Genomic DNA, 59766 nt, shown 5'->3' with positions numbered 1-59766 from the left:
AAAGCAATTGTCCAGTTTCTCTCTGCTTCAGGGTAGTTTGCTTTTTTTCCACCTTTCTTTTTATCTCGTTTATATCTCTTCAGCGGCCAGGTGCTTCCTTTAAACCACCTGGTTTGTTGTCTCCATTCGTTGGAACCAGTTTTAGTCGAGGAGTTGTTCGGTGATTGTTTTTCCCCCTGAGCGTTGGCAGAAGCAGCTCCTGGCTAGAAGCAGCTTTCTCCTCCTACAGCTGGCACTGTGGGACGTTTGGAAAGTCCCTGTGGGTAAAATTTTCAGATTTTGATACATAAATAAGCACAGATGTATAACTGCAGGTACTGAGCCCAAGCAGCTCGTATGGGCTAGGTTCATAAAGGAACAAGGCCAGGACCAAGATCCATCAAAGAACAGAGGCAGCACAATGCGAGTGTGGCAATACTTACTTACTTTTAGATGCCTGGTGCCCCGCGATAGTTCACAGACTTGGGTTGGGACTCTCGGCGCTCTAGGGGCAATGCGGTGTCTCGGGGCAGGGTTCACAGCAACCGGGAGTCTGACTGGGGAGGGAATAGGAAATGCTGAGGACAGGCGTGTACCTGGAGTCCCACCTCTCTTTGGGACTTGGGCCTTTTATTTACCTGTAGAGACAGGTGTAGTGACACTCACCGGATGTTCCTTTTGCCAGTGCTGGATTATGACATGTTGAGGCCCTCAACTAAAACTAATCCACGAAATCCACAGAAATGGATTTTCGTGAAATTTTAAGATGAATTATTATTTCTGCACAAATTCATGAACTCAATATGAATAATAACTGTAGAGCCATATATATATATATATATATTTTTTTTTTTTTTTTGTCGCAGAATGAAAATGTCCATATTTAGGGAGTTATTTTCCCATATCTCCTTTATCTCCTTTATTTATCAACTGATTATTATAAAACTTAATAATGAGTCAGGTTTTTTTACTTATTTAGAGGCCCCTCATATTGCGAGGCCCTAAGCTGTAGCTTAAGCCTAAATCTGGCACTGTAGGCATTTCTTTCAAAAACTGAGCAGGGGTCACTCTTGTCTTTCATAATATAGCAAGAGGAAAAGGTGGCGCTCCCCTTTTATATCCAGTAGTTCAATGGATGGAGCACTTGCACAGGAAGAGGGAGACCTACCTTCTATTCCTGCCCTTTCCTGAGAGGACTCAAAACCAAGTTGTGGACACTGGTGTGGCGTAGGTGTAAGCTATACCTACTTAACTCTGTCAAGATTCAGGGTATGTCTACCTTGGCCCAGTGCAGTGCTGTGTAACCTGAGTACCTGAGCTAATCTGATTTGTAGCTACCATGGGGCAACACCCCACTCAAACTGCTTTCTAGGGTGTGGCTGGTGATTGTCTTGTCTTTGTCAGTTTGTTGAGAAGCAGAGGAGGTATGAGGCACGTGAGCCACTGGAAGAATTGTTTTCAAGTGTAAATATCTCATTTAATGTCAACTAAAGTAATGGAAGGTTCAATCATCCTCCCCATTGACTTTACAGGGTTTGGGACCATGGCCGTAATGAGGAACACTTATGGAATAATATATATAAATATTTATACTATAAATATATTGCAGCTAGAAGGCTGCAAGCAGCTGCACTGGGATCTGCAGCTCTCCAGCCCAGCTTGTTGCTGGCAGCAGATGAATGCACACCTCAGGGCAGACAGTGGGGAAGGGGCTAGAGCTGCACTGCCACCAGAAGGATCCAGGCCCCTTGTGGCTCCACCACCACGTGCCCCAAAGGCTGGCCTGCCAAGCAAAATGTCTTCATGTGCCACGCTCTGGCATGCATGCTGGAGGTTACCACCCCCTGTTTTATAACTTAAATACATATATATGAACCATCTGCTGACTCTGTGCCAGAGGAATGGGTATGAATTGAAAGGCAGTGCACCTTGGGAATCAGGGCTTTCACAAAATCTATCAGAAATGTAAAAAGCAGCATGCAAAGTTCCTGCAGTGTCTGTAATGAGTGACACTGCAGGGATTTCATTGATTATATTTTTATTGAGATTTTAGTACATGTTCCATAGCCCCTACCTCCTAGCCACGGTTACAAAATATCTGTCAACATCAGTCAATGGTTACACAAAAAGATTCCTATTAAGAACTTACTGATGTTTCTAAGGTAGTTTGCCAGCTGGAACTAGGGAGAGCCAGTTCTGTGGAACTAGTGTGTGGACCAGAGCTGGAGAAATGCTGTGCATAAAAACCTTAGGATAAATGTGATTGAAAACTGATTAATTCCAGAATGACATGAATAGAATGAACACTGATCTAATATATTTTACATTCTTCCTAGTTTGATAACCCAAGGTGATTTTACTGGAATGGATAAAGGAGATGTGTTTTTGTGTATACGTATATGGGGCTACACTCACATTTGCACCAAAATGACCAGCCAAGTCCAACTTGGTGATAACTTGGACAGGAATGGTAAAAGGAATATTGCCATCTCCTCTCTGAGAAGTTTTTTTTCTGAATGAGCTGTGCATGCTCAGGACTCCATGAAAATTTGAGGGCAGATTGGATGAAGGCAGGAAACAGCTGTTTTCCATGGCTCACGTCCATCTAGAAAACTCCCACTGGTTCCACACTGCAACTGGTACTCTGCTTTCTGTAGTACTTGAACAGGAGCTGTACTGACAGAAGGAAAGAGAAGAGAAGGGCAATGTGAAATAACTGGGAAATGTAGACACCAGTCCTGAATTTGCAGAGTTGAAATGAGCACACAAATATTGTTATATGTCCTATCCTTTCACTTTTTTCTTATTTTTGTCTATGGCCCTTAGAATTTAGACTGTTGGTGCTTTGGGTCAGCTTCTGTCTTTATTCCAGATATCTATCGCTGTGCAGGGCTTTTGAAAAACAATTCACATCAATTATAATGGTGACAGTGATTTAACGGGTCTCTTCTATCTCTTCTTTGGTATTATAATATAATGACACAAATTAAAACTCATAAATGATGCAAAAAAGAGTAGAGTCACTTGGCAAATCCAATATCAAAGTCTGTATGTTAATATACTGTTTGATGTATGCCTTGATTGTGGGACCAGCTCCACTGGGATTCACTTGTGCCCACATGGAGCCCTGCTGAAATAAGAGAGGCTCTGACTGGGCCCATGAGTCTTTTGTACAGAGTCATTCCAGGCATCATAGGCAATAGGAATATTCAAAGAACAATTGGCATAAAGATTAAAACAAATCAACATAAAGCCCACTGTAAAGTAAAATGATTCTCAGCCTAACTGTAAAGTATGGGAGTGAGTTGTGTGAGGAAAACCAATTAGTAATAAAGTTGTAATAAAAATAAAATTAAGTACTGACATCCATTTAAAGCATCTGAAGGCAAAAAGGAGTAAATTGAAAATCTGAGAATTCTGGGGGAAAAAATACTTGCATTTAAAAAATAATGTCAAGACTAGAAAACTGAAAATTTAAAGGCTGTCTTCTGGAGCTTGAAAACCAGTGGAGTATTGAAAAAGGAAGGGTTTGATGGCAATAGTATATCAAAGTTCAAGGCTTAGTGCTTGGCAGGCAGTGTCTTCTAGTGAATTAGAGCATTAGTTTGGGACCAAGGGGACTCTTTCCAGTCTTGTCCCTCACTGGGTGTGAAAGTCCCTTCACTTATCTGTACCTCAGTTTCCCCATCTTTAAACCATGGATAACGAAACTAATTCTCTTGGTAAAGCAGTTTGAGATCTTGTGATGAAAAGCACTGTGGAAGAGCCAGGAATCATCATCATCACAAGGGTGTGGAGCAGGGGTGGGCAGTTATTTTGGGTAGAGGGCCGCTTACTGAGTTTCAGCAAGCCATCGAGGGCTGCATGACCGGCAGCCCAGGACAGATTAATATTAATTTTTCTAAATTTTTGTGGGGCCCCACGGGCCAGATAGAATGGCTTGGCAGGCCGCATCTGGCCCCCTGGCCGCATTTTCCCCACCACTGGTGTGGAGGATGGCACTTAACAGCACAGAATGAATATCTTTCATGTCAACTTGTGTTGCCCTTCTAGTAAGTGCTAACTGTTGTGCAGCAGTTGTGGATGCCGTGGTCCCAGACCACATAGGCTTTGAATACACAATTCTGACAATAATAAGCCAGAAAAAAAGAGCAGTGAAGCCAGGGGATCAGTACAGTGGATTCTGTCCTCTTGCACTCAGGATTCAGGAAGCAGAAGCAGCCAAATTATTTGTACCTCCTGCCCAGGAGTGCAGGAGGTGAAGTGACACACTGCACTATTTAAAACGAGGATTAATCTGTGCCCCACCTTGGCTCCCACTCAGCTGCCTCTCCTCCTATTCCTCCGGCTTCAGTCAGGAACTCCAGGCCTCCCCTCTGGTTTCTGTTCCTGTGTTTGCCCCAGGGGTGGTACGGCCTGGCACAGTCCACAATGATGAAACCCTCTGCAGGTAAGCTGAGTAGGGAGGCTGCTCACCTGTGAGATCAGTGCAGTGAGAGGGGTGGTGTGTGTATGTTTAATAAAAGAGTGGTGGGGAGCTGTAGCTTGTGTGTTGGAGTGGTGGGGGCCTGTAGCTTGCATTATTGTGACCGTATGGTGTGTGGCCCCCCCATTGGTACGACTGTGGCAGGGGAAATACCATGACCACCAAGGTGGTTTCCCTATTGACAGGGGGAAACAATGAACGTAGCAGGGGATAGTACCCTGACCGAGGTAATGCATAACTAGCCTCCCACTTTCACTTCCAGTGGGCAGATCTCGTCTATATGCTGACTTAATGGAAATGGAAGACTCCTCCCTAGCTTGCTCCTGTGGCCATACGGCCGAGGGCAGGCAAAACTCAGGGGCATCCAAGCCCCAAGACTCTGGGTTTGAGCCTGTATATAGGATGTTCGCCAAAGTATTTGGAAGCATCTGAAGCCCCAGGCAGGGGTGGAGGATGCTTGTTGGTAGCAGGGCCACAGCTGGTTCTTGAATGATTCACACAGATTTGGAATTGATTTTGCTGATTTTACTGGGGACATGAAAATTTTTCCTTAAAAATATTGGACACCCTTGATTTAGACAATCAATCGGGGCAAATTTGTTCCATCTAGGTGTATGAACAGGACTTAGTGTGGGTGATGTTCCAATTTCAGTTGGGTCCTCTAGGGCTTTCTGTAAGGTTAGCAGTGTAAAAGAACTGTTAACTAGGCCCGTGCAAATCGGCTAATATTTGCTTTGGATTCGGTCAGTTCGGGGAACAGCGATTTGAGTCGTGATTCGAATCACTGTCCTGAGTTGATTCGGCCAAATCTGATTTAGAGATTTGACTGCCGAATCTCCGAATCGGACAGGCCCCATCCCCCGCCCGCTCTCCCAGCCCCGTAAATGGCTGCCCCGCCTGGCTCCAGGTCCCCACTCTTTGAAAAAGAAAAAAAAAAGGCCCAGCACTCACTGGCTGCTGCCAGGCAGGGGGTGTGATCCCCACTGCCCCGCACTACGAGCGGGGGCTGTGCCGCAAGCCCCGAGAAGCCCTGACAGCTGCTGCAGCAGCCGGTGAGTGGGGGCTGCTTTTTTGGTTTGTTTTTTAAAGAACCAGGACCTGGGGTGGGTGGGGCAGTCATGGGGTGGCTGGGAGAGCGGGCGGGGGATGGGGACTCATGACAGCCCCCCATGCAGCGTGGGGCCATGTAGGGCAGCGGAGATGGCCCCCTCCCCCTCGCCTGGTAGGAGCGGGGGCTTTTTATTTTTTATTTTTTTTAAAGAACTGGGACCTGGGGCTGGGCAGGGCAGCCAATGGGGGTGGGGAGAGGGCTGGGAGAGCAGGCAGGGGTTGGGAGGACTGGGGGGAGCAGGCAGGGGGTCCCCCCTCAACGCCCTCTCCCCTACCCCCTACTTACCAGCATGGAGTCCGGGTCCAGCTGCCGTGGCAGTGAGCAGGTACTGCCCGGATCTCTGAAGCTCTCCGAATCTTTTGTGAATTGATTCAGACCTTTTAATTGGTCTCCTCATTCGATTCGGATTCAAGAGATTTGGCCGCCAAATTGGGCCCAATCTCCTCTGAATTGAATCAACACCCAAAGCTTCAGACAGCACTACTGCTAACAACAACCAATAAATAAAAGCCTGGACATCTTTGCCTCTCTTTAATAAGGGTTTATATGAAGGATTAGAGAATCTCGGGAGTAGTTGTTCTGATCTAACTTTTTTTTTTTGTTGAAAGAATTGCCTGTTGGCTTGTTTTGAATCACCACTAGATGTCAGTGTAACATAAGCACAGTAAGCTGATTGACTTTGTACCAAGAAAGTTTTGAGAACTCAGTACAGGGGATGAGATGGTAATACCTTCCAGGGTAGAAATAACATAAGCAGGCAAATTAAGTGCTGCCAACAAGAGGGGAATCAGTTTAACTTTGGACCACGTGAGGAAGCTAGTCCTTGCCAATATTGTTTTTTGTTTTATTTTTTCCTCTGTATTTTTCCCCTAATGGGGTCTTCTCATCTGTTCTCTAAACTGAGATAGATTTTCTTGAAGATGTAGGAGTGGTTTTGACTTCCTCCAGATCCCAGCAGTGTTGCTCCTGTATTAGCCATAGGTTAGGGTGACCATCTGTCCCTAATTGAGTGGGACAGTCCTGGAACAGGATCATCAAATTCCAGTCATGGACTGCATGACTCCAGGACAGCATTTATCCTGGATTTGTAGTGTCGTGCATGGATCTGGGCTTCCCCTTGCAAGCTGGAATGCAAGGGATGAGAGCATGTGACCCCCAAATTTGTGCTACGGGCTCAGTGGCAGCAGCCCGGGCACCATGGCTGGCAGCAACTACCCCAGAATTTGGGCCGGCTGCAGCCAGGAGGCTACAAACAGCTGCTGCTTCCCCATCCCGGCCCTGGCCACAATAGGCGCAGTGCTGGCACCTGTGGCCTTCCCAGAGGTGGGGCAGGGAGACAGCTGTGGCCGGGGCCAGGGTGGAAGGGGAGCAGCTGTTTACAGCCAGCTGGGAGGATGGAAGCCCCGCAGCAGGCAGCCTGGGCTCCGTAGCTATCAGCAGCTCCCCAGAACCTGGGCCAGCTGCAAACAGCTGCCACCTCCCAGCCCCAGCTGCCTCCCAGCCCCAGCCCCAGGCTCCAGGGAGGCAGCAGGTACCAGCAGTGCTCCCTGCTGTGCTGCCCTCACAGCCACTTCTGAAGAGCAGCGTTGGAACCCGTCATGGCAGGGCACAGTGGGGGGGGGGGGGTGCGCAGAAAACTGCCTGCTGCTCTGAGTTCCCTGCTGCCCTGGACACTTCCCCTGTAGGCTGGGACAGCAGTGAGGGGCACAACCCTGCGTGCTGTCCATGCTGCTCCCCTGCACACAGGGGAAGTGTGGCCCAGCAGCACGGAGCTTGCAGCAGCAGGCAGCTTCCCTGTGTGGCTCCTCTGTGCGCTGCCTCTCTGGGTCACACATGCTGTGCTCCTGTCCCTGCTGCCCTCCTCTGGGCCCTCCGCAACACAGTGTGTGCGACCCAGAGCAGTAGCACACAGAGGGACCGCACAGGGAAGTGCACACACTGTGCTCCCTCACTGCTGTCCTGGCCTGGAGGTGAAGTGTGGCCAGGGCAGTGGGGAGCTCAGAGCAGCAGTCAGCTTTCTGCACCCCCGCTGTGCCCTGCTGTGCTAGGTTCCAATGCTGCTAGGCAGAAGCAGCAGTGAGGGCAGTACAGTAGGGAGCATTGCTGGTATCTGCTGCCTCCCTGGAGCCTGGGGCTGGGTCTGGGACTGGAAGGCAGCTGGGCCCAGGCCAGAGCTGGATCTGGGAAGCAGCAGCTGCTTGCAGGTGGCCCAGGTTCTGGGTAGCTGCTGATAGCCACCGAGCCTGGGCTGGGAGGCAGGGGCTCTGGGCAGGGGGCATGGGGCAGCAGGGCTGGGGGGACAGGGACACAAGCAGGGCATCCTGCTGTGCCCCCTGCCCTCGTTTTGTTTTTCTGCATGCCAGCATTCTGGCACCTTTCAAGGTAGGCATTGTGGGGGTTTTTTGGCACTCTGGCCTAAAAATGTTGCCTACCCCGTCCTAGTCTTTACCAGACCAGGAGTGAAGGAGCACCTGCAAACAAAATCCTCCTATAGTGGTGACAGCTTGATCACCGAGTCAAAAACTGCTAGGCTCCCATGCCATTTTTACTATGAAGTAAAATTTCAAAGATTATTGTTAACTTGAAAAAATTATTAATGCAACAGATAGGATATGTCTGAATGGCCAGATCATCGCATAAGAAACCCTTTTGTTTTTGGAATATTTTACTGGACATTATTTCACTAGGCTGGAGATTATTGAAAAAAAATTATTAAAAAAAAAGTACACAAATTCCTCAATCCATATGTTCTGACTAGCCAATTGCCCATCAAGAATAATTGGGGTTGGGAGACAGGGACAGAGGCCTGTATCTAGCCCCAGGCCCCCTCCATGCTTAGAGTCTGGCCCTGCTGTCCTGTCCCTCTGCCCCCCACCCCAAGTCCAGGCCCATTCCCCCTCTCCCCCAGTTTTGGGTCTGGTGCCACTCCCCTCCCCTACCCCTGATCTCTGGGTCTGCCCGGCCCGCATCCACCTGCCTCCTTTCCCCTCCCTCCTAGCTGTTGGCAGGGCCTGGTGCCAGGGTGCCATAACCATGCCTCAGCTCCCGCTCCCGCTCCCCCTCTCTGCTAGCTTTTGTCAGGGCCTGGTGGCTCCGCATCCCCCTGTGTCTGGCCCTGTCCCCACTTCTTCTCCAGCTGGGGGAGGGGAGAATGGGCCTGCTCCACTGCTCGGTCGCCACCGGCTTCAGGAGGGGGAGGCAAGGGTGCACTTCCCACCCCTCCAGCTCAGGCCCCTGTGTTCGCACCGTCTCCTGGCCAAAAGCTCTTAGAGCACTCTGATTGGTTGTTTCAGTCAGTCAGAGTGCGAATAAAGCATTATGGACAGACAGCCTAACACTTTTATAATAGTAGAAAGTTGTATAGTCTTTATGTATTCGTCTTAAGCCTACAAGCATTTAGCCTTGGGAGTAAGTAAAACTAAAAAGTAAAAACAAGTACAAAATACCATACTTCTGGATATTACTGAGATATTTTATTAGCCTCCTGCTCTTGCATTCACGGTTATCAAAAGAGGTAAAGAACAGCACCACAATGCACCACACAAGGTATATTAAAATAAAAATGGAGCATCTGCTGTATCTGTAAAACCGTTAATGTCTGTATTATAGTATGTATGTTGCTCAACTCTTTCCAGTCCCCAGTGAAAAAGCAAACAGGCATTTGTTACTGCATGATAAATTCTTGCACAGGAGAGATCTTTCTGGTTGAAAGGATGTTTCCTGTGGAGAAAACTGCATGAATGCCTGTGTGCTCCCAGTTTCTTGAGGGAAAACAGCATTTCTCCCGCTAGAAATGTAACACCTGTACATGCCCTTAGATAAACATTATGCTCACTTTACCTAATAAAGAAAAGAAGGCATAATGTTGCAGAAATCTAACAATGTAAGAGTTAAAGAGCCTAGACTATTCTAAGTTGGCTGATATGAATTACAGAGTGAACATGATTTGATATGTAGTATTTAATCTATGTACATGTCTTTGAATAGGAGAACTATTGCAAGGCTACAACTAAATAGACAAGAAAGGCACATAAATGGGTATCTGTTTTAAAATCACTGCAACTAATTCATCAATATTGTATATTACAAATATATGTGTCTTTTATGCATTTTGAAAATTATAACTAGAACTTCTAAGGATACATTTCTTCTCAACTTTCATTTTACAGTTATATTATGTGCTCATGGCAGTGCCTCTCCTTCCATGTTTCTTATGTAAAATACACATGGTTGTACTTATAATAATGCACAGAACTACTACAGACCCAGTTACTATTAGAACTACTATTGTAATATTAACACCATTATTAAGGTTATTGTTATTAGGAGGAGGAGGAGGAGTATTAGGCAAGGATTCCCTTGGAGGCAAAAACAAGGCAGCTTGTGCTATATTAGATGGTTCTGAGGTCAGGGAGGCATTATCTATGGCACGGATTGCAATATAGATTATGGTACCATTTTCTGCTGTTATATTTTCTGGTTTAAATTGAAATGATTCTTTGGTGCCGGCAGGCCGAGGTATCAAACTAGAGGTATTCACAGAAGTAGCATTCTCAAAGGCTTCCTTTAAGTCCAGGAAACTTTCACTCATTTTTATTATGTACTGCTTAGCTGAAGAAAAAAAGTAAATGAAAAAAGAATATGTTAGTGGACCTGTTTCAGCTTCTGCACATACAGGATTAGCAAACAGATATGTTTTAATTGGAACTTGGATGATAATCCATTTCTGTCTCAATCACTGGCAAGTCTGTCCAATCGACTACCAACTTTTCTTTCTGAGGAGGCTTGGACAAGATCTGTATTAGAAATTGTCAGGCCCATACCTTAACTGGGTCAAGGCTCTCTTGTTAACTTCTGTTAGACACTTACAGCTCTGTCCAGGCTAAGCAAAAAACTAAACCCAGGAACTGAAGAGTCTTTCGTGTGACAGTGCAGTGCTCAGCTCATGATGCCCACCTCACATGCACTTTGCAAGATTTTCTGTTAGACTAATATTAGCATTACAGTTTGAGAAATTTCTCATGCTATACTGTATTGTTGCATGAGAGAAATTTCACGTTTCTCTGGTGAGTCTCCAGGTCACAAAAGAGAAAAAGACAAAGCTGAAAAGAAAGCAAACCCCAAAACAGACAGAAATAAGTCCCTGCAAGTTCCAGCACTCCCACTGTCATGTAAAGAGACTAAACAACACAATAAAGTGGCTGCTTGATTTTAGGAGATGTTGTTGTAACTGTGTTTGACTTCTCAGATTTTCAGGGCACTAGTACTGTTATTTTTCCAGGGCTTCTGCTATAGACTTTTCTAGGTTTTATGTTTGATTTGACTTCTAATTATTTTCCCCACAATTTTACACACTATTTCTTCAGAGAATAGAAAAAGGTGCATGATTCATACAGCTCTGCATCACTAGCAAATCCTCTTAATGGAGGATATCTTTCCACTGCTGGCTACCCTACCTATGAAGCTATGTTGAGCTGGAGAAGAAGTAGCAAGGGAGCACGTAGTAGAAGCTCAGTTCAGTCCCAGGGTGAGCTGATTACAAAGAGTTTCAGGGGTGTGTAACGCTAGAGCGGTTCTCTATGTGACTGTCAGTTGCAAGTTCTTTCTTATGTGCTGAGGATTGCATGCGTACCTCAGTAATAATATAACAAAATTATGGGACCTGGTTACAACATGCATAAGATGCATAAAGTGGGAGGCACCTTAGCTAATTCACATAGACTAAATCCTAGCAATGCTTATGTTTTAAGCAGCTCTTCTAACTGTATATCAGCAGGGTAAACTGGAGTAGGATTGATCAGCATGACTGGTGATTATGTTTTTAATTTAATTGTTTTGCTGCTGTTTATAAGAAAGTGTAGGATAGGTCAAATACTTTTTAACCTAAAATGCAAAACGTATCAGGGTTTGGGAACATTCCATGTTTCTCTGTCTTTTTTATGGAGGATTAGGGAGCGCTACTCTGAATATCATGTTGAACAGAGTAATTTTTTGGTTATTTGTCCTGATCTATCTTAGCCTGAGTCATAGGATCTAACACATTATGGCTGATGCAAAAGATGTAGCTGTTTTTCTCATCCCAGCCTGGCTGGTGTGATTCTGTAATTTCAGCTGGCTGACAAGAAAGCATAATTTCCACCTTATTGAAACAAAACTTAGACATACCTTGTCCCATGTCAAGGTCTCCCCCTGGAGCTGTCCATGATAAGTGAATGCTTTCATCTTCTATACGAGCCTCCAGATCCATAATTTTACAGGGTGGAAATATATCGGTGTATGCTCCCACTCCACTCACTACCAAAGAACCTCCTGATGCTGTTCTGCTGAAGCTTCCTAGTTTTGCTTGAATTTCCTCATTATTAACTTCAGGTCTTGGTGCATTCATTTGGATTGTACCTGCCCCCAAAATCATTCATAGCTTATTAGTACAACACTCCAAACTACAACACTTTCTTTTACCATTAATTTTCTACCAAAATATATTATGCAGTCATGTTGCAAAATTTTACATTGGTAAAAAAAATACTAAGGATTGGACTCAACCAGGAAAATGGGAATTGGAAATTAAACATTAGTGCAATGCGACAGGTCATGACAGGCCATGCAATTCTGGGAGTGGAGCATAAAATTCCTCATATCCAAATTGGGGGATTGCTAGCTGCCATCATGGAGGTCAGGAGGATGGGGAAGAGGGAGGCATCTGCAGCTGTACCCATTCAATAACATGGAAGCAGCAGTTGTGGAGCCAGGAACTCCTTACTCCCCAGCTGCTGCTTCCATGGATACCTGGGGCTCCCAACTGCACGCCCACATTTTAAAAGTCCATAAGATCAAGATCAGGAAGCCTTTCACTGATGTTGATCTCGCATGTCCCAGACCTTTAAAAAGTGGGTGTGTAGCTGGGAGCCCCAGCTGAATGCCCATTCACTTTAACTTCCCTGGGTGCCATAAGCCTGACACCCGCGAGAGGCTCCTTAATGTTGGTCTCATGGGAAGCATGCATCATGGTGCAGCTGGGTATGGAGAAGCTCCTCCATCCCCCACTGCACAGTACTGGCTTAAAGAGGCACCCACACTAGCAGCAGGGAATGGAAAAGCTCCTTCATCCCAACTGCTTGCAACAGGTGCCTTTTTAAGCAGTGTGTGGAACTGGGGATGGGGAAAGCTGCTCTCACCCCCACTGTACTCACCTATTTAAAGAGTTGCCTGATGCTAGCAGCTGGGGATAAAGGAGCTTTCCTATTCCCTGCTGCCTCTTTAAACCAGCATGTGCAGCTGGGGATAGAAAATGCTTCCCCATAGCAGCTACACATCTGACATCAGGAAAGAGGGAGCAAGGGGCAGTCAGTTTTAGAACCTGGAGCTGCCACCAGCACAATCATGACTATTGAATGGGAGTGGCTTTGTCCTAGGTCCCAAGATTGCCTGTACTGGACCCCAATGCTCAGCTATGCATTAGGTTTCAGCACCAGGCAGCCCAGGACCTGGTTCAGTGCCATTACTTTCCCCTGTCTGAACCTGAGGATTAGGCAGGGGAGGGCTGGGTGCCAGACCCTGGAGTTGTCCCATACCCTGAGGCTCACTGGGACTTGAGTGACTATACACATGTGCTGGGGTAGAGAGGGATGTTTTAATTAGAGTGGCTCTCAGGACCTGCTCGAATTACTATGCCTGCAGCATTAGGGTTTTCCCAGACATGTGCTCGTTTTGGGTCCTCTGATTTCTGTCCAGGCAGTTTTCTGAAGTATGAACAAATGTCTGGGGTTTTGCTAGTAGAATTGCATTTCCTGGCTTGCCCTAGTGGCTTGCATGTTTACCAAGGAGTCGGGTTTTCTGTTTGTTGTGGAAAAAAGAGGGTTTTCTTCTTTAAACAAGGAAACCATAGGTTTTCCCTTGCTGGCTGGCAGCCTTCCAGCGTGCAAGGAGCTTCTTGGGGTGATTGGAGGCAGGGGGCACCACGTGTGTCTGTGTGCACACACACATGTGGTTGGCATACTGCCAGACAGGGTGGTGGGAGCAGCCTCAGTAGCTGGATCCAGTTAAGCCTGTGCAGGGTGGGGGTTGGAGGGCCAGGACTTGAGGCCATTTGTTTGTGGTGGCCATTTGTGTTTGGAGTGCATATTTTAAATGAGGAAGCTGATTTCCATGCCAGAATGGAGGCATGGGGATGTTGGAATGGCTGTCAGGACCTGGCTCCATACTGGGCTCCCAGTTGCATAGAGAAGGGGCAGAGCTCACTACTCAGCATCACTCACACCCTCCTTGCAAGCTCCACAACTGAGGATTAACCCTGTCACAGCAACTGGTGAATTGGCTCAGCAGCACTCAGTTCACCAGTGGCTGTGCCATAACAACTGTTATATGACAGGGTTCAAACTTCAGCTGCAGGGTTTGCAAGGGGAGTGTGGTGGTGAAGAGAACAGCCTGTGCTCCATGCAGCCAGCAAGCTTTATCTGTCACAGCCATTGCTAATTCAGTCAATTGAGACTCAGCAAGTAGAGAACTCAGGACAGGAGTTTTATGAATCCTTTTATAAATCTCTCTTCAAATAAAGTTTTATTTTAATTAACACTTTTGTACTCAACCTCTCCACCCTCAGTATTAAGACAAAACAGAATTTAAATTTTCTTCTGCTGATTAAATATAGACTTTAAATTATTTCTCATTTTCAGGCTCCTTGGTGTTCATGGCTCCCATAGAGTACTGTATTTTTTATTACAGCATTTCTATAATAAAGTAAATCATTCTTATTAAATTATTGTACATAGTGCTCATGTTTAGTAAAATAACATACTTCCAGTTATTATTTTTGAAAAGTACAAATGCTAGTCAAAAAGTTAATATAACAGATCTTAAGCTTTAAAAAACATTACTGTGAAAGTAAATTAGCCCCCATCAGCCATCATTTGCGCACACAAATCCACACCAAGTATTTTAAAACTTTTTTAAATGCCCTTACCGTTCTCTATGTAGCCTGGCACATACAAGGCTCGACTTTGTCTCCTGCCCAATCTGACAGTTTTATCTTTTCCATGGACACGCACTTTCAAGTTGTATCTACCATTTGCCTGTAAAGATGTGAAGAACCTGGAATAGATTCCATCATTCTTGGCAACATCAGCACCTTGGCATAAAACATTAAGAGTTAACATCCAATGCCAGTTATCTTTTGGTAAGCAATGTCATTTAGGCTGTTCAGTACTTGAGCACAAGTGGTCCTGCTGTTACTGGAGTCAATTATCATTTCAATGAGGACATCAATGAAAACTACATTATCTCTTATGATAGTTTAGGCTTAATATATATTCATCTCAGGGTAACAATGTAGCATACAAACTAGAGATGTGAACAGTTAAACAATCATTGAACAGATCAGCTCAGTGATAACAGGTTGTAGCTTACTGGTTATTATTTAGCCTGGGCCCAGGTGCTGGAAGGGAAGCCCTGTGGTGCTCCAGCAGGACCTAGAAGGTGGCAGGGCAGGTGGGAGGGAGAGGAGAGAAGAGGGGGAGGGGGTAATTAACAACCTAATAGCTCTAGGCTGGGGGAGGGAGGGAGAGTGGAGGGGGTGGGGGGCTCCCTGCTCTCTCCTTCGCACTGTGCCAGCAGCTACGGGGAACTGGTAAAGCCCATTTGCGGCTACTGCGTGCCACTCCTCCACTCTATCAATGTTGCTACATATACAATAATGATCATATTCATACAATAATATCAACCCTTCACCACTACACAATCAATAACAGAAAAAGATATTCAAAGTGTATGATAACTTTTAAGATAGTTAATTGGTACAACATATGCAAGACCCAAGTTGCTCTCATAGTCTTAATTAGCACTTGAGTTTTCCACAAGCACTTCCATACAACTGCTTGCCTCAAAATAAAAGTGTGTTTCGACTTCGATGACCCAATTCTCACTCATTCACTGGCAAGTTAGAGCGAGTAAGCTAAAGTAAATAAGAACAAGGCTTATTTGCATATTTATTTGCATATTTGTCAGTTTATGATAGTTTTTCAAATATAGTAATTTTGAGCTTCCAATATGATAATTACATCTTTAAGACCTGGCAATGCTGTCCCTCCAGCATTGCTGCAGCTGGCTCCAGGAAGCCACAGGTCAGTGGCTGCAGCCCCTTGCTGGTGCTGTTGCCTATGGCTTCCTGGCTGGTGGCAGGCAGCAAGCCCTGCCAGGCAGGCAGCATTGCCCAGGCTCTGGCCAGTAAGAGGCTGCAGCCACTGGCGTGCAGGTTCCCAGGGTCAGCTCCTATAACGCAGAGGGGAGGGGAAGGAAGAGGCAGGCACTGGCAGCTCCTCCCCATGGTAGCTCTGCCCTGCGCTGCTACAGCTGGCCCCGGGGAGCCGCATGCTGGTGGCTGCAGCCCCTCGGGCTTCCTGGCTTATACTGCCTACCTCGTGGGTCTAGTTTGGCCCCTGGCTGATCTGAGGAGGTGGGTGCCGCCCTTTCTCCATGGCAGGGCAAGGTGGAGGTAAGTGGATGCAGGGTGACTCCCCTGAGTCTACAGGTCAACCTCATGGTGTACCCCGCCTGCCACATCTGCGCCTGGAATGGACTGAGAGAGGACCCACCTACCTCCCTCTTTGTGAGGCGCAGCCCTGGGGAGCTGCTGAGTGCCCACCGTACCTTGAGGGGCTGGAAGAGCCCTGCTTGTGCTGGGCTGGGCAGGGGTGCCCTGCAGGCCAGGCCGGAGCAGCACCACATGGGCCAAGCCAGGGGTTGCCATACCGATTAATCTTTTAACCTCTTGTGATTACAACAGGTTAAACAAATATTTATTTAATCAGTATTTACATATCTAATTCAACCAATGTAATTGCTATTGTTTCTGGTGGTCTCCACTAGATTAATCATTCTCATATTGTGGTTGGTGGGTCCCTAAAATGCCATATTTTCTTGCATATTACATCCTTACCCCATCAACCTATTTTCATAAGGCAGAATGAAGAATAAAAGATTTTTGCAGAGTCATGGCTGGATGCTGCCCTCATGGAATAGGGACATAGTCTCTACTTTGTTAGTAAATGTGGCAAAGCTCCTTAAGGCTGAGATACGATCAGAATATCGGGCTGTGGGAATGAGCAGGCCTGCAGGATGATACTTTATCTCTAAACTTATGTTTACACCTCAGTCAGAGCTCGGACTCTAGATGTTTGGGCACATCTGTGCAAAGCTAGCACTTTAGCCAGTGTGGGCTAACCCACCAAACATTTACTCAGCTCCTTTATTGGCCTTTGCAGCCCATTCTAAGCTCTGTATCATTGCTGTTACACTGTTAACGGTTGAACCCCAGGGCTATGCATTTAAATTGCATTGCATCTCTAGATACTATGTCTGTGAAAGAGAGAATGATAACTATTTAATGCCCGCTGGCAGAGGGGCTATGGTTAACATTTTAGTTAGCGAAGAGTGGGTTAAAATTAGGGCCTCAGCCAAGATTCACAAGACATGGTACAAACTATAGAAACAGTCTCTCTTTTCTTATTCTGTCTCCTCAGGGGCACAATGGATACACAAGGTCTGAGCTAAATCATGGTTCAGATTTGTCTCCACCCTCTTTTGTCCCTTCATGGTTACTTGCATCATGGGTAACAACACAAGAGGGGAAGCAGGCATCGCATTGCCAGTTTGCCCCTCCTTGTGTACAGGTTCTCTTTCCTCCTCCCACAACACTCAGGGCAGCTGTCAGTATATTGGGGTACATAGTCTACAGCAGCTTAGACACCAACCAGTTTATGGTCATTGTAAAGTGGTGGGGATGACCAGAGTCATTTTTTTCTTTTGGAACCCCTTACCCCGGGCTCGTTACATGGCCGACTTCTTAGAGAAAGTCTGCAAGTAGCATGCAGTAGATTCTAAAAGGTAGAACGCAGGCGGGGAGAATGCAAATGTCTAAATAAAAAGCAAAGACATTTATTAAAAAATTACCTGAGCCATTGTCAAGAAGTTCCAAATCTACTGCGGTTCCAGCCTGAGTTTCAACAGTGGCTATCACAGTTGCACCAAGAACAGGCAAGAACCCTTGGCTAACTTCTGCATAAATAATCATTGGACTAGGAACACTGTTTGTATCTTTATTCATGTGAGCTCTCACAGTCACTGGAGGCACATCCAAAGATGCTGCTCGAGAGGTTACTGTCATTGATATGACTTGAGAGGCTGTATATTTATTTTGAATCTGATAATGCCAGTCTCCCCACTGCAAATTGAAAATTAAAAAAAAAGTTTATTATATGAACACAATATAATATGAGCAGCCTTGTTCCTCGTACCTAGTCATTTATTATATTAGGTAAAAGGAGATTTTTCAGTGGCATTAAGAGCACTTAGGGCAGGGGTGGGCAATTATTTTGGCTGGTGGGCCACTTAATGAGTTTTGGTGATCTGTTGAGGGCCACACAGTCTTTCAGAAGATGTAATTTTAACATATTACAGATAAAAACCAAATAATTATACTAAAAATCAGACATCCATTATAACATTTAAATTTTATTTAAAAAATAATTTTTGTCTTGATTTATGCTTTTTGAGGAGTATATATAGAGACTATTGCATACTAGCTCAAAATAAAGTCTTATTCTTGTATATTCTGTGGGGTGGTGGGGTGTGTGTGTGGCAGGGGGGAGGGGTGGGGAGCAGTGTGCACTTGTGCATGTGGTGTTGCCTGCACCCTAAGTCCCAGGAGCTGGTCGGTGGTGGGCAGAGGGAGAGGGTGGCAGGGGGCATGTGCAACACAGTTCACTTAGGTGGTGCAGGTGTAATCTGCCCCCCACCTCATCTGGCCTGTGGCTGCCCCGACGGCGCTCCACATGGGGTGAGCCCCACCCACTCCTGCCCAGGGCAGCCCTCGCCATGGTCCCACCTGGATCTGTTCTGCATTCATCAATGGCCCTGGGTCCAGCCAGTGTACACAGCTTCCCAGTGGGGCAACTTTCACTGCTACTGCAGCCACGTGCGTACAGGCACGTTTAGACACACCCAGTGATTACAGAAACTTGTTTCCTTAAACACATTAGCCTGATGGGCTGCGTAGGCTTGCCTAAAATTTTTTTGACAGCATGTTATAAAAGTGTAGGTGACACGTACATTAAGGTCAACTTCTGCAGAAGGTTTGCAAAGCAAACGAAGGATGAAGCTGGTGGTTTTGTCATTGCCTTTTTACTTGTAAAAATAGCTCATGCACTTTACTCCATGAAAGATAGTATAGTGTACAGACACAAAAAGAGAGAACATGCACTTTACCTCTGCGGTGCCTGCTATAGTGAGTCGAGCTGTTTTGGGGTTTGCAGTACTAGTGGTAAAGTTAATATTTTTATACTGTTTTCCTTTAGGGTCCTTGAGGAAAATGCTTGGTAAAGACCCACTGCACGTAACTACGAAGAAGGTATCATTTCCTACAGTCCTGTCAACAGTCACTGACCCATTCATCCACTGACTAACTGCAACTTGTAGAGCTTGGCTTTCAAGCTGTCAGACAAATGAAATATGATTTATGGTTAGATAGCAGGTAAATACTTAAAATACAACTAATTTTCCTCTTATGAGGATGAACAACTCTGATATTATGGCAATTCAGCGGATACTCTGGGTGGGGAGGCTTTGTGCCGCTGCTGGAGAAGGGAGCCAGGGTAATATTAATACTATAACAGCACTACTGTGAGCAGATCCCATGTTCTGCACAGAACTGAGTCCTGTGAAGAAGGCAGAAGGTTTGTACTGTTGCTGTCTCCATGCCCAAGGGAAGCCAGCAGGACTGATAGAGCCACCACACAGTGCAGGAGTTAGGATTACTAGTGATAAAAATGTCTCCTAATTGCCCTGTAACTGCTTTATAATGGGAGGCAAAACAAACTTTGAAACTCAGACCTGAATAGATTGTTGAGAAATATTTCCACTTCCTGATGAAATCCCACTGAATGCATCAATTAGACTACTGGATTCCAGGGCATCTGTAGCAGAGTACTGCAAACCTCCTGAAATGCAAATGTTAAAATGATTAGAACAGGAACTTAACTATAGGAATTAATATATCTTTGCCGTGAGCCTTGTGCTTAAAATGGTACTCCATTTAGATAGTCCATCTAATTAATTTTCAGCTTGTGAATGTCTTGCCTTCCATGCATGCTTTGTGGGAATGATGGTCTAGAATCTGTTGGGGTCAGCTCATTCAAGGGTCAGCACCCCTGATCTGGGCAATCTTCTTAGCCAAATTTCATATTGCCTGATCTGACAGGATGTTCATGCTGTCATGTGTCCTCAGGTACAGTTCTCTCTCATTTCTAAGGTGTTTTTGGTAATTTTGGGCTCTGAGCCATGTCATTCCCACAACGTGAAATTCTGCAGTGAAAAGCATCTCTATATAAATTACATGGTTTAATTCTATGAATAGTTCTTCTTAGTGTGATGTAGCTCATATCCAGTTAGTTTTTTAGTATCCCAGGGGAGTTCCATTACCAGTGGGTTACAGAAGGATGCTCCTTCCTGCTTGACTTCCTGCAGGCCCCCTGATTCTTGCACTCTTGACTATCCATTGCCCCAGCTTCAACAGAAAGGAGGGAAGGTTTCCCCACTCAGTCTGTTCTGTAGTGTGGCAGTTAATGCACTGAAAGTGCATTTGAATACTCTGAGGTTGAGGAAGGCTTATAACTAGGCACCTACTTAAGTCATGGCAAGACAAAGCCATTTTTGTAGCTTGCTCATGGCACAAAGGGCCAATTTCACAGGCATTTCCTGGTGCCCCTGCCCCTCACTGCTGATTGGCAGATAGGCTCCACCATTGCCACATATAGTCAGAGAGACTCAAGCTCATGAGAGTGGCTGCAGGTATTACTGTGTTATCTAAGTATTGTGGTAAGGTTTGGGAGACTCTAAAACAGTATATTATATGAATAATATGCTGTGGGGTTTGGGGATTAATTTTGCGGGAAATCCCAGCTGAGAATACTTGTTGGCAATTGCAGATACCTCCAGTTTTTCCTGGTTTCTGCCAATTAAGGAGGTCCCTGCTTATAACTCAGGTGGCCCACTTGCTGGCCAAGTGGTCAAAGCACTAAGTCATTGTGTTACAGGAAGCAGCACCATTACCAATGATCTGGAGCTGAATTTAGTGTGCATTAGATATGCTTGAAGCATGGTAAGTAGATCAGATCTCTTCACAGACTTAGGTGCTTCCCAGCACCAAACTGAATTCTGCAAAGCTTAGGCAGAATGTAGACTGTGAAGAGATCAAACTGGATCACTTCTCAGCATGCTCTGAAGCCCAAGTATAGGTGCACTGGAAACTTTCTAGTCCAAACTGGAGGCGCCACCTCAACTTGTGGTTTGTGAAGCAGGCCCAATCTGGATTACTTAGTAGAAGTTATTCACTAAAATTCTGCCTGTCTTGCTTGGGTACCTATGGGACCAAACTGGATCAGGCCCTCAGTTAACATTTCTGTAATGGTATGCAGACCAGAAAAAGTTTATCCTGAATCCCACCCTCCCAATAGATGTTTTGCTTTATGACAGTACCCAGGAATACAAACTTGAGTCACTAAAGCAAACAGACATGACTGAACAGACATTCTGAGGGATAGCCAACATGACTTAGTTGTGGGTAGGACTTATCTGACCAATCTCATTTCCTTCTGTAACTACCTGACACATCACCTGGACAAAGGAGAAGAGGTTGATATCATATATTTGGACTTCAAAAAAGCCTTTGACCTGGTGTCCCATGATGTCCTCATGGCAAAATTGGGGAACTGCGGCCTCAACATCGTTATGGTCCAATGGCTGGGGAACTGGCTTCAAAGTCAGACCCAGAGAGTGGTTGTTGATGAAACTGAATCAACATGGCGCATAGTGACAAGTGTTGTCCTCCAGGGCTTTGTTCTCAGCCCTGTACTCTTTAACATATTTCAAAATGATCTGGACTCTGGTATCAGAAGTGGACTGACTAAGTTTGCTGATGACACCGAACTATGGGTAAGTGTGTTCACACTTGAGGATAGGCTGGTGACCCAGGTTGACCTCAACAGGCTCGCAAGGTGTGTGAAAGAAAACCTGATGGCATTCAACATGGAGAAATGCAAGGTGGTCCACCTCAGGAGGAAAAACCCACATCACACTTATAGACTCAACAATGCTACACTTGCTAGCAACATGCCTGAAAGAGACTTGGGGGTCATGATTGACCACAAGATGGACATGAGCCACCAATGCGATACTGCAGCCAGCAAAGCAAACAAAACTCTGGCTTGCTTCTATCAATGCAACTGAAGCAAGACCCAACAATTTATCCTTCTGCTATACTCAGCCCTGGTGAGGCTGCAGATGGAGTACTGCATCCAGTTCTGGGATCTGAAATTCAGAAAGGTTGTGGAGAAGCTTGAAAGAGTGCAAAGGAGAGCCACACACATGATCAGAGGGCGAGAGACCAGGCCTTATGAACAAGGGCTGAGAGTCATGGGACTCCTCAGCCTGGAGAAGCATAGGCTCAGGAGTTACTTGGTGGCAGCCTATACATACATAGGGGTATGCATCAGGAACTGGGAGAACATCTGTTCACCAGGGCACCCCAAGGGAAGGCAAGGTTCAACGGTCACACAATCCTGGAAGACTGCTTTAGGCTGGACATAAGGAAAAACTTTTTTTTACTGTCTGAGTCCCCAGGGCCTGGAATAGGTTCCCCCCAGAGGTGGTGAAAGCACCTGCTGTGGACACCTTCAAGAAACATGGAATTAAACTGAGCCTAAAATACCACATGGAATTCCCACTGCAGCATCATACAGCATCCACACAGTTTCACTTAAAGTGGCAGACCTAACCATTTTAGCATAGTGCTTACAGACTCCTGAGCTAGAGCACGCTGTCTGTTGCTATTTGAAAAAGCAGCTTTTTTTATAAAAGAAAAAAAAATTATAACCATATATTTTGGAAGGTTTACAGATGATTGCCATTTAAATAACAGAAACCAAATCTTAGTTCTTACACACTGTGCTTATCTTCTATGTAAAGAAACATGTAACTGTATAATTATCTAATCTCTTTACATAGTAAGATGTTACTACTTAACTATTTTTCAAGTAGAAGCAAGTAAAAAGAAAATGATATTCCCTTTATTCAGATAAGAATTAATATTCTACAAATGAGCCTTGAATACAGTAACTAAGTTCATTTTCTTTCCACATTTCAAGCTAAAATGTGCTTTGCTTTTGCATTTCATCACTAAAATATGCCTGCCAAAGCAGTATTCATTAGAAAAGTATTTACCTGTCATTTTCGAAAATAGTTCTAGTTCCGGGGCTGCCTTTGGCCCTAAAGCAATGGTGTGAATGACTGATCCACTGCTTCTCACCTCCTCAAGGCAGGTTCTCATAGTGGTGTCTTCTCCATCTGTCAGCAGCACAATTTCAGACCCATCTGTATTTGAGAACTTTGCCTTAATCACCTAAATTGAGAAGAGGATCCACAGCATTAGCAGTGGAACGTCATTGGTAACATCACCTTCCCTAAAAGTTAACATGTGCATTAAGGAAAATTATTGCCTTAAGTTTATTTCAAGGCAAAGCCCTTTCCTTGCAAATGGGAAGTTTTTTGGAGTGGAGGGGATATCAGCCAACATGAACACATTTGCATTATCTTGCCTACATTATACAGTTCAATAGTTCAGGGGAGAGGGATTCTACCAGCAGCACATGAGGTTCCTCTGTTTGTTGTCACTCAATAATTGCATTTCACATGTACAAGAAAAATATGGTGAGCTAAGTCCTACTTTAATTTAAGGCAATATCTGTTAACTGTTTGGAGCATAATTGAGTCTGCTTTTTCTCTCTCATTGTCCAGTACTGACACTGAAATCTGAAAGTCAAATTATAGTCATTTTTGATTTGTCTGTCAACTCAAGAAAGAAGTGTATTTGCAATCTGTTGTTGTCTTCAGTTACACCTCTGCAATCCACTTCTCCTCAGTAGGGTTATGCGGTATAACTCAAGTCAGAATTAATTCTTGTAACTGGGACTCAACTAACATTGTCATGAAGATGCACAGGCCAGGCTGACTAGGGCAGAATCCAGTTCTCTCTCCAGTAGCTGGAGTCAAACATAGTTAAAATATTTTCTCTGTTACCAAGGTCATAAAATATGACTCTGAATTTACACAGAAAACATGTGGCATATCTACCCTCCATTTCCACAAAACTGATTTTCAGAATCAAATTTGGCTGATGCCAACACTAAGAGAGTAAATTTTGAGTTTCAAACCTCAAATTTCCATGATTTTAATTTCTGGAAGGTGTCTTGATTCTCTACAAAGCAATCTTACAGGATTTACTTAACATGGTTGAAAAATATCATCTGCTGACAAACTGACAAGGTGCTAGAAGTAACTGTCAAAAGTCATAGAAAGATAAAGCCAGAACAGACCATTATGAACATTTTGGCTAACATCCTTCATAGTCAGGCCACAGAAGCTCATTCAGGAACTCAAATCAAATCCATAATTTTTGTTTTTAGCTATTGTATAACGTTTAGAAACTGTCCAGTCTTGATTTTAGGATTTTGAAACTACTGTAAATCTAAATAGTGCCACCCTGTGATACATCAAGTTAACTATATTAGCTCCAAAAGTACTAGCATGAGGACCAAGATGAACAGGGTACCTGGATTAACAGAGTGCATTGTGCCTTGCAGATGTCCTCTGAGTGACAGAGAATCTGCCACACAATTAAGTTTTTGCAGTACTCCCTTCATGTTCCCCACCACTGGTACTGTACTTCCGATCTGAATCTGTGTAGCTTCTGTTTCCAGTCATTGGGACCATTTATACCTTTGCTGGTTATATTAGAGAGAAATCAGGCTTTTCTTCCCCATTGTATGTCATTAGAGAGACATTTCTTAACCTTGTCTTGGCTAAAACTACATGCACTGGGCTTCTTAAGTCATGTCATGATTTTCCAAGTCATGATTTTCCATGTCATGATTTTCATAACATGTCATGAGTTTCCAAGTTTGAATCATTCTTATTTCTCTTGGTCCATTGACTATCCACCAATATCTCTAATTCTGTTACTGTATTCCCAGGTAAAGCCCCCCAACATTCTTCACCTGAAATCCTTGCCGTACGCCTGCACAGATGTTAGTTCCTCCACCAGCTCTTGTAGGCAGGTATTTGATAAGGTCCTGGCGCACATTCTCACTGACTATTTGTTGTAGGTTAGTTTGAACTGTTGCTGAAGATGAGAAAGTGACAATTCCAGCCCAGGAACCGATTTCAATAATCTGCAGCAGGAATGTCTCTGCAGCCTGATAGAGTCGTGTAATCCGATTATGCTGTATGTGATGAAAAGAACATACTTAGAACTGTCAGAGCTATTCAGGGGAGATGATGAAAAGCAAGAATACACCAGTTCTGTTGTTCAGTTCATAATGATAAATCAAAATGTTTCTGATAAAAAGATGAGGCGCAATCTGGCATGGGCTTGGAGAGGAAGATGAAAAATTAGACAAATACCTATGTCTGGGTATCCCAAACTATCCTGTACATTATCTACACGTCTGTTCATTCCAAATCATGCTGTTTGTACAAGAATCTTCTATCATGAAACTGTCACTCCCAGGTAAATGTAATAGTGAAACTTTATGTTCTGACACTGAGATCTCATTCCTAGTAAACATTTTTATATTCCATAGTGACTTTGGTTGAGTGGTTGCAGCCCTGAAGAACTGTGCCATCACAAGTATGGATTAGGCTAGCTGTCTGGTTTATAGGTAGACACACATTCAAAACTTGGTCAGTTTCAGTGAATGAGATTATTTGAAATGCAAATATTTGAGCAGATGACTGAAAACGGCTAAAAAGAGAATATTTACTTTTTAAAATGTTTCTTTCTACATCCAGCTAGCTGCTATTATTCTTGACCTATTTAAGGATTCTCTTCCTTTTCTGCATTAGGGTTAGATAATGAGGAAATTTAGCTGTAAATCTTACTGTGGTAATTTGTCCCTTAATAGTTTGGAAGTGAATTTGATCTTAATAAAAGTAAAATAGCACTAGTCTACATGTGAATTCCCATGCTGTTCTGTCATTGTACCTCCATCCCTGGTATTCCAATCTTATAGCCCCCCAGAATGAAAAAATGTCAGCTCTGTCAAGAAGTTTGTTTTTGTGATCTGGTCAGATGATAACATTTAATGAATAACATTTGGTGAATTACTTAACTTTCAGTGGTGTATCATTATATTTTAACTGTATATTTTTGCTAAGGTCCTAAGCAAAATCTGACCAAAAGATCTATTTCTATTATTAATGAAAGCGCAAAGAATCAGGGTGCTTACTCACTTTTAGGCTCTTTTTAATGTAAATTGTATTGTCAGGCAAGGAACCAAGATTAGCGAACTGGTTTGTTTTGGGAGGGCCCAGTTAATGATGAACCAGGTGCATACCAAAAATAAGGAAAACTCCCTTGTAACATTAAAAATGTAACATCTTGTCTAATAACTTTCTAACAACCACTACCAAACTGATTTGAACTTGCTTTGAAAGACCAGAAAAATGAACAGTTTCGTATACTTTCTCCTACTGACACCTCTTCTATACAAATTAAATCTATGTTCACTTTTGTGCACAAAGCCAGAAATCATCCCAGACACTTGTAACAGGGTGGTCTGACTCTGTCAGTTAAGGGGTAGGAGCCCAGCTATGGGTGATTAGCAGGCCCAAGGCAGAGAATAAGCAAACAACTTGAGCTGTGAAGGAGTAGTTTGCATCAGAAGCAGACTGAAAAGGAGCTTGCATTTAGGACAGGCCAGAGTTAAAAGGCCCTTTCCTGCTACCTGGGAAAAGGCTAAAGATTTGCTTTATTCATTTGTCTCAAACAAGGATTATTGCTCTATGTTATGTGTACTGGCTGAGGGATTCCCAAGGAAGCAAAGTCGAACAACAGCGCTGCAGGCATCTCAGCCTGCCCATGGACTATTGTTTGGATTTTCAGAAAAAATTCTTATGCAGGGGCAAAACCCACTTGCACAGCAATACAACACCAACCCATTTATGACACCATAAAAGCTATAATCTCTTCATCAGCTCTGGAGAACATACTTGGGCCACTCACTCTGCCAACTTGAAATCTGTCTTTACGCAACAGGGACACTAGCAGAGAAATCGATCATATCTTTGAAAGAGCCATCCAAATACCCTGCAGTAATCTGCTATTGTACAAAAAGATTAACTGCCCTGTGACTGCACACTCCTCCTTGTCACCTATCACCTCACATTTAGACCGATAAGAAGAATCATCAAACAACTACAACTCAAACTCAAAAAAAAAAAAAATCAGATCTTGAGAGAAATATTTCAGCTTCCCACTCCTGGCTTTTAAACTATTCCCTAATCTTGGCTAATCCATTATCAGAAGCAAACTCCCCTCCAATCAATGGACATTAACTGGTTTGCAGCCTTGCCTTAACAGTAGATGGAAACTTGTTAGCACATTTCTATTGCTACAGTAATTAACCGGCCTCCAACAACAAACCCATCAGGATCCAAAATAAGCATCTTAGAAATGATGTGGGGGAAAGTACACTAAAAATGTTCACCAGAATGAACTATCATAGGAAAAAAGTTAAGGACAGAGACACATGATCTCATGTAGCTGAATACTTTCTACAGAACAGCAGCTACGTTTTTAACCACACTATTGTTATATTGAAGGGAAATATACAAAATACCTTCAAAAGGTGAGCCTGGGAACAAAAATTCATAAGCTGGATATTAAGCACCGAAGACTGACCATTGATATTTATTACTTCATGGTATACTATAGTGTACTAACTCCTAATTTTTATTCACTCCACAGGTGATAATGAGTCTCTTCCCTTTTGAAAAAAATTGATCTTCCACTTGTCAAACTATCTTTCTATCTATGATTTTCTTATTTGTTACCCTTGAAATTTTCTCTCTTCTCTAATTGCACAGCCCTGCTATATTTTGTTTTCATGGTGCCTACTTTTTCCTCAGAACTGAAGAAGAATGCTCTGCAGCTAAAAGCTTGTCTAAGTTTATACCAACCATGCAGTTGGTTCAATAAAAGATATCACCCACAAAAATCCACACCTCTCACATATTTCCTGGACCATCATGGGTACAACATCATTCCAACCATACCAAAGCACCATTAATCTTAGCAATTAAGTCTCTCTTTCTTTTATATATATATATATATATATATATATATATATATATTCCAAAGCTGCCAAGGAAACAGATGCACTATTAGAGTGCACAAACTGTTTGAAGCTGGAATTAAATTCGTGCCAGAAATAAAGCAAACTGCCTCAACATCTATATTGTACGTGCAAAGCTTACCTTCTGTGAGTATCCTTATACATTTTCTGGTCTGCAGGGGTAGTCAGTATTTGGGGGTTATATCTATATATAATTTAGAAGTTCCATGGTGAGCAAAAGCAGTGTCAAGTTTTCTAAAAGAATAAATCTGGCAACTGAAATATTGACTAAAAAAATAAAGTTAAATAAGCTATTTTGTATTTATCTTTGTAAGTGTTTATGTTCAAAATTATTTATAAAATAGTAATACTTACATCACCCATACTCCCAGAAACATCCAGGACTAGACAGACAACTCTGTCCCTGGCCTGTAACAGTACAAAAGAGGGCTCAGATGGAGGATGAGAGCTGTTTATTAGCGAGGCATTGCTGAAGTCAGTAGAGTTCATAATTACTTCCCATGTGCTTTTGTAGTTACACATTTTGTTCTGCATATTTGGAGCTTTTTCATTATGACTGTGCTTATCACAGAACTCAACCACCTAAAAAATAGTTGGAGGAGAAGAATGATTACTGAACAGCAGATGTACATATAGCAGTAGCCTGTCTATTTTGTATGTGTTAAATGTGAAATATTAGCATGCACAGTATATTATTCATGTATAATGCTCACATATTACACAAAGAAATATAACAATTTTATCATGTGTCTGTGATCATTTTACGTGCCCCAGTTTCTGTTTCTTGATTATATGATGTTTTACACTAGGAAGGAACCGATTAACTTTCTCCCTGATCTAGAAGAGGGTAAAATACTGGTTTCTACACACAGCTTTCTGGCCTTAAAGAAAGGAGCCATCAGGAATTCCTGGGTGAATAACACTGAACCCCCACAGGGACTGGTGTTTAGCTGTCAAGGGGAGTGTCTATATGTTGCCATATGGTGACATTGTTACTGCACGGTGTTTTAGTACTTGCTATGCAGAAGTAAAACATGGTGCAGTAACCACCTGTACTGCAGCATACAGGCAGTGCACGTATAGATTCACCAGCTATGTTGCTGTAGCAGCGCATTATAGATACACATGGAGAGACAAGTGATCTCTATGTTGCCATAGTATGCTGTATGGCAATGTAGCACGTTGATACGTTGCCATAGGGCGACATGTAGACAAGCCCAAGTAAGATCAAAGAAGGCTAAAAGGGGCAAACTGGCTTGAAGAGGGGACATATCTTGGACCCCAGAGGGACATAGACACTTTGCTCCATCTTGCTTGCTGATATGGACTCTGCTTGGATTTGGATTAGCTGTTTTGATCCAATGACTCTGCCTGCTGTGTTCCAGCTAACCAGACACATGATCTCATGTTGTGTCTCTTGTAATGCACTTATGATTGTATCCCTTCCCTTAAAGGTGATTGTTCCTATCAGGGCCTGGGCAACTGCAACACACTAATGGGGCCATAGAGACAAGAACTGTTGCTACGGACCTAAAGGTCTGGTTAAACTGAAAAAGGTATGGGGCTTGCCTTCTATCCCTGAGCTGGCTTCTAGGGGTACTCAGATTGTGTAAAGGCTGGGGGTCTCAAGAGGAGCCCTTCTGCAAAATTCGTAAGAGTGAGTGATGGAACAAATTATTTTGCCAACCTATTGAATACAGAGAAAAAAAGTCTTTTGAGTCATGGGCACATACCTGTCTCCATTCCGTAGTCAAGAGAAATGTCAGAAGCTGTTAAACTCCTTCTTGGAGTAATAGAGTTCAAATAGAAGCTACTACCTAAAACATGGGCCACCTGCAGTAGAGGTCATCAGAAGCTGAGTTCTATAGGTGAAGTAGTTAGGCTGGGTATAGTTTGGTAGCCAAGTATGTGGCTGGGGGCAAGAAACATTGATAGAACAGACAGAGAAAGAAGTCACTAAAAAGCCAGGCAAGGTAGCAAGAGAAGGACTATGAACTTGGTGCTGAGAGAGCAAAGAGAAGCATCTCAGGCAGAATGATAGCTGGAAAGTGGCTTGAAACTCTAATCAACTATACTGTCCCTCACTGTTTGATTCCAAACAAAACTTTGTGTGCTTTCTTTGAAAATTACCTGGATTTCAACAAGGAAATATCTGATACCATATTTAATTTTGACACAAATAATGCACAAACACCCAAATGCTGGCTACCTCTGCAGTCCAGAAAATACATAAGGATACTCACAGAAGGTAAGCCTTGCATGTACATTATAGATGTTGAGGCAGTTTGCCTTTTTTCTGGAACAAATTTACATCCAGCTTCAAACAGATTTGTCATATTACTGTATTTGCATTGCCTAATAGTGCATTTGTTTCCTTGGCAGCTTTGGAATATATATTGACCGGTAAGATTAGCTGAACACCTGCAGTGAGATAAGATAGAAAAAGACACAGCCATCAAGCCACAAATAATAAAAGATAACTATTATTTGGTGTTTATTATTTGAATTATGGTATAACAGTTGACCTAAGCCACGACTGCTCTCCTTTTGTGATAGGGTTTCTGTGCAAAAACAAGAAACTATCTGTGCTGTAAAAGGTTTACAACTGCAAAAGGTTTACAAGTGCTTGAAAAGTAAAATATTCTACATCTCATTTCAGATCATTGAGGTAACTCATCTTACTGTATTATTTTTGTTTTGCATTGGCAGATTTTTTTCAAATTAAAAAAAAAGATCAGATATGCAGAATCCGCAGAAGATCATTGTAAGCGTTAATGTTGGTATTGGGAGCATAGCATAGTGCAGGAAAAAAGCTGAATGGCGAAAACTTTGACATCATGGAAAAATAGATCCAGTAATGGAATGCAGTTGACCTCATTAATACATTTCTTACCACAGACCCCATATCTAAACCTCCTGGCTTTGCTTTACCAAGGTAGAGCTGGACACTGCTGAAAGGGGTTCATCTGGCCTGGGTAGGTGTAACTACCTACTACATAAATGCAATTTTATTAAAGACCTTAAGTGTGAGTGTAACTACCAAACTATAGCACACATCATGGAGCAATATCCTATTTATCGTTTTAATGGCTGCATTGAATACCTGCACCAGGATACTTGACAATGTCTTGCAATGGGTCTCAAATCTAAAACTGTCAATCTAGCCTTATCCCTTAGCACTGCTGTTTATAGCTTGTTCTGTCATTTAGTTGCTGCCTTCCATGCAAAAAAACCCCAAAATCAATAAATGTTGGTATCTAATAGGGCAAACCTGAACTATTTATTTCCCTTTTAATAATCTAAAGAAAATGAACATGACTAATAAATTAATTTGGAACTTCAAGAATTGCTTCCCAGGAGGTTTTGAGAAAGCATTCTTGTTTACTTCATGCTAAGAGAATTCAAATCTGCATTTCCACATAGCATAAAAGAGCATACTATCTTAAATATAAACAATAGTGAATGCAGTCCAACAAGACTAAACTGTGAATTGTGATACTTGTTAGAACTAAGGTTCCTTTTAATTGGGTACAAAACAATACTCAGAGCTCAAACTACAGACAGGACATGGAAAACAAAAATATGGGAGATGTAACCAAAATATTACAGATGATATCAGATAAAGACAGAATGTGAAGGAATACTACCTTGTTGCTTCAACCTTTGCTTCTCTAAAGTCATTAGACACATAAAATGGTGCATCATTGTTATATTCATCAAACACCCCCCACCGAAGATGAGCCCATTCATGGACAAAGACTCTGGCTGTGGAAAAGCAAGAACATGTGTGCATCTAAATCCAACAGTTTAAAATGTACTTTAGATTTAAGTCATGTTAGGAAAATTTGGCCTAATTTTTTTAATGAACTCTGCTAATGCAAACCTGTGTACCTATTTCAGAATCAAGATTTTAATCCTGAATAGATTACCAGGCTTAATTTAACACCCCAATATTTTTCAGCTCTTGGTGAGGATTTAACACCTTTATCCACTTTATGCAGTGGTGCCTCACCACTCCTGGTATTAAGCAAGGTGGTTCATGCCACCCTAGTCTTGGAAATCATAATTCTTATTTCTTCTATAACACAAATAAAAGGGAAATTAAATTTACCTTGAGGTGACATTTAAACCAAGGAGGTTTGTGTTTGATGTCTAACTAGAACCAGAATTTTGGTTTGTATTTGACTGAACCAGAAATCTCCAGAGAAAGACACTTGTGAATTTCTACTTCCTAGGCCGTTTTGCCCATGCCAGGGCCCCATTTTGTGAGCAGGCCACAGCCACCAGACACAAGTCTTGGTCCTCTGGAGTGATGTATTTCATCTTGCTACAGATCCATTCCCTCTGTAGAGAGGGTAGGCACAGACATGTCGGAGCACCAGGCTCTGCAGTGGAGGAGAGCGCTGCAGCGGGGATGGGTGGCACGATGCAGCTCCGTGCCACCAATTCCGCATGTTAAATCCAGCCTCCATGATCCATATTAGACATGTTCACAGGCCAGATCCAACTCCAAGGCTGATCCTGATGCCTATTGAACCTCTAAGACTTTGATCTAATAAAATAAAGATGCACCATAGATTTAAATCCAAATAATTAATCATATTTAGGGGCATTTGGATTTAAGTACCTGGTTTTGAAGATCTATTTTTAAAAAAAGAGCATAAAGGATTGATTCTAGCTTATGTATGAAACAGACACGCGTGAACTGGATATATTTTGATCAAATTGGCGTAAGAGAAAGATTATCACAGTTTACAATCTACAAAAGTGCATAATGCTGTAACAAAGGTGTATTTTCCTTTGCTTTTTTCCCCTCTTATTAAGGCAAGATGCATTTTACTAAAAGTGTAATTATGAAATCAAAAGGGAATATTAGTTTGTTGTGAACATACGTATGTAAGTAGTTGAATTTGGCAAATGAGACTTCCATAAGATGCAAGAAAAATATGAAACCCTCAGTGTACGAGTATATTTCAGCCTGGGAGCCACCAATCTGGGACTGGTTTTACTGGCATACTAACTGCTGCTGTCACATTTGTTTACTGTATGTACTGAAGTGTCAATGTAAATATACAGGATTTTCAGGTCAAAACAGTGATTTAAGTGGAAACAAGCCTTAATGAATGCAAAACTCAAAGGTAATATTTAGGGGGAAAAACAAAAACTAGTGATTGTGGTGCCTCTACTTTGGATCTAAAAGGAAGAGGACTTATTAGACATCTGCTACTTTGTGGTAATTGTTTTGTGTATCCACTCCTACTCCACAGTAAGTCAAAACTAACCCAGAGTAAGCTCCAAATAAAACACAGCTAAGTTACTACAGTTTAATGTCCACTTAGTATATGGGGGAGGAGTTGACACATAAAAAGAGTTACTGCACAGAAACTGATGTAAAGTATTTTCTCTCATCTCTTTCCCCATATTTTTAACTCAGCATGACTTCTCCATCTGTCCATTCTCTAAGTGACTTTACAGGAGCCACACTTTTTCAAGGTATCACAGGTAGATTATACAAAAGAAGATTTGCCTCATATAACTGATCACTTAAAAAAAAATCTTGGCCATTATGAGTAAAAATAAAAGCAGATATTTGAGGTCAAACAGATGGTGTTACCTCGTGATCCATAGATATCAAACAAACTGTCGCTTAAGAGGAAGTTAGGTGTGAAATGAATGTATCGTCCCATTTCTCCACATCCTCCATATTGCAGAGTGTACGGATCATCTCCATACTTCAAGAAAGGATCAGCCACTATGACATCTGCCTAAAAGTAAAAAACCTGTGATCTGAAGAACAGCACAGAATATGATGACTCTGTTGAATGGGCTCAATTCTTTTTTCCTTTTACAGAAGGAAAAGACCCATTGATTGTTCCTTGGAGAAGGTTTGCATGATTGGGTCCCAGGTTGGCAATACATGTTCTAAAAACAACAATTCACATAATCACAGTATTGGGTAAACTTTTTATTACAATTATAAACCCAACAAATGCTGTATTTCATTGCATACGGCATGCACATTTTTTCTGAAATTCAGCTGCTGTGAATCAGGGGGTATATTCTAAGCAAGGGAATATGGTAATAGCAGTTTATCTCTACTAGGGGAGGGGGTGGGAGGGAAGTGGTGCCAAGTGGAAGTCATGCTGCAGTGAACATGTGTACATGGGACTGTCTAGTAGGGCTGTGCGAAGCTTTGGTCACTGATTTGATTCAGCGGAGATTCGGCCCAATTTGGGGGCCAAATCTCCAAATCCAAATTAAATCAGGAGGCCCATTAATCTCTCTGAATCAAATTGGAAGCCTCTGATTCAAAGCCTCTGATTTGATTCAGAGAGATTTGGAGACATTTGATGATTCAGATATAGACACAGCTTTATGTGTTTTTTTTCACATACCGCAAGGTACCAGGTGGCTCGTGAACACTGAGATGGTGGGGTGGATGGAGCGTCCCACGGGAGTGTGTGTGTGTGTGTATGTGTGTGTGTGTGTGTGTGTTTGAGGTCCCCAGTGCACTTGGTGGTAGACCTGGCAGTGGTTCATAAGCACTTCCAGTCCACTTCTGGATCCGCCATGAAGTGCCCAGGGGACCCCCCCCCCCCCCCCCGGCTCAGCAACTGGTGCCTCCTGGGTCTGGGGGGGAACCCTGGGTCTCCCCGCAGCCAATCACTGAGCTGGGAGGCCTGGGAGGGGAGTGTCAAGCATGTGGAGGCCTCCCTCGTGCTCCTGTGGATCACTTCATCCACCCCACCATCTCAGCATTCATGAGCTGCGCATGGTACCTAGAGGTATGTAGATAAGGCATATAAAGCTGTGTCTATTCTCTGAATCAGAATAGAATCTTCAGATTCGGATTCAGCTGAACTGAATCGGGACAGTGATCCAAATCAATTAATCAAATCACTGTCCCCTGTATCAGGCCGAATCCAAATTGAATATGGCCCACTTCGCACACCCCTACTGTTTAGCTTCTGACTGTGGAGACGTTCTCCCCCCACTTTCTCCCACTTCCCGGCAGAATTCTTCTGCAGAAACAAGAGACAGCTTTCAAAAACCAGGTGCATAACTTATTCAGGTGATTTGGTTATGTTAGGAAATATAGGAATTTTGATTTGTAAAGAGTTCTGTCAGTCTCACCTTATCATATGACTCTGTTTTTAGTCTTGAATAGTTACTTTTTTGCTGCCATGTCTGAGGAATGATAATTTTTATAACCTTGAAAAAGAACCGTTGTTTTGTGACTTGGAACAAGTATGTAGAAGCTTCTTTAACCATGGCCTTGTAGAGAAAGAAAATAAAATATTTATGAATTAAGAATATAATTGTAGAAGCAATAAATAACTTACCCTGGCCAGCAAACAAGAAAACAAGAACAATAAATAGGTAAAGGCATAGAAAGAAAGCAGTCTTTCAGTCCTCACCAAATGAAGGGCTGACTAGTCCAGATCTTTCCCCAAAGGAAATAGGAATAAACCAGGTGCTAATCTGTAGTTCTCAAAGTACCTCATTTGCTCTGGGTATTAGACAGTCTCTTACTTAGGGCTTAGGATAAAATCCACAGTCTAGCCTTTAAACAAAATAGTTGGTAAAGAGCCTTCCCAACACAAAATTTCACCCCAAACTTACACTGATTTGAGGTGAAAGATGCACATGGTTCAATTCTGGACCAGTTATTTTTATTTATCTGTAAAATGTTATGTTGCTGGATCAATAAAATAAATAATACTAATAACCTATTGTTCGTATTCACTTCTCTATGGCTATAAATAGACATTGTCCTTGGAGTAGGATCAGCTGTGCTGGGATGTCCCAGCAGAGTTGATCCAGTTCTTTGGCTGACACAGACGTTGCTCATTGCCCTGCAGGGTCATGCCCTTGCCATTCCCAGGACTTCAGGGGCCTGGTCCTGTGGGACCACTGTAAAAAGGGGAACCCCAGGTTCCCTGCTTGTAGACATGTGCCCCACAAATCCCCCAGCAGGGCATTCCCTAGGCATGTGTATCACACTGCCATGTCCTAGGTCAGGTACGCTTCTGCAACTGGGGGGAGCCCAAGTCAGGGCATGGCAGCACCATACACAGGCCTGGGGAATCCCCTGGGAAGGGATTCCTGGGGTGCACCTCTGCAAATGGAGGAATCCAGGCAGGTGCTCCTGGGGCTTCAGCGGCCCAATCCTCTGCTGCTCATGCTTTCCTGCCTTAAAGCAAACAGATGTCCATTGCAAAAAAGCAGCACAAATTTATACTATCTATTGTCATTGTCAGCGTGCCCATCCGGGGTACCTGCTTATCTTGTAGCTCCCGCAATTCCCGCCTGCCACGACTTGATCTCAATGCAAATTCTGGGGAGGAAGTGTTGTTACACGCCAGTACCACGGTAAGGAATACACTGGCCAGGTCTTTGATCAAGGGTGCTTTATTATCTATAGCCTGGTTTACGTTCTCTAGGGACACCAGGCAAAGGGCAGTTTATTGGATCTAACACGGAGATCCTCGTCGTCCATCTCAGACAGTAAGCACCAAGCGTTATCTTGCTTATTAACGCTGACACTGGGATTTCCTGGCTGCAGCTTGTGCCGGTGTGTGAAGCGTGGCTCTTTTACAGTCTCTCTGTTTCTTTTTTTCTCCTCGCCCCTTCTCGCCCTCTGGTGAGAGATCAGGGTCCCATTTCTTCAGGGCAGGATCGGCTGTTCCCCCGCCCCCTCTCTCTCTCGGGTAATCCCACCGCGTCTTGGCCCGGAGCCACGGCTTTTCTCCGTGCTGCTGCTGCACTTTCTATGACTCACCGGAGAGGCTGTCTTTCCAGGTAGGAAGCGACCCATGGGGCGCATCGATCCCCAAGTCTCTTCATCGTCTGAGAATGAGTCCCTGTCTCCAAGACTCCCTCTGAATCTCTCATTGTAGGGCTCCTCGCCCGCTTCTCTCCACATCTGTAAGTGCCTGAAGGCAACTTTGGGAAATTTCCTCCATCCCTTATTTCCCTCTCTGGGTCCTCACTGGCTGCCTGGATATTGCGTTCCTCATTTCCCGGATGTTCTAATCTTTGGCAGCTGCTACCCCTTCTTAGTAACAGAGTTGCGGCTGCGACTCTGTTATAGTCATGGCCACCATTCTTTACATTTGTAGCATAAGGGACATGGGCATCTTTTTACTTGGCCTTTGTGCTGCCATAAACATTTTTATGGCAGCACAAAAGTTACATCTGTTTCCAACCTATGCAATTCCCCTTTTCTTTTACCCAATTTCTATTTTTTCATCTTACTTCTTTGCTTCTACTGTTTTCTTCTACTTTTTTGCTTCCTGTTGTCTCTTTTATTTCCTAAGCTGGATCTTTCAGGGGCCTGAGCTGTTAACCATTCCCTCCTCAGTTTATATTTGTTTCACAGCAGCTAATGCTGAATGGCTCAAACTATGGAAACACAGAGCTAATCTCTGATACTCTGTGACTTTGATAAATTAAGGTACAAGCTGTGACAAACATTGGAAACAAGGATCTTTCAAATGATGTTGTATCAATGTTTTATATATATATATGTGTATATATATATATATATATATATATATATATATATATATATATATTTTATACAAATAATATATGTAAATGTTTTAGCTAAGAGATGTTTCCTCAATAACCTTTGTCACTAAGGGTGTCACTAAGGTGATGTGATGGCTCAGGAGGTATGGAAGAGGCAAGAATTCTTGTAGGTAATATATTTTATTGGACCAACTGTATGGTTGGTATAGACATAGGCCGGCTATCACAGTGCCCTTCCTCAGACCTAAGTGGGTGAGTATTATAAATGTCCAAAGAACTTCCTAAGGTGGTAGTTAAGTATGGAAATCAACTACCTATAGAATCTGTAAAGATCTCTGTCACTGGAAGCTTAAAGTCATGGAACAGGTAAGACAAACAATTGTCTGCAATAGTTTGGACAGGCATGTTGCTTCCTTGAGCAGGAGATTAAACCAGATGATCTCTTGAGGTCCCTTCTAGCAGGATTTTCTATGATTCTGTGATTCTAAAGGAGAAACTTGCCCTATGGTGGGTATCATTCAATTCACACTTTATCTAAGAACTGACATGTGACCAGGACAGAAAGAGAACAAGATTCAGCAAGAGGACACTAAACATTAGACATACCAAAGATGCTGTGCAGAAGATGGGTGATGGTTTGGTCAGAAAAGTATGAAAATAAGCCTACATATGGTTAGGAGTATTATCTATAAAGCTTTTATGTAATAAACATTTTGCTGTTTAAAGGTTGGCTGGTCATTTAATAGTTCTGTCATTTTCCCCAAAGGAGCTCAGGGAGCAAGAACTGTATGAAAGTTAGACTATCTAGGGTGATCACAGTGTATTGCAAGAAGATATCAGAAAAGGTCCTATTCAGGACTTCCTCCCCCAAGAAAGATCATGGCTAGAAACTCCTAAGTGGGGTGCCTTTGAGGAGGCTGTGAAGGGGACAGAAGTAGTTAACCCAATGACCAGAACATAAACTAAACCCAGGAATAGCACTACAATTTCACACACTTATGTTTTAAAGAAGACAAGGAGGCATAGAAGGTAATGAAATCATGCTGGAATTGTAGAGTAGTAAATGGTCATCACATATCTATGTTTCAGAAATTCTCTTTGTTAATACATTTTGGAAAGAAGCAGTAGAGAAGGAGTTTCTTCTGGACTGAGCAAAAATATTTATGTCTCAAGAGGTTACTGTTCTTATTAGCAATAACAAATGAGAAGAAAAATTCAAGAAAAGAACATGCCTACTAAACAGGGAATTGAAAATCAAAGGAAAAACTCCCACCAATATCAATGGGAGAAAAATCTGCCCTTTTTAACATTATGATTACTTCAGAGGTAGAAAAATAACCAAGGAATCCTAGTATCTCTGAATGACATGCAGATGAACACCAGTGTTCTTACCTGTATATTTCCAATTATCTTGTCATTTTCTGGTAACTGGGGGTTAATTGCAATAACAATGTCCTCATAGCCACCGTTTTTCAGCTGTACCATAGAACCTCTCACCATGAGCAGTAGTTGAAATGACATTAAAAGAATCACCCTTTTTAACACCACCATTGTTTGTCTCTCTCCCCACATTTTTGGTTAGAAAAATTACAGAACTGTGGGGCTATTTATACCATTTTTCTGTTCACAAAAAGTCATTAAGTGTTATGATAGGACTTTGATCTGGTATGTAAATTCAGGGAGTATGACTATAATCTGATGGTGTTTTGTTACATATTAACTTTCTGAAAGTTTTTTTAAGATTCTTAAGTTTTTCCTTATTTAAAAAAAAAACAAACTACAAATAATCACTTTGTAAATGTAAACACTGTTATTTGGAACTTCCATAAGAAAATCCTGCTTGGTGTAGATTTCATAGACATTAAGGCTGGAAGGGACCTCACAAGATCATGTGGTCCAACCCCCTGCCTAAGGGGCAGGAAGTCAGCTGGGGTCAAATGATCCCAGCAAGATAGGCATCCAAGTGTTTCTGAAAGTGTCCAGAGTAGGTGCTTCCACCACTGCTAGGGCGGGGGAGGGGGGGGGTCCTATTCCAGGCCCTGGGGTCTCGGACAGTAAAGAAGTTTTTCTTTATGTCCAGCCTAAAATGATCTTCCAGGAGTTTGTGACCATTGGACCTTGTCTTCCCTTGAGGTGCCCTGAACAGACCAGTTCCTGATGCACACCCCTTATGTACTTATATGCTGCCAAGAAGTCACCTCTAAGCCTACACTTCTCCGGGCTGAAGTATAGAGTACTCAACAGAGCAAATTCATATCGAATGGCAGTCAAATCAGTGCTAAACTTTGTGACATGGGAGAGAAATAATGTTCAGAAAAAAATAGAGGACCCATTAGTTTCCCTTAGTTTTTTTACTATAAAAAATTGTCACATTCCAGTACTTAAAATTATATACCAGATTTTTTCAAATACAAGTCAAGGCTTTTTTGCTCAGTTAGTATGAGGTGAATAAGCCCCTTATATTTGTGTACAAGGAAACCTTGTTAAATACAATGTCAGTCATTAAATTGCTGCTAAAAGCAGCATATGTCCAATACTGTAATGGAAACCAACTATGAAGCTGATTAAATGTATCCAACACAGCATGACTACAAACACATTGCCCACATTGGGCAAACATTCTGATGGGAATCTTTTTTTTTTTGGCTGGCCCTTAAAAAAATGGGTTGGTTCTTCTCTAGGGAACTGGCACCAGGAGGGCCATCCCTGACACCCTCTCCTTGGAGCTAAAAATGCTGCTGTTTGTTCTTAGCCAAAATGGCCGAGAAAGTAATGGGAACTTCTTTTTTTTGGAAAAATATATACGTCTTTATATATACATAACAGTTATATATATCTACACCTTCTATCACCTTTGATCACATACCTTCACTCACACCCCAAAACCCATAAACTCATTACAAAACATGCATCCACAGGCCCGCACTCTCGTGCAAGTGCCCGCTGGCCTCCCTACACCAAACACTAGTCCCTTAGTCCACTCCCTAGTTACGGGATTTAAAGTCTCAGTTAATCTGTTGTCACTGTCGCTCCTGCTGGAGGATCCGCTGCTGCTGTTACTGCTGCTATCCTCATCTCTGTCCTCTGATCTGATTGTCTCGTCCTCTTCGCTGTTGCTGTCCATTTCCACACGGGGTGAGGGGAGGGGGTGTCTTGGAAGATCCTGTGACAAGTGTCCCTTTGCCAGGTGGATTGGTTGTGTCTGTCGCAGGGCACCTCAGTGCCTGCTCCTAGAGAGGAGAAACTGCCAGGGAGAGAGCCCTGGCAGGTCATAATGAGCGCAGCTGCGGGTTGCCGGAGCAACTAAGGGGAGCCAGCTGCCTGTAGGGGGCAGGGCCTGGCCCTTATAAAGCCCAGGGCTGAGGCCAGGCTGGTAGTTCTCTGCCAGCAGCCAGAGAGGCAGGAGCTCCCGAGGCTAACAGCAAGTACCGCTCAAGCGAAGGTTAAGCCATGATGTTAAGTTATAGCCAGGCGGCTTTGGGTTGTGTTTGGAGTTATAGCCGGGAGGCTTGAAGTTGTGTTTGTGTTATTACACCCGGAGGCTTGGGTGAGGCTGTAGGGGTTGGAGGAGGCCTCAATCATAGGTACCTCATAGGTGCCTCATAGGTGCCTCATAGGGACCCCATAGGGGTGGGGTGCTGTAGCGCCAGGAGGGCGCAGTGTCCTCATCAGGGGCTCACAAGGGAGTGTGAGGCCCCGGCGCCAGCGAGGGCATGCTAGGCCCTGAGAGTTGCAGGGCAGAGTCGTGGGCTTAGTTGAGTGCAGAGAGGAGCAGCTGAACCTCATATAGGGACCCCAGAGAGTGTGGGGAGCCCTAGCACCAGTGAGGGCGCAGGCTAGCGCCAAGAGGGAGCATTATTTTCACAGTGCCAGTGAAGGCGCAGCTTGCACACCAGTGTGGGAGCAACTGGCGGCAAGGAGCACAACCAGTGGGTTGCGGGCGCAACCAGTAGGTTGCAGACAGGGGACATAGACCCCGGATCGCGTGCGGGGTACATAGACCCCAGAGCGAGGGGCGATTTCATTGAGAAGCCCAGGGTGGGCACGGCGAGCCCCAAAAGAGGGGGAGCGCCACATTGTATTCTTGAGAAGCCCCGTGGGGGCACGGCGAGCCCCAAAGAGGGGGAGCACCACTTTGTATTATTGAGAAGCCCCGAGACGGGCACGGCCTTGACACAGAGCGAGGGACCTCGAGGAGATCACGGCCCTCCACAAGGACCCCGCCGTGACAGTGTCCTCACCATCCTCTGCTACCAATTTCTGGTAGTAGGACTAGATTTCACTTCAGGCCATTTTAACACAGTCTACCATGTCTAGGTTTGTGTGTGTGTACATGAAGAGTGTCCTGGATTTCCACAGGGTGCTTCTGATGCAGGACATGAATTGATCTAAGTCTGATGGGCTCCCCTGGTGTTTGGTTAGGTGCCTGTACAGTGCCGCCGCTCTGGTCAGCTGTCCGATCCCTGTCACTGCTTCACAGAGCCACTTTACCTTTTTCCACAGCTCTTTAGCACAGGAGCAAAGCCATAGGAGGTGACTGATCATCTTGGTGGCTCCTTGGCAGGTTTCCTTCGGGCAGCTGGGTCTCTCTGGCTGCCCCTCTCTGTGTCTCCAAGCCCTCACCAGAAGGGCTCGGTGGGCTTCCAGCCAGTTCAAGTCTCTGTGGTCTTCGAGCACTTCTTTGTGGAAGATGCGCTCCCACATGGCCTGGAAAGCATCACCCGGGAGCAGGTCCATGGGCGACATGATTTCTCTACTTCTCACCACCTCCTGTATCTTGTTATGGCTGGTAATCATTGTGAGGTCTGTGTTCTGTAGGCCATACATACTGCAAAACTCATTCAGCGCCTTGTAGAACCATGGTGATGGGAACCTACCACAAGGACAGGTAAGATATGAGGTGGTGGCCGTTGTGTTCAGTTCCCCTTAGCACCGACCCTTTTTCAAGTCATAGGGATCCATTACATTGCCTATATTTCATGGTCCTCTTCATTCCCACAGCTGAATTACACCTTTATTTCCCATGTCCAATTATTTCTGTTTCTTCACTGGCCTTAAATATCTGGCAAATGTAAGCAAATGGGGTCTCTGAGAATTCAACCAGAATCCCTCTGTCACCTCCTCTCTTGGCTTGTCACATATGATTAGTGAGGTCCCACCCTCTATGAGGTGGAGCTGAATCAGGTTGCCCTGTGATTCATCTGCATATAAATGTGGAGGATTCCATGACTCATGACAGGAAACACTTGTTCCAAGCATGAGTGGAGGCTAATTAGCACATGCATCCTTTGTGTTGGGTATCAGAGGATAGGGTGAGCTGGTAGACCAACAAGGGTGATGCCGTGTTGGGTGTCTGCTATAGACCACCAGACCAGGAGAATGAGGTGGATGAAGCTTTCTTCAAACAGCTAATGGAAATTTCTAGATTGCAGAACCTGGTTCTCATGGGAGACTTCAATCACAGGACAAGGACTGCAGCAGGGGAAGTTTAGGTTAGAGATTAGGAAAAACTTTATCAGTAGGAGGGTAGTAAAGCACTGGAATAAGCTACCCAGAGAGGTTGTGGAATCTCCATTCCTAGAAGTTTTTAAGATCCAAGCAAACATAGTCTTGGCTGCAATTATACAGTTGTAGATGGTCCTGCTTTGAGCAGGAGGTTGGACTAGATGACCCCCTGAGGTCCCTTCCAACCCCAATTTTCTATGATTCTATCTAGAGTATACTCAAATACTGAGCAGTGCTGAGCTGTGGGGTCACCATGGCTTGAAATGCTGTTGACTCTGGTGGAGCTCAGCCCAATGAACTACTTGGTAAATCATGAGTCAATTGGTTTTGGCCTAATATCATTCATAGTTTGTGTTATTTATAATTAGATACAAATGCACTACTTAAAAGTGTGTTTCTGCAGTACCTGTGCTAAAACTTGCAGTAGTTTCAAAAACGGTAAAAAGCATGAATTCTATATGCATTTTATGGGTCCTACATGCAAATTACTACAAGTACATTTATTTCAAGGTCAGTGTTTGCAGGGGAACAGGCTAGAGGGGGAAGAGGTTAGGGTGGCAAAGGGACTACCTGAGCCCCCAAATTTACTTTCCCTGCTGTAACAGTGGGAGGGGGACAAATTCAAGGTATACTTCCAATGATTAAGTTCCATATCTGGAAAATTATAACAAATGTATAAATTTTCCATATATAGAATCTAATTATTGAGGGGGTCATCTTATATTTAGGGTCATCTTTTATTCAAGTAAATACAGTAGTTGGTGTAAAATAAGGTCATACTTTTTTAACTCAGCTGAAATTCAGTGAGTAAACAAAATAAAGCAATTTTCATAGTATGTTCTGTTATATCCCAATATGGGTAATTTAATCCTTTTTTCCTTTTACAGAAACACTTAACACTAAGCTTAGTTTGCTTAGACATTACTGTTAAAACACATTCAGTATTCATACATCTGTAGAAATCCAGACTGATAGTCCTTACTGGTGTCTGGATTTGAAGGCTTCAATAAGTGAAGAATCTACTACTTGCTGCCAGGAGCCAGGGTAGCAGGTGAACTACATTGGCCAAAGGGCACCCTAGTTACCGGAGTGGGCTTGGCTGTCCGTAACCTGTTTTCTGATGGCCCCAGTTCCTATCATGGGTGTGGCTTTCTGTTTATAAACAACAGCTTCTTTCAGTGTCCAACCTGCTATTCAATAGCTCTTGTTGCATAGCTTTGGGCTTGGTTCTAGTTTTTTCCCTCTTGGTTTCTATTTTTCCAGTTCCTGGTCCCAGCCTGTTGGCTTCCTGGCTCCAGACCTCAGTCTAGGTCCCACTGCAGCAGGCTGACTTGTTAACTCCTGACTCTTCCCTCACTCTTCCCCTTTGGGTTATGACAAGGCTTGGTAGGATTTGATTTTTATTGACAAACATTGATAAATGGTGATTTTACCTGACACTCACAGACCTATGGAAAAAATATTTTAGTTGGTAATCATCAACATTTATAGAAAGGGGACACTAAAAAAATCTGGGATGGGGGTAAGAAAATCTGGGGCAGGGGGTGCCATGCTGGCGCACCCACACACAAGCCACTGCAGGCAGAATGAGGGGAGCCCCAGCTGAGCCGCTTGCACATTGCTTCTCTGGCAGTGGCTCAGGCAGCCACTGCAGGAGCTGAGGGCTGTGCTGGTAGGGCTGTTCTAGGAGGGAGGTTTGGAGGGGTAGAGCTATTGGCAGCTGGGAGCCCAGTGTCACCAGCCACTCACTCTGTCCAGGTCCCAGCCAGGGACTGGGTGCCAAACTCCTGGCAAGTCTAGCCTGATCCCTGTGTGATTAGGGCAGGGGCCAAACTCCTGGTAAGCCCAGGCTGGCCTGGCCCTTGCATGATCAGGGCATGGGCCAGTCTCCCGGCAAACCTGGCCTAACCCCTGTGTGATCAGATATGCTTTATTGATTTATGGATTTTTTATATTTTAACATGATTTTATAAACCGTTTAATAGTATACTCTCATTACTAAATTGTCTGCTCCCCACATCTCTAATTTCACTCAATCCTGAAAATGTATGTCGATAAAAATCGAAAGTGCTTAAAAATAAACATCAATTTTAACCATTGAAATTATTAAAAAAATAAAAATTGAGTGCTACCAAGCAGCCATGAGTAGGTGTTGCATGGCCTTGGTCCCCTTCTGGCCAATGCCCTGCTTCCTGGCAATAACTGGGTAGGACCTAGAATTTGTCACTTGGATACCCTGGTAGTTTCTGTCTCTTGCCTGCCATGACTTGAATCCACAGAATCCATACAGAACTCCCCTACATGTGAATGACCAGTAAAGATAGAACTTTAGTATCATAGTTGGTTTCTAGTATTTTTTCTTCCCCTAGGATGTTGCTCATCAATGACCTTTGGAAATGTTCTGTTATGAAAAACCACTACAGTTTTAGTTATTCATACAGGCCAAAATGACCATTGACAAATAGAGGTAATCCAGAAGAAAGAATCACTGTGAGTGAAAGAAACGGTGAGACCTAGTGGAGAGATCTGTGCCCATGTACCTGCTTGTTATCATCTGCAGAACCTATACTGACCTTTCCCCACCCTTTTCTTTCACTATCCACTGTGAAGGAGAAAATGGAGCCCTTTAATCAGTAATCCTTTTTATCAAGTAACATTCCAGGCTTGGGAGTTCTGTTCCTCCTAAAACAGAATAAGAAAACCCTAATCTAAATTTAAGATAACATTCAATCCAATTCATAAGGTAATCTTCTTGCAACATAATAGTCATCTGTATAAAATCTAATGAGATCCATTTGCCGTTGCACTTGAAAAAAGAAGTATGAATCTTTATAAAATGCAGTTGTGGACTCTGGCATATACAATGGGTTTATATAGCACTTATTGTATGTCAGATTTAGCTATATCTTATCAGTAATCTAATCATACCTGTCAAAGTAAATGTTTTTATAACCAGTATTGAAGAGACAAAGTTACAAAGTTCAGCTGTGTAAATGGGGTCAATGACTTACCGTAATTTTTGTTGCCCTCATCACATACAGCCACGTCACTTCCTTAGGAAAGAAATACAGGAAAAAGAATTTGCTAAGGTTAACATTGAGGGGTTTGGGATTTCTTTTGTAGTATCTTTATTCCTTTCTTCCATTTTCCACTCTTCATTTCTATTTTTATTTTCTGTTTCTTCTTCCATCCCCATCCATCCTAGCTGCAGGCACAAGTAAAAAGGAAAATTCTTTAAGTCTTCCTTTCCTGAGATCTGGACTCCAAGCTATTTAAGAATCAATCTACTTGTTTCTCTGGACACACAACTCCAATGAATACTGAAATCTTCAGGGCCATTAGCTGCTTTCTCCGGCAGACTCATACCCTCCTAGTTTCTGTTTATTACAACTGGGCTCCTCTACTCTCATTTTCCTCATGGTCTTTTCCCTTTTTACCTGCAAATCTGCAATCAACATTTTTTTTTTTTTTTTTTTTTTTATTCCCTACTACTTTTTTCAGTCTTTTTCTAGCCCTACTTCTCCTTTTCCCTTCCCATTTTTATATGATTGAAATACCTTATAGAAGCCCCTGGCTTTATGCTTCTGCATCTCTATGAGAAGGAGCTTGTCAGCTGAGATCAATTAGGAGACAGGCTCCTGTTGGCTTGTGATGATGGAGCAGTGGTAACTGCTGTCTAGCAAAGATGCAGGAAAGACATGGAAGCAGTTAAGACAGAGGGGTGTTTTTTGGCACTATGACAGAACTAAAGAATAAAGAGGTGGAAGGAATGTTCACACTCATCCACAGAGCCAACACCCTGTCTGGAACACTGTCTATTAAAAGAGATCAGCTGGCAGGAGAAGAAGAGAGAACAACAAAGATGTTGATCAATTTCATTGTATGCCATGTAAGAGTCAATAAACCCAACAACTAAAATACAAACTAGACAATGACATCCAGCAGATACTGTTTTCATTATAACAACTCCCCATCACCCCAACTCCTGTCCTGGGATTAATTTACCTCCTCTTTTAAGACTTCAAGCTCTATTACATCCTGAACTTTGAAATCCTTGCTTGGATTTAAGACTAGCAAACCTGTGTTGGCTCATAAGCGCATCCTCCTTGCAGGCACTGCCAACAAAGTGTGAAAGAAGAGCCTTTCCATGGTGCACACTAGGGCTGTGTGAAATGGCTCTGTTCTGATTTAGATTCAGCCATTTCAGAGGGACAGTGATTCAATTCAGTGTTTTGGATCACTGTCCCAAATTGATTCGGCTGAATTTGTTTTGGAATTTCAACACTGATTCACAGATTTGGCCATAGACTATAGTGGGGAATCACTAAAACACCTCTAACTTTGTCATTTTTTGGCTGATTCAGATGATGGTTGCCCCTTCTGAGGGCATGAATCCTGCCAAGTTTCAAGGAGATAGGTGCAGGGGTTTCTGGGAAACTGCACATCAAACTGTTCAAGGCAAAACTTGTGTCACTTGTGTGTGTGTTAAGGTAGAGTGGGGTGAATGCAGCAGGGATTGTAGCCCCTTATGAGGCCATGAAGCCTGCCAGGTTCAAGGAGATAGGTGCAGGGGTTTCTGTGAAACTGTACCTCAGACTGTTCAAAGCAAAACTTGTGACACGTATGTTTTAAGGGGTGTGAGTAAGTTGTAGCCATGTTGGTCTAAGAACATAGGCAGACAGGGTTCTTTGGGTCATTTTGATATCTTTTATTAGACCAACTGAGTAGTTGGAGAAATATATCTTAGCAATCTTTCAGGTTTAAAAACCTTTCCTCAGGCTGAGGAAGTTTCAACAGTTGGTGTGTGTGCTCTTCCTGGTTGGAAGCAATAGTAAAAAAAGCAGAGGCTGGCATGCAATGCAGGCAAGAAATCCAGTTAGTGAAAATGTAAATTGAGGCATCAGGGGGTGAGAGACAGGCTGTGAGGGGATGGGGGGTGGAGGGAAGGCAGGTGTAGCAGGTATCTGGAGAGTCAGATGTCATCAACCTCCTAGATACAGAAACTCATGGACTCAATACAGAATTGGATTTATGACACACTATAACCTGCCTGACATCTGACTTCCCAGGTACCTCTCTACTGTTACCTACTACATCCCCTTTCCAAACTCTCTCTCCCCCAGCCTGTCTCTCACCCCCTGATGCCTCAATTTATATTTCCACTAACTGGCTTTCTTGCCTGCATCCCAGCCTCTGTCTTCTTTACTATTCGTTCCATCCAGGAAGAGTGTGACAGCTGATAACGATGTCTGTGTGATAAAGGTGCTTGCTGAAGGCTCTATGAAGATTAGACCAAGTGTTTTTCTGTCATTTGTTTAGATATTAAGCTATATGTTGTTGTTGTTAGAGCCTAATTAAAGTAAAAAATGTATGAAGTATGTTGTTAGAGCCTAATTAAAGTAAAAAATGTATGAAGTAAGGCCTAGTAAATTTAGCAAAGCCTTATAGAAGTAATGATAGGCCCTGTGGCATAGAAAATAATTAACCTTATCAGAAGAATGCAAGGCTTGTACTGCTTTTGGTCAGTCCTAAAGAAAGTTTGCAGTGAGAGAATCTGAATGGCTCTAAGTTATCAGCCTAGCTCAGAAGTTATAAATTGGCTGGCACATCCGGAAATCATTTAGAAGGAAGATGCAGGTCTGTAAAAGAAGTTCCTGATTTAAGATTAGCTGCTGGCCTGGATCAGTGGGCCCGTGGATCTCAAGGAGCCCAAAGACTGAATACCAGGGTCCTTCCAGGTACCCCTTGGACAGCACTGATCGGGGACACCTGACTTAGCTGAGCTTTGCAGAAGCGAAACTTGTCATGCATAAGGTATCAGAGGGGACTGCTGATAAGTTGCCAATGCAAATTATTATTGTCTGTTCTTGTTTTGTTATCTATGTATAGTCGTGTTTTTAAGTTAATAAACCTTTCTTACCTTTCTACCCCTGACCACACTCTAAATCCCGAACCCTCCACAGGTGACTGGGACAGAAGAGCACACACCAACTGCAGATGCTTCCTCAGCCAGACAAAGGGTTTTTAAACCTGAAAGTTTGCTAAGATATATTTCTCCAACTATTCAGTTAGTCTACTAAAAGATATCTTTGTCTGTCTTGTGTGTGTTAAGGCAGAGCGGGATGAATGCAGCAGGGATGGTAGCCTGTAACAGGGGGCCTTCCTAGTGCTACTTAGACCTCGGCCTGCCCACCTGTTTCTGGGCCAGCCACCTGCCCCTCTTTTGTCTGCCACGCTTTGATGGAAAATCAATTCAGATGTTACCCAGGCGGGAGGCTGCCCATTTAGGCCTCTGATGTCTGGGGGTAATATCTGTTCTGCAGCTCCGTACCTTCCCTGCACTAAGGCCTATGCCTCACAGGTAGCTTCCCAGGCAGCTAAGATCACCTGGAGCCTCACAACTCCACTGCAACCAGCAAGCCTCAGGCCTGTCAAAGATTTACAGGTCTGAGCTTTCTCTAGCCAGGATTGTGTGTGCATGTGTGGTGGCTGGAGGTTATCAGGCACATCCTACCCACCTTTCACCAGGAAGGTTTGCAGTCCTGGATTTCCTGGGAGCTGCCATGCCACTGGCAGTCCCACCAGGTCTCCTGACCCTGGCAGTGTGCAGTTTTAAGTCATTCCCAGGACCTGGGGTCTCCTCCTTCCCCATAGACCCTGCCCATACCTCAAAGTTTGTCCTGGGATGGGAGCTTATCAGGGAGATGTTCTTCCCCTGCTGGCTGGTGATACAGCGAGTGCCACCTCCAGCTCTGAGAGCAGGGCATTAAATGTTTGTGAAACCAAACCAAATAATAAAAGGAAATAGGAGTGGACAGAGTGAGGAGGGTGGCATTCATTCTGTCTGCATGTGGAGCTTGGCGAACCCCAGCAACAGGAGTTTCACCTTCAAGAACACCAGCTGCTCCACTAAACCAGGATCCAAGGAGGTATGGTGGGGTATGACAACATGCCCAGCAATGCTGAACACCCTTTTGCTTGGAATACTGGTCAGTGGAAAGGACAGGTGTTCTTGGGCAACTGTGGCCAGATCCTGCCATATGTGTCTATGACTTGCCCATGAGGCCAAGGTGCAGACACTGCTCCCACCTCCTTTCTGCCACTAGCAGCAGAAGCCTCATGCCTGGTAGAAAAGAGGGTGTGACTAAGTTTGGGGTGGGACTTACAGAAGACCTGGCACCTGCCTTTCCAGCATGCTTCATGTTTGGTGTGCTGGAAAGTGTGTGTGTGTGTGTGTGTGTGTGTGTAGTGCTATCCTGCCCAGTGATGAGAGACTACCAGAGAAAGCACAGCTTATTTTTTTTCCACTTGAACAAAAAGAAACAAGAACAAATGGCAGGATTTTGGGGCAAGAAAGAGTTGAAAGGAATAACAATAGGAAGGGTAGGCAAGGATAAGTGGGAAAGGATTGGCTACAACTTGGTAGGAAGGGACTTCCAAGCTGCAAGCTTCCAGATGCTGCTCTCTGTTGCTGCTCATGCTGCAAACACAGACACAGCTGAGAAATGGCAGAGAGGAGTTCACACACAGAGCTTTATATGCTGTTTTTCTGTTCCTCCCCCAGAGCACTGGGAGTGGAAGGGACCTCAGGGACAGATCACAGACACTGGCCAGCTACAGATTTCAATATCAGAGCAGTCCTTCCCTGTCCCCCCTTCCCCCTTCCTCTTCTTAGTTTCTGTCTCCCTGCAAGCCCCGCTCTGAAACTCCAAAATTTTCTGAAACATTTTGGATACTTTTGTTTCGTTGCAGAGCTTTTCCTTGGTCTCCTGTTCTGATTCAGATTCAGTGTTTCGGGCACCAAAATGGACTGACCCACCTTGGAAATGAAACAGCCGCTGAAGATTCACACAGCCTTAATGCACACCATGTCCCACACAACTCCAACATCATGCTATTGTTGGGGGGCACCTGGCTGCCGCAGGCCACTAGATAATGTAACATCCAATTGTTTGTGCTATATTTTTACAAAGAACAGACACTGAGGTGGGGTCTGAATTATTTCAGTTTGGGGGTAAAAGCAAGAGAACAAAAATAAAATCTTTTTGGGAGTATGAAATTTGTAGTTTCTCTATACTGAGCTGCAGCAGCTATCTCTGCAGACACCAAACTACTGGGTTGTATCTTCATTAACTAATAGAAGTTGTGGGGGGGTTTACCACAGGTAGCAGGTGAGCATTTGCTAGCTCAGTATGAAACATAATAGGGGCAAATCACTTGAGAAATATTGTGTGGTCCAAGTTAACCATATGCCATGAGGTATGAGGAGAGTACAGTGCAACTTTGTCCTATTTATTCTGCAGTACAGAATATAAATGTCAAAGCTCCATTTAAACTTGTATTGCAATATTAATATCACATTTGTGATCTCACTGTCAAAAAAAATCTTTATAAAACTTTACATCAGTGGGGCTACCACCATTTAGATAAGAATATAAAGTAAACAGAAAACAGAAAATGGTGCTGCATTTACAAAAAAACATATCCCACACTTTAGAGCCCAGTAATCAATGGGCCGAATACAAATCTAAGGAAATGTCATTGTTTTAAGAGTGACAGACACTAGAAATAACTAGATAGATTTTTGTCTTAAATCACAATAACTGTTGCAGTTTCTTTAATAGACATTTTCTTCTTTTTCTTTAAAACGCGTAAGGTTAAACTTACAATAAGACAAACTGTGCTAATAGGCCAGTATCAAGAGTATAGTTGAGAGACTATATTTTTATTAGCGCTTAAAGTCCATTGGGTCACCTGGGCTGTGCGATATTAGATATACCAGAATCCAGAGATTCTTTATTAGTGGCATGTAGATACTTTGTCATAGATTGTGGTGATGTTTTCTGTTGTAAAAGCTACTGGTTTAAATGAAAATATGTCCTCGTAGCCTGCATGCTGAGGAGTTATTAGCTTTTTATTAACCTACTCTAGCTACGCAATTCAGTCTTTTACAATGTAAAGATAACATGTAGATCCATAATGCTTACTCTGCCAAATGGAAAACTGCTAAACTTTACTTATGTTGAAGTCATGGACTCAAAATATAGGTACTAATAGAGGGTGACAGTTAAGTTAATGATCAACTTAGCCAAAGTTTCCCACTTCTACTGACATCATTGAACTTGACCTAGTCATTTTACTGCATATACTTCCTCATTCTGGGCCAACAGCTTTCTTTTTTTATTCTTACTCTTTTCATTTGCATTCAGAGAGCACCTGACTCCTTTTTGTGCATGGAAAAGAAAAAAATAAAACCAAGGAAGGTTCACCTTCCCATTAAATTTTCAAGCAGCCCAAAATCAGGAGTGAAAATTTGGCCTCATTGAAGTTCATGGCAAAACAGCTGCTGATATCAGTGAGGCCATACTTTTATCCCAGGTCGGATTATTCAGTTATTCTACATACTGGGTGCATCTACACAAGATGCTTTACTACGCAGTAGAGCAAATTACTGCACAGTGTCTCTAGTGGGTTATGGAATAGAGAAAAATCCCACACAATTTACTGATTCGTTTGATGCACTGGCTGGGGGAGTAGTTAGTTGATTGCATGATTTCACAATGATTGCACACTTAATTCATACAACACAATTTTATTTTAAAATTCTTTGCTACGCATATAACACTGCTTAGCTTTAAGAAATACCACAAACATTAAGAACACAATAACTCCATATATCAGAAACAATGCTCCGAATGCACTTCCTTCCCAAACAATGCTATAAGAATTAGTATTACAAAAACAACTACAATTACAACTAAAAGTTAAATTTGAATCAATAGTATTATTTTTCATAATATACTTACAATCCTAGAATTCTGAGAAGCCAAACACCTAAATATGGTTTCATTCTTCAGTAGTACTATTTCATGGGTTGGCCTCAGTAGTACGGTTCAATGGGCTGGCCTCAGCAATACGGTTCAGTGGGCTGACCTCAATGCTGATAGAGCTAAGTCCCTTCCCTTCAGTCCCTTTCGGGCACTCCGCAGCTTCAGCATGAACTAAGAGATTCATGTTCACAGAGAGGGTGGTTCAGGTGATCAGTCTGATCCGGCCTACACTTGCGATTCTTCCTTTGTTGTTTTGCAAGTGAGGTTACCTCCAAATTGGAACAGTAGATTACAGTTTTTATTGAGTGAGTTGCCGTCTTGGGCCCCTCCTACCCAAACCTGTCACTACTCCCAAATTTGGGCTCAGATCTTACTCAACAGATTTCTTCTGGGTTCAGTTTCTTTTGCTGATCATTTAATTACTTTGAGGAATTTCCTTTCTTTCCAATCTTTTAAAAGGCTCCTAGGGTTTGATTTCTCGGAATGTGGGATGTTTGCTTAAGGGTCATTTTTAGGTTAACTTTGTTAAAGGCCTCTAAAGATAAAATTCAAGAGTTAAGACTTTGAGCAAAGTCAGGACCTTCCGCACGTAGACCAAAACAATGGCCTAGATAAGAAGATGAATCTTGTCTTCTTCCTAAACTGGCTAATGGGCAACTATTACAAACATTCAAACTATTACATTCAATATGACACACAGTAAATATCACTGTCTACAGGTACAGATGCTTACTACGTAGTAATTTGCTTTAGTCTGCAGTTAATTTGCTACTTGCATATGCATATGCATTTGCTGCCAACATTTACTATCTGTAAATGCAGGTAGCAAATTAATTGCAGGGTATAGCAGATTACTGGGTAGTAAGCATCTGCATGTGTAGACTGTGATGCTTACTGTGCAGTAATTTGTTCTACTGCACAGTAGAACAAATTAGCGAATTAGCAGGTAGCAAATTAACTTCAGCGTAGTTAATGTGCAATAATGCATGTGTAGACACTGACCAGGAGCAAATTTGCTTCTGGTCAGGCCCACCAGAGGATCACCTGCAGTCTAGCCCCAGGACCTCAAGGCTGGGAGCTCTTTTCCTGCCCCAGCCCCTGGCCTTTAAAAGCCTGCATGGACACCAGGGTTCTGGGCTACCTGGAGCCAGCCTCTGGTCACTGTATCATGCAGCAGAGTCCCCAGGCCAACCTGTCCAGACCCTGGTTCTGGTCCCTGGCACAGCGTTGACTCATAGCTGCCTGTCCCATGCTGTTGCACTGTGCTGGGTGCTGCAGGTGCTTGCTGAGGTTTGACAGTACCTTGACAGTACCCTGGGCCAACTGCAGCCAGCTTCTGGCCACCAGATCCTATTCCAGTGACCCCTGGACAGCCACAGTAGCCTGCCCAAAGCCTGCCACTGGTCTCTAGCACAGCATTGTTTTATGCTTGCCTTGTTCTACACCATGTCCCTGGACTGGGCACTGCAGGCACCTGCCCAAGGCCAGTTACCCTCTGCAGGACTCCCCGATTCTACATGGAGGACTTGTGTAACTTAAGCAAAAAACAGATAGACTTCATATCGAACAGCTTCTGTGAAGAGCAGTTCAGGGAATGAAATGGTTATATACTCCAGTGTAGAGATAGGACAAGCAGGCTAAATTAAGGCCTTGTAAGTTTGTGCCTTGAGCCACACAAATGTTGTTTGGTTTAGTGCTAGCTTGGAGTTTGGAGCAGTCACACCCTTAGTCTAGAAACCTTCTCTGACTGCCCCCACCGACTCAGGTGTGACTTGCCACTGGAGGCCTGATGAGCAGGAGCAGGACTAGGAGTTGTAGCTGTGAGTTGCCACTAGAGGGCTGGTGAGTCAGGACAGGCTTCTATCCCTCCTCTATGGGCAGGAGTGGGAGACGCAGGGGGATGAAGGGGGTGGGAACATGTAACTAGGAGGGGGAGAGTTAATGGGAGGTAGAAAGGAAATAGGGGTAGAGGAAGGGTGGTGAAATGAAGGAAGTCAACCACTGTTAAGGATGAAATTAAAAATAATAAGAAAAAAGAATTTAGAAAGAAATAAAAGGGAAGTAAATTAAAGAAGGTCACAGATTTTGATTAATTTTGATGGTATGCAGGGAATGGTAGTCATATTACAGGGGAGGCTGGGAGCTGGGAGCAGTGAGGAAAAGCACTTTGGAGGGAATTACTGCCCCTGCCACTGCCATTGCACCTGCCCTGGGAAGGAAGCCTCAGCTCATGAAGACACAATCAGGCCCACAACTTTGTTACCCCTCACTTAGAGAGCAGGGCTTGCCAGAGCCCAGCCAGGTCTGGGAGCTCTTTGGGGCTTGACACCTCTTCTCCAGTCTGCAGTATCTGGCAGGTCAGAGGTCTGGAGGTTGTTTGGGGCTGGACACTGCTTTCCCCTGCTCCCTCTGTGCTGGCAGGGATAGGTGCCCCTGTCGGCCCTTCCCAGACTAGGAGGCTCAGGGAGAAAAGCCCTGATTTGGGGTTCTCCCCTACTTCTTGGGTCTCATAGGCAGTCAGGCCTGACTGCTCACCAGGATGGGCAAGGGGCTGCTGGAGACATGTGCTCAGTGCCCCACCCTACTGGCTGCCAGGAGGGTGGGGTGAACACAGGCTGGAGTCTCTGCTGTTCAATTAACCAGTCTGGGCCTGATTCAGCCTCCTGCCCTGTTCCCCCAGCTTCCCCAGCCCCTGATCCATTGGTGCCCTGAGACTGGCCAGCATCTGCCTCAGCAGCTGTGGGAGAGTTGCAGTGAACCACTTGTAAGGGTGATTCTTTTGAAACTTAAAAGGCTGACTGCCTGTCCTGGTCAGGGCTCTTTCCTACTCCCAGGGACTGGTGGACAGGCAGTGATGGCTTGCTGGGATGGTCCAGGGGGTGAAAAAGTAAATGTAAATGCCACTTGCATTCTTTACTATAAGGAAATTAACAGTTAGAAAATGACACTATGGCTTTTAATGGAGCTTAGCATATAGTACAGTGCAATGGGGTCTTCTGGGATAAAGATTAAAAGATGCCTTCAAAGCCTTGCTTTACTATGCTGTGTCTCCCCTGCCAAGCCAGGTTTGAAGCTCAAGGAAGGAAACAGACACCAGGCTCTTCACGTGGGCTATATTTTACCTGGTTGGGCTGGCTGGGGGGTGGGGACTTGAGGGGAGAGCCAAAATGCACAGATTGGTCAATTACCAATGTCTGGAAACTCAAACCTCTTGGCCAGGCACAAGGTCTGGTCTGATCATAATCTCTCCAAGCAAGCTGACTGTTCCAGCTAGCTTTCAAGCTTTGAGATGACCATCCGCAGAGCTGCAGCATTCATTGCACTGGTTAAACTTCTCAGACAGAAGAGTCACCTGTGTCATCTGCTTCTGACCCTAGTGCCTCAGTACATCAAGGACAGCAGTGTTGCTGTGGCTGTCCTGCTGGCTACACATGATACAGGGGGTGCAGACAGAAGTGCCGCTTCCAGCTGTAATGCTGAGAGGCTGCAGCCAGGTTCCCTCAGCAACGGCCACAGCTGTCTGCCAGTGCTCGCTGTTTTCAAAACTGGAAGGGGGAAGGAAAAACAGTGGAGGGAGCTCATTCTTTGGGCTCCCCAGCTGGTGCTGAAGGGTGGGCTGGGTGAATTGGAGCCCCACCTTGGCAGGGCTCCAATACAGCCACCCCACCCTTTGGGTGGAGGGGGGAACTGAAAACCCCCCAGACTGAACTCCCTCCACTCCCTTTTCCTCCTGCCATTCTGAAAACAGCAACAGGCTGCTAGCTCCCATACACAAGTCACAAAAAATTCTACATTTTGATACAGATGATATTTTGATACACAATTCACAAAAGATGCTATATTTTGATACAGATTTGGGTACAGATGCAATGAGGGGTTAGATTTTCACCCGATCATCCATTTTAAAGCTGTTTACAGCCATGCACTTGTATTGGTCACAGCTATAAATTGCTTTATGTGGCCAGATCAGGCGAAAATTGTCACTTCCATCTGTACCCAGGATGACTGCCTTGAAGCTGCGCATCTACATGCCCAGTTTCAGATCCCACAGAGGCACTGAGCTCTACCTGTGAGCTCAAACTGGTGGGAGCAGCTCATGCTCAGGACATGGGATGATCACCAATGGAGACAGAATTTCAGAATGTCCTGTGGCTCATTCATGGACCTTTGCTTTGAGCTTGCCCCCCTACTCCAGCACCAGGACATGGGGCTTCGGTGCCTCTTGTCTATGGAGAGATGTGTCACAATGTAGTCTAGAAACTGGCAAATCCTGACTGGTGCATGGCCAACCAGTTTGGCATGGGGCGGACAACGGTAATGCTTAGTGTGCACCAAGTGTGCAAAGCAATTCTACAGCAGCTGGGGCCTTGGATGCTCTGGCTTGTGGATCAGGAAGAGGTGATTGCTGGCTTTGAGTAGCTGGGGTTTCCAAACTGTGTGGGAGCCATTGATGGGACCTACATCCCCATTCTGTGCCCCCCTCACCATGCCTTGGATTACATCGACAGGAAAAACTTCTTCTCCATCATCCTTCAGGCTGTCATGGACCACTGAGGCCAGCTCACCCATATAAATGTTGGGTGGTCAGGACAGGTCCATGATGCCCATGTGTTTAGGAACTCTGGGTTCCTGTACATGATAGAATAGAGACAGTTTGTTCCCCGGCACTCCCACCAAGGAATTGGTTGGCCTGTGCGTTCTCCCCCACCCTCCCCACTTCCCCTAATCATTGGAGATCTAGCATACCTGCTTCTTCCATGGCTCATGCAACCATACACTGGCCAACTGGACCTCAGGAAGGAGAACTTTACCAACTGAGCAGCTGCCAGATAGTAGCTGAGGGTGCCTTTGGGTGACTGAAGGCATGCTGGAAGTCCCTGAGGCTCTGCCTTGAGATTTGACTGCAAAATGTTCCCACCTTTGTGGCTGCAGCTTGCATCCTGCATAATGTGGGCATATTAAAGGGAAAAGCCTTTCCAGACACTGGGATACTGGGTGCTGATGCCTCTGGGAAGCCTTCTGAATTAAGTGCATTAGTATTGCCAACCCCACCATGCCAAAAATCATGGAATGAGCTCTGAAAAAATCAAGAGACTGCATGTAAATTATGAGATGCTATTTTTGAAGTGTATGTGTATTTGGGGGTGTTATTTCTGAAGGTGTTGGGGGCTGTGGGTGTGTGTGTGGTTTGGAGCTCAGAGAGGGGGGTCCCCACACACCCTGGCAGGATGTGGGGTACTGTAGGTCAGGAGTGAGAAGCAGCAGCAGGGCTGGGTGGGGGCTGTGGCTTGGGCGTGAGGAGGAGACAGACAGAAACAGACACACAAAGACACTGACAGACATGCAGACAGCACCCGGCTGGTAAGTGGAGGGAAAGGGGCAGGGTGCGGGAGAGTCTCACAATGATTTTACGACAGTTGGCATTACTGGTGCATTGTGGGCAGGCCTACTGTAAGGCTACTCATCAAGGAGGCCCCGGCTGACCACTTCTTGCAGGAACATACTCCATTTCAGGAGGGGCAAGGAGGGTCATGGGGGGGCAGATTGAGGGCCCCCAGGGTGAGGGATGGAGTGACAGGAGATGGGGCAGGGGTGAATGGCGCCCTGGGGCCAGAGGCATGGGGGAGGAGCGTGGGCCCCCACAGCAGCTCACACCGCTGGAGGAGACATGGGGGCATGTGCCCCCCACAGAGCACAGGCAGGCTGCCTGCTGTGGGCTAGGGCTCTGTACTCTGCTGCCTTGCCCCAGGAGCTCAGCCACATGCCATTGCCATTTATGGGGAGGGCAGGGGGTGTGGGGTGTACTGGCTGCGTGACACATCTCCTGTCCGTCCAGTGGCAGGAGAACACTAGGGTTGTGCGGCTGAGCTCCTAGGGCAAAGGCAGCAGGGCACAGAGCCCCAGCCCATAGCAGGCTGCCTGCCTCTGCCCTGCGAGGGGCATGTGCCCCCATACCTTCCCTGGAGTTGTGTGCTGCTGCAGGGGGCTGCATCCCTCCCCTGCACCTGCAGTCCCAGGTCCCCATTCACCCCTGCCCCTGTTCCTGCCCCACTCCCTCCCTCATTGCGAGGGCCTCAATCTCCACCCCCCACACCCCTTCCCTCTCCCCTTGCCCCTTTTCCTCCACTAATCAGCTGGGAAAATCTGAAGATCTGGGAGATCGTGAGTCAGAGTTATTTTGACTTTGAAATCCCGAGTCTCATAGTGGTTTCTTGACAGTTGGCATTACTGGTGCATTGTGGGCAGGTCTACTGTAAGGTCACTCATCAAGGAGGCCCCAGATGACCACTTCTTGCAGGAACACAGTGCTTTTCAGGAGGGGTAAGAGGGCCAACTGAACTGAACACTGAAACATTCTCTTGCCCCCAGCCAGTAGGGGTACCTTTCCTGGCCAGCACCAAACCTGTCCCAACCCCCCCTTCCCTGATCCCAGGAAGCAGAAGAGACCAGTGTCTGGAGCCAGATAGCCTCCAGACATGTCTAGGCTCAGCAAAGCCCTGTTCTCTGAGCCAGTAGGCAGTACATTCAATCAGGTTTATCTTGAACCAGTTTCAGCCATTTTGAAACTGGTTTATGTGCACTGAACTTGTGTTCTGCTACCCATTTAAACTAGTTTCTGATCACTTAAACCAGTTTATGTGTAACTTCTGTCCCCAGCATTAGTTTTTACTAAGTAAACAGTCTTCCACTCTTCTACTTAATACTTAGATATTTCATTAATCTCCCTCTGCTATCACATTCACAACAATCAAAAGAATAATAGAAATCAGAGAGAATTAGGGTTGGAAGGGACCTTAGGAGTCACCTAGTCTAACCCGGTCAAAGCAGGACCATCCGCAGCTCTTTCTTTGGCAATCCCTCGGAGTCTGTCTTCCATGACGGTCTTCTCTGTGGGTCCAAAGATGGCTGATGAGGCTGATCTGGGATCAACAGAAACTTGCAACCTGGGCACGTGTCCAGGTGGGGTGAGTGGCTCTGGATTCTTGACTTGGTCTGCAGCATGCCATCTCTTATTGTTATCATAAAGTTTCAAAATACTGAGATCCTTGCAGTAGATTTTCTACCATTTGGGGTGGTCCTGGG

At 44.2% G+C, this 59766-nt stretch overlaps 1 protein-coding gene across 1 annotated transcript; it reads right to left on the bottom strand.

The window, feature by feature from the left end:
- Positions 1 to 9001: 9001 nt before the first annotated feature.
- On the bottom strand, positions 9002 to 40472 carry LOC102560436 (calcium-activated chloride channel regulator 1-like). Its single transcript, XM_059727649.1, has 15 exons — positions 40341 to 40472; positions 38741 to 38824; positions 34949 to 35089; positions 33429 to 33579; positions 31462 to 31579; positions 30058 to 30235; positions 28169 to 28396; positions 24677 to 24901; positions 22845 to 23022; positions 19458 to 19564; positions 18834 to 19058; positions 17520 to 17790; positions 14536 to 14700; positions 11742 to 11972; positions 9002 to 10187 (listed from the first exon to the last, which is right to left on the bottom strand). The coding sequence occupies exons 1-15, from the start codon at positions 40470 to 40472 to the stop codon at positions 9751 to 9753; spliced, it is 2871 nt and encodes a 956-aa protein (XP_059583632.1). The 3' UTR covers positions 9002 to 9750.
- Between the last annotated feature and the right edge of the window lie 19294 nt (positions 40473 to 59766).

Source organism: Alligator mississippiensis, chromosome 5, assembly GCF_030867095.1.
Source record: "Alligator mississippiensis isolate rAllMis1 chromosome 5, rAllMis1, whole genome shotgun sequence".
Taxonomy (NCBI): Eukaryota; Metazoa; Chordata; order Crocodylia; family Alligatoridae; genus Alligator; species Alligator mississippiensis.
Note: the sequence above shows the minus strand (reverse complement) of the source record. Positions and strands in the feature narration are given on the sequence as shown.

What these genes read in the sequence shown, in the direction of transcription:
- LOC102560436 (XM_059727649.1), bottom strand. Translation starts at nt 40,472, where the DNA reads ATGGACAGCAACAGCGAAGAGGACGAGACAATCAGATCAGAGGACAGA. An exon ending in ACTTCTTGACAATGGCTCAG is followed by an intron (nt 14,701 to 17,519) that starts GTAATTTTTTAA and finishes TTTTATGCCAAG; the next exon opens with GTGCTGATGTTGCCAAGAAT. An exon ending in GCCAGGCTACATAGAGAACG is followed by an intron (nt 11,973 to 14,535) that starts GTAAGGGCATTT and finishes TTTTGGGGGCAG; the next exon opens with GTACAATCCAAATGAATGCA.